The sequence below is a fragment of the Haliotis asinina genome, chromosome 6 (assembly GCF_037392515.1).
Source record: "Haliotis asinina isolate JCU_RB_2024 chromosome 6, JCU_Hal_asi_v2, whole genome shotgun sequence".
Lineage (NCBI taxonomy): Eukaryota > Metazoa > Mollusca > Gastropoda > Lepetellida > Haliotidae > Haliotis > Haliotis asinina.
The window spans coordinates 46,697,024-46,769,112 of NC_090285.1; the positions used below are offsets into that span (position 1 = coordinate 46,697,024).

General features: G+C 38.7%; 1 protein-coding gene across 4 annotated transcripts; it reads right to left on the reverse strand.

Moving 5' to 3' along the window:
* Positions 1-7,105: 7,105 nt before the first annotated feature.
* LOC137286815 (protein lin-28 homolog) lies at positions 7,106-54,030 on the reverse strand. 4 transcript variants are annotated; one of them, XM_067818819.1, is made up of 4 exons: positions 53,917-54,030; positions 27,879-27,982; positions 12,000-12,172; positions 7,106-8,187 (listed from the first exon to the last, which is right to left on the reverse strand). In XM_067818819.1, exons 1-4 carry the CDS (start codon positions 53,927-53,929, stop codon positions 7,929-7,931), a joined length of 549 nt encoding a protein of 182 aa, XP_067674920.1. In that variant the 5' UTR covers positions 53,930-54,030; the 3' UTR covers positions 7,106-7,928. The 4 variants fall into 4 exon arrangements, with proteins under 4 accessions (XP_067674920.1, XP_067674922.1, XP_067674921.1 ...); XM_067818821.1 differs by lacking the exon at positions 53,917-54,030 and adding an exon at positions 53,138-53,186; XM_067818820.1 differs by lacking the exon at positions 53,917-54,030 and adding an exon at positions 31,736-31,805.
* Positions 54,031-72,089: the final 18,059 nt, after the last annotated feature.

Sequence of the window (72,089 nt, forward strand, 5' to 3'; positions counted from 1 at the left end):
AATCCTATTCACTCAATTACTCACGTATATCGATTGTGGTTTAACCCCGCTTTTGGCAATATCCCAGCAATATCACGGCGGGGACACCAGAATTGGGTTTCACATATTGTTTTCATGTGGGGAATCGAACCGGGTTCCTCAACGTGATGAGCGGACGTGTTGACCAGTAGACTACCCCCACATGTTGACTCTTGACTGTTCTGTGGGTTAAATCGTTCCCAACATATGGAAGAATTACTTTTCTACTATTATTTTATGTCCGTTATCCTAACATAAACTAACATATGTTTCAAACATGTAAACAGTGCACCTGATGAAAACATGTTTCGTATCTTCAAATAGTCCATCAGGGCCTGATGAAAGCAGGCTTCGTGCCTGTCAATCTACTGTGATCAGTTCCAAGGTCGGCATCTGGTGAAATATGCAGTTTAAATTCTTCCAGTGATATATGACACGCGACCGATAAAGCAAATGTCATAAATCAAAAATAACCTGAGACTGGCAACTAATGAAATGCATTCCTGGTGCACCTGTTCTCGGTGTGCACTGAAACCAGTTTCATATTTTCTAACTGTGACCGGATCCAGCTGAAACATGTTTCATGTTTCCCCATTTTGTGCCTGGCCAAAGAAGGTCCCCGACTTTCCAAAACGTCTGTGACCTAATGAAAGCATGTTTTTATCTTATGAAAGCAGATTTCATATTTTTTTCTAAATGACCTGTGACTAATCGATGGTGAAATATGTTTCATAGTCAACCTGTAAACTTATCTTGGTTAAATATGCATCACGCTCAACCTATAAACTTATTGTGGTGAAAGTATCCGATGAACGACCCATGAGCAACGACCCACTTCCGAAGAATGTTTCATATATTTCAATGTCCATGATCATTGACTCGTGTTACATCTGGTACACGTCATAATATTTGGTACATGTGTTAATCTTTGGTACATGTGTTGATGTTTGGTACATGTGTTGATATTTGGTACATGTGTTAATGTTTGGTGCATGTGTTAAAGCTTGGTACCTGTGTTAATGTTTGGTATGTGTTAATGTTTGGTTCATGTGTTAATGTTTTGCACATGTGTCAATGTTTGGTAAGTTATTTTGTTTCGTACATTAATATGAGGTACACGCGTGAATGTTTGATACATGTGTTAATGTTTGGTATATGCGTTCATATTTGATATGTGTATTAATGTTTGTTACACGCATTTATATCTGGTTTGGCACATGCGTTAATAATTGGTACATGTGGTCATGTTTGGTACATGTATTAATGCTTGGAACGTGTTAATGTTTGGTACGTGCGTTAATTGCTTCACACGAAAACAATAGCTATGTCCGGTCGATAACACTATTGTGAAAATGACATGCAAAATATTTTTTCGACGTCCTGAACAATCGATGACGTAAATCTGAATATCACGATATCACATGTAGGTAGTAGTAGTAGTAGTAGTAGTAGTAGTAGTAGTAGTAGTAGTAGTAGTAGTAGTAGTAGTAGTAGTAGTAGTAGTAGTAGTAGTAGTTTCCCGTCAAAATAATTTCCTTGGGGGCATCACGGAAAAATACACCCTGGGCACACTGCTGAAAGCGAAATTCAACTGACGAAAAAAACAAAGGCAAGCAGCATTTGATGAATGTATCGTCTTTATCTCGTCTTTGAGACTTAACAATGGAAATTACATCGTGGAATAAATTGTACAATGGCTAAAAGTTGTATATGCGACACAAACGGCTACTCTGTACATTGAGGATTGACCAGGGCTGGAAAACAGGAAGTGACATCGAAACCAAAATATCCCCACTGTCAATTATAAATTCATTTCACAATTAACGCCCGAATTTCCCCCATAGCTTTTAAAGCTTTAATCATTTCGTTAACACTTAATAATATACACTGTTTTTCAGCTGTGGTCATTTTACAGTCATATTGCATTAAATATACATCGAGACGTTGCGTCATGTCCAGATGGGAGCGCGCGAGGTACTTTGGTTTAATATAATTCAAACAATGGCATGGGCAAAAGGAAAAAATCACCACATAGCTTTGGAATTCGTACACAATGAATTAACATGGGGTGAGAAAATATGGTATTCGCGCGACACAAAAGGAGCGCCCCCATCCGGCAAAGAGCAAATGTATCATGCATGAGTGATCCCTGAGTTGTAATTCGTCCTGACCAGGACCCAGGCAGGGACCGTGGAGATGACTCGGACTTCTTCTTTCGAGATATATTGTGACAATCGGAAACTCTCGGGTATTTCCGTAACCTGTCGATGAGTTCCGAAAATGATCAAACGTTTCCGACTATTTCAACGAGAGAAGAAGGGGTCATTTGATGTGTATGTATTATGATAATTGAGTTATCTCCCCTCATTTACTAAAATCTGCACCTTTTCCAATTTCTTAGTAATGCTTTCTATGAAAATGGGAAAAGTAGCCCAGTGGATCCCATTACATGTTAAGCCGTTTTGATAATTTAGAAACTATTTTTAAACACGTATTTCCGTCATCAGATTCAGATTTAGAAAAGGGGAGATAACTCCTATATTATGACTCAACTTGTCCACCCTTTAATGTCAGCAAATGAACGGCAACTCCTTTTAGCCTTAGTTTTCTAAATAACAACCTTAGTATCAAAACTCCCGAAATGTATCATTAAATGTTTAAATGACATTAAAATGATAACAGTTCTGACTCCATAACCATGCAGTGTTTCACATGATCCGATGTACACATATAAACAACTTTGTTGCCATGACGACCCGGTAACTTTTAGTTGAGGCTGACTGATTTTAAACCTTTTTTAAGGTTTTCAGGAAAGTTGAACTTCCTGGTGAGTGAATGAAAGGTTGAACAGTTGATGGGTTTCATAATGACGATGAAAACGATGATGATTATAATGACGATGAATGGTGATGGTGATGATGATGGGCGGTTGGAACTCTGTTGTAAACAGTGATATGCGGTACCAATACCTGACTCTGTACACGACAATATAGTTTTTAATCCATCCAAAACATTTCAGTCACGTAAAACCTAACCGTACCTTTACATATTGCAGGCTATATCATAATAGTAGAAAAGATAATATTCATTATATTTCAAAGTTTTGGCAAGAATAACATTGACGTAATGTACTTTAATTGGTTAATATACATCATTAACATATATTAACATATACAGAGTCACGTGTCTGGATTCCCGGTGATCGACACACATTACAAATTCATAACAATAAACATACTAGCTTATATCAATATCAGATTGGTTCACCTGAGAGCCCCGGATGTGGCTGAAAGCGGAAATACTTACACTAGGAACGTGCTACACATTTATGACGGAAGACACTGCGCGCGGTAATGTAGTGCGTCTTTGGCAAAGTGATCAAGTAAAGAATTGTAAAACAATGGGGACAAAGATTTGATTATTTCAATGTCGATTTCAAATGTAAGCAATAAATACATTTACTCTAGTCTAAAGTGTGGTTTATGAAAACTGGGGAAAAGAACGTTCTAAATATCATGGAGTAAAACTAGTTTAGAAATATATAAAAACTCATGAGAACACTCGTAGTTTATCACCACTAATTATTGATTGGAGATTGTAGAAAAAATACATTTAAATAAACATATGGAAAAATATCTGCACAGATACCTGGGGAAATTGGTGTGTCGATTTCTACAACTAGGTAATTAAATATATGTGGCGATCAAACTACCCACCTGAATTCAGTGCCATTGACAAGTCCAAACGGCAGTGCACAAGTTGACTATTTACATGACTTGCGTTCTCTATAATACACGTCCTTCTCAGAACCACACATATGAACACCCCTCCCCACCAATAAATATCCCTGCAATATGTGTTATACCAAAAGTACATACACCACGAAAGGAAATCATGGTGGCAGTGGCGGTTTCCTTTGACTGGAAATAATCGATGTTGACCTTACCGTTATTATACATAACCGTTTTATTCTTTATCTTCACCCAAGCTACACTTAGATAGACATCACTCTTTATGTTACAAAACTGCGTTACCCTTAAGTAGATTAGAAAACGTGACTTTCTTGACAAACAGTCGGTTAATAATTTGATAGTTATTTGCATTACTTGAAGACCTACATTTGGTTTCACACATAAAGCCTTTCATGGGCACCTGTATTGTTTCCTCCATGCCGATACTGACCTTAACTTGACTAAAGACACATTACAACTAATGTGTATGTACCGATACATTAGCTTTACACATTTAACTTCGGAAGATAAAATCATGCCCTTCAAGACTGGAAAATATGTTACAGGTTACCATACTCACAATGTCAGAACGGTAAATGATTGAAAGTGGTAATATTGAACGCCGAAGCTGGTATAGTGTTTGGTATAATAACATAATGTGATGCTGTCGCTGAGTTAATGCCTTCGACGAATATACTTCTCAGCTATACTGATACGGTCAATAACTTTGAATTTCAACTATCGTTGTTTTCGCCCAAAATAGAAAAATAAACTTTGATCTAAGGCAATAAAAAGAAATACTTGTGTTTCAGGTAACTTGCCCTTAACAAAAGTGTGTTGGTCACTAAGTTCGTTTCCACGTATATACATTTTCTTGCGATTTATTCTACAACTGGTTGCAGATGTGAAATATTTTTCAGGGTTCCAAGTTCGATAACGGGTTACGGGAAACGCAAGTATTTAGATTTTAGCCTAAACAACAATTGCTAATAGTAGTGTAGAACACCGTGCGGGCTATAACAGTGGAAATTGTACATCTTTAAATAGTTACCCAAATCAGAGATCTTTGGATCATTAGCATCCACGAGCTGAACCGTGTGTCTCAGCGCATGCGCACACCGCCAAGTAACATGTTTCCGCCAATATGACGGCTAACAACACCGGTTCTGTGTCCGGTTTTCCCTCACAACACGAATGTGATTAATGATACCGAGGAATGGACTAGCTAACACATATGCACTCTTCAAAGAAAGGCAAGCTAATCAAAATAAAGTCAACACCGCACATGTCAAATATTTGATTCTGACCTTTGACCTTGCTTACGAATAAGCTACACGACAAAAAGCATAATGGCAAGGGAACGTTATCGCAATGCGGACAACATATGCAATGACAATATCTGTCTCCCACACAAGAATATACAAGATAATTGTACTGTAAAAGAACAAAGATTTATGGGAGTTCCTAATGTTAGACAACCGTACGGCTGAAGGTCAATTCTCTCACTGTCCTCTACGTTCGCCAATACCAACTGATAGTCAATATGCTCGCTCACGAGCTTTGCTTATATTATATCGTTTTACAGAATACCTTTGCCAAACCGTGCATAGAAGTGTGTTCGCTAATGAATATGTTGTTTGATACATGTAAATTACGTAATTTATCAGATCAAAGACAGGGACGATATGCTATTTCTTCATACATTCTTTTCTGTAATGCACGTGAACTGAAATCCTGGCTCCGATGACATGTAGATTGTCTGAATAACGTAAGATGTACCAACATACCACGCTCATGTGCGAGAATATAGCTGACATCGTTTTTAGTAAGGCTAAAGTATTTTTCACAAGACTGCGATATTGTCTCCATGTGATGTTTTGAATTTATGTCATATGAACACTTGGGGCATTTCATGAGTTCCCAAACAGACGGTTAAAATGGTGTCTCATTAGACTTGCCTCACTTGCCTCAGCAAAGATTTGGTACCCGAAATATCGGTGTTATCCTTCAACCAATATGCTTTGGAAACTTTTGACATACTCCCATTAATGCACGTCGTATTACTCCATTTCATATTTTGATCCCAACCATTTGTATAGTGGTCAATATGATGCTTGGATGACACATTTTGTAGTTTAGAATGTTTATAACATTGTACTCCTGTTCCTGTTTTCATTAAAACAACCATTTTGCAACAAATTTCTCTCAGTTGTTGTTCAAAGACTTAAGGACAGATTAAGATATAAGTTAAATGTATAAAAATAGGATTACAATTCACCGGCCTCGGCTGTAAAGTTTGATATGATTGCGCATGCGCGTGTTAACTGGGCATGCCTCCTAAACCATAAAATTGTGGATTCACATCCCAAGTCTGTGCTGCCAGTAACTCTTCGATTGTGTTCAGAAAATATCGATGTCGTTCGTTTCTCATAAATATGACAGTGTGAAATTCTACTCTGGTTATCGACTCCCTTTCTTCACCATTGGCATACGTAGCTGTGGATCCGGCCAGCGCGCCATCATCCAGTCTTTCACACACGCCGCCATTTTGAAAATTTGACACAACTTCAGGTCTCACTTTCAAATAGCTGTCCAGGTTCTAAGACAAACGTAATTCTATGTCCGAGTATTCGGGTTACATTAGTCTCAGCTCAAGGATCCTCTTATCGGACCAGGATCTCTATCGATTTGCGTTATTTTGATTATCAGTGGTATATGAACCTACACGTACAGTTCCTGACGGCGCATGAGAAACAAAGGGCGACGACTCACAAGTACCAGAATGACTAGGAGACAAATCTTTGAAAAATCAACGACTCCACCAAAGATGACGTCACGCAATACAAAATCATCAACAAAATAAAATTTAACATGTCCCAACATAAATGTTGTACAATTTACATCTAGAAAAAAACGTACCTCCGCAAAAATAATATATAGTAAAGACGCTGTCTCACGCTTGATATTGAGTACCATTTTGATAATCAGGTTCCTGCATATCTTGGTACTCATTCATAGAATGAGGATGAAGAGTTCTGGAAAAAAATTAACATGATTTTGAAATATTGCACAATCATTCCACAAAGTGTACCGAATAAACGTAGAAAAACGAAATGTTTAAAACAGAAATGAAGCATGAATCTAGATATCAAAGTCAAATCTATATCGCACGACGCCTAGAGACAGTCATGGTGTCGCGACTACCATGTATTCATACTAGAATACTGATTCAGTGAGGGTTCAAGTGAGACAGCATCTTTAGATACCTGATTCTGGACAGTGAGGTAGATAGATGATGGAGTAAATCTGTGCACACCCACCCGCTCACCGACCTCCTTTCTCTTCTCCTCCCCCAATTTTTAACCCCTCTTCCCTCCATCCCCCGCTTGGTGCAGCGAGCCATACTCTCATGTGCTCAGGTTTTGACAACCCCCCTAGCGAGTGGCTGTTTGAGGTAGCTGATACGTCACTGAATGCCTAGGGCATGACGTCACAGGTGACATCACTGTTCACTGGTCGGATACCCGAGTCCTACGCCGATGTGTCCACAGTAAGTCTGGAGCTGAACTCTGCACAACTCTCTGTCCACTTAAGACGACTTCGTGCAGGCGACGTGACGTCATCACGTCGCACGACGTCGTCGAGTTCACTACTGTTTGCGTGACAGCATATACAGCTTCATACGTTGCTAGGGGTATCTTTTCTTTCCACAATAAACTTGTATATTTCTTTGGCTTGATAATATCCGTGTGTTAGGGATCAAGGTGGCCTTGTCCCAAGACATATCTAAAGTACTACTGACTGCAACACATCTCACATCTAACGAAGAACATCAGGAGAATGTAAGTGACACGAGACTCACACTCGAGCTCGCTCGGGTATCCACATCTGAAATATGGACGCCAATCTATTAGAGGTGACAAGGGCTTGTCAGTCTGGCCATATCCTGCAACATAGCACCACTACAATCACGTGGACTCACGTCAGCACGTGGCCTCTACTGAGATCAGCATGACGTGGTTTGGAGCAAATATGGCGGCAAATATGTCATACACTGACAGTCAAATCGTTCGTACATCACTACAGCGTAACATGTTTGTTCCTAGTAAACAGGGGCGATAATTCAAAACCCGCCCTTGTCCTCTTCTGATCAACGTTGCCTAGCGACGCAGTATGACGTCATACTGGACCGATCTGGGGCATTCCCATGGACGGGTCGCCGCTGTCATAGCCGTTCCCGTTGCTGTTTCCGTTGCGTCCCTTCCTGCCTAATGTACTAGGTGAGGTAAAGACGTGGGACTGTTGTTGCTGCTGCTGTTGGTGTGGACAGTCGGCCACGAGGTGGTCTTCAGAACGGCAGTTGTAGCAACGTTTCGTCAGGGGGCCACACGGGCATTTTGCAGCAATATGGTTGCTTATTTCCCCACAGTTGTAGCATCTAGAACAGAAATGATAACCAATTATAATAGTACCAGCAAAGCATTTATGAAATAGAATGGTCTTCGTCTTGCCAGATATCAGCCAATCAATATCCGCACAGTATCTCCTATACTGACTCATTCAGATGATTCTGTAGAAGTATTTTATTGAAACCTGAAACTTTGACATTAACATTTACAATCTGTAGACAGAATAAATGTTAAAATGTTTTTAATGTGTTCTCCCCGCAGCACTGATTCAAGTAAAGCCAAATACAAATCGTTTGCATATTGTCAATGTGATATGACAAGACGAACACAACACTGAACTCAACACCGCAAAGTCTCAATTTTCCCGCCGTGGAAGTAATACCTTAAGAAACCTTAAACATCCAAATGAAAAGAACCTAAGTTTCACATTAAACTATTAATCAGTCGTCGGCAATAACAATACACAGTTTCTTGAAAGGACAACTCGCTTGGTGTGATATAACCCGCCAGAGCTCTCTTCCACAATCATACAAGTTAATGTTCAAAGACATAAGGTGCATAATCACTGGCCGTTATTGATGTCATCTTTCCGAAAGAGCCAAGAATACGATTCCGACAACATTCAAATCGATACATCCTGATGGTCGATAACGTAACAGTAATGCTACTAATGAGTACTATATTAACTATGTAATATCATTTCAGCATTGATGACTTGTACCTCGATGGCACTGTGACTATTGAAATCAATCAGATTCGGATCCCTGCTGATTCTGCTAATGTGGTATTAAAAATATGATATACAGTCAGATGGAATCTTTTGTCAAACGTACGTACATACATCATCGTTTCCATACATATGTTTTTTTTTTCTATAACAACTGTCTGTGCTTACAGATATGGACCTTGCACAATACAAACACAATCAGCTTCAGTACAAATCACTGTTATGCTTTGATTTTTGTGTAATATGTGTTCTATTATGTCATACATACATGTGTACGTGCGTGTGTGCGTTGGCGCATGTGTGGATATCAATAATTATCAAAGCGTATTCCTCAGATTCGACGGGGCTTCAAGATTCAGAATTCAAACGCGGGTCCAAAAATGCACTTAATACAAACATCTTAAACAGTGGCTTAACCTCGTTATAACTAAACTGATATTTTCTGTATTACGCAATCACACGAAATTGCATAAAATCGTTTTTACATCTTCCGTAGCTATAAATAGACACTTGCTTGTATTAGCATAAATCGATAGTAGCAGTGGCGAAGCTAGAGCAGAACCAGCCAAACAGAGACTGTGGTTCAACGCTCAAACCGCAGACAATTTGCGTCTTATCTCAAGTGCTTCATATATTCGTAGTATGTCAACGCATGGCGCTGACAGTATTTCAAACAGCATGCTTCCAACAGACCGAAAAACTCGTAGCTCAAGATCTATGATGCATACAACAGGTAGAACACGATCAGTATTCAACACAAGATGGAAATAGCGATTGCCATTTAGCGTATCATCGTCTTTCAATTGCTACTCTGATGAGAAGAGTATCGCGAAAAACGATTTCAATTTGGCCGCCTTGAGATGTTCGCTCTTTAAGCATTTACTTTTACGACTTTTAGTAGAGACCATAGCATAACCGATGGCAAACTGATTCAATTAATTGAACCGATTCAATTATCAGTATCGATCAGAGACTTTTATGAATATGGTTATCTTTAATCTAACCTTATTTCTTTATATATTAAGGTACAGATTGTGTGTGGGTGTTGAGATTCACATTTTGGGTTACTTCCTTTGTAGTAACATGAATTTTGTATTTTGGTACAATTTACTTTGTACCCACTTGCTACTTTGGTGTATACCTCATTGCGCGATTAGACAAGCAAATGATTTAGCGTTTCAGTGAAAATTTGAAGTGCAATATTTTGAATGATGAACAAAAGTAGGCTAATTTGAATTGGAATTACAATCTTAAAACCGACGATGGACGTTTCAGCAGTATTACTTCGGCGACACTTATTTCAAGGTTCTTCCATGCTATTATTGTCAAACCAATCTGCGTGGACAGTCAAACCTATCTTCACGAACAAGTCATTACTGTGTACATCGCTCAGCATTGACCGCTGGGCTGGGCTTGACCGATACCATAACAACACAAGCTAGTCAATATCGTCTCCCTATGACCTACATTCACTGGCCAGTGGGTGGAGCTTAGCCATCGGTCAGCAGCTCTTTGTGTGGGATGAGATACACCGACATTTTGCAGCAGCTAGAGGTCATGTTTTCAAGGTGAAGGTGAAAGGTCGCGGGTGCTGCTGCTGTAGATGTTAGACTATATCGATCTGCCTGCTAGTTTCTTGTAAAAAGCATGTGAACGATGTTCGGAGATGATACTCTGTTTGTAGGGAGTGTGTACACGATGACCAAAATAAACTTGGCGAACTTTTCCGACCACGTTTTCGTAAGCACATATGCTGAAAATATTCTGACACCCTAGTGGTCTTGAGATACCAAGAAGTCGGGTGCATCGATCTCCTTTTCAGAATATTTTGATTATTGTATCTGAAACGTATGCAAAACCTACCTGTACGTGCAACGTGCACATTATCACGTGCATCAATATGCATCAATATGTATCGTTGCTATCATCAGCTGTACCTGATTCAAGTTAGGTTCAAGTTCTGTTCATCTGCTTTGTAAATCAGAGAAATCTCCGTTATAAGACGATGGTAAATGTAATCATTTTCATATGTATAAGATTAAAGATCTGTTGACACAAATGGAGTGCACATACAGCATATACAGGCCATCTATACAGGTGTATTGCGTGTTGTATTCACAGTGTATATATTTGTTGCGTACGAAACAACGCCATTGTTTCTCCATGGAATAGTACACGAGAAATGTTTTATCTTATCTAGGGTGGGGGATATTATCTTGAATAAACTTAGGAATAATGTAATATATTTCCCTGAAAAATACATTGGCGTCTCTATTCAGTAAAGCATCCTTCTTCCCTGTCACTGTTTGATAGAAAGAATAATTGAGTCTTAATTACCTATATGAAAAGTTACAGATGTGCGTCACATGTCGTGTGAAGATCCAGTTATTCATATTCCAAATATATAAAACGACCTACCGAATAAACCTTGATAAAGCCTTGTGTTTATTTTATGGAATGACTTTGTGTGTAATTGCGTTTATTCCTGATGTTATGCTCATTTTAATTTACTCATCAAAAAGAAGAATGTGAAATTCCGCTTCAAGCCCATAATATCTTACACGCGCAGGGGTGTGCCATTACATTTTTGTAAGTTGTGTTATTACAAGTATATTTATTTCTTTTCGTTTCCTAATTCCTATGATATTCATATTTCTGTCCCTAATAACAACAGAACACGAACGAATCGTGAATTACACGACAGTGCAATATATGCGGAAATAAATATCTTAAAGAGATCTGCGTTGCACGTAGATGTATTAATGTCAATCAATGTGTATTTTTTGGGTTGTAAAAACAAAACTGGCATAAAAAAATTATGCACGTTCTTTAAAGGTTAGCGTTTTCCGATGGTGAACTCCTAAAATATTTATGATAGCAGGGAATTTACAATTTGAAATAATACAAAGAGACACGGAGTATTCCCGTATTACCGCCAAACATATATTTGGCTGTCAAGTTAGACGGATGTAAAAACAATTACTAGAGGTAGTTTGTAAAATATATGGAAGGGGGAAATATTTCCATTTCGTTCCACGTGTCGTTGCACCTTTTATTCAATATGTTCGATTGTTTTAACAGTTAAAGCTTCCAATGATTTTTCAGCATATTTACCTGATTTTCCTGAATTTCCTCCTTGACTGGGGTCTTCTGTCACTCCCCCGACACTCCGTACCCCCGGGGCCGCACACAAGGGTAGCTTCCATCCCCTTGTCTGAGGGTTTGCTGTCGAATTCGACGATCTCACCTTCCCCCAGGCTCCGAAATCCAGACTTCTTAATCACCGACTGTAAACAAGTACTTACTAAGATTAGTATCAGATTCTTTCAATGCTAGCAAGAATAGATTGCAAATGGTACGTCTCAGGTAGAATTAATTCAGTATCTTGGAGATATTTATTTACAAAGTTGCGTTGCATCTCGTTTGGCTCTGAAGACGTGCGTATATGCAGAAATAATGTAAAATATTATACATTTCAATAATGGAACGATAGATATTCATATAATTTTATATTCATTTAATTTTCTGAGCTATTATGCCCTTTTATGGAAATGGAAATCTGATGATGTTCATGTCTGGATACTCTTCTACACTAATGTTTCATTTATATCAGAAGAAAACAATCTTTATGCGAAGAATGTAACTGACTTATTATATGTCATCGCTGTTGAATAGATGCAAGATATACTGCAAATATACATTCCAGGAGTTAGTTCTAGGGATTAAGGATTTTCGGAAATGTTTTTGCCCTGTACTCAGGGCAATAAATTGTTGATGAACACTGACTCTCAGTTTTAAAGATTTTGTGCCGCCCTGTTTTCAATACATTAGATAAATTACGTTATGGATATTTGGAAAATATTAACATAATATCATCTAAAGTTTAAAAATATACATATATGTACAGCGATATTTTATAGAAGAATATGAAGTATTGATTTATAACGACAAATAATAATAAAAACATGAAACTTTTCCATATTTATATGAAATCTGACGGAAGAAAGTTGACAGTACGATTTGGACACTACAGCAAATGTGTATTTATAAATCTCTGTGTGATCTCTGTGAGAGATAGAAATACACCAATTGTTCGTGAAAAAGATGACCGATCTGGAAATAAGATTTAAAGATAACTATGTAGTCATGTTTCATTGAAGAAACAGTATCAATATTCTACAAAATATGGATATGACACTTGGATATGTATCCATTCTACGGATATTTTCCAGACACAATTGAGGTAGGTTTTTAAGATATAAATTTATAACAAATGCAATACAGGAAAATGAAATTGAAAATGCGCAAATTTATGGTATAGTTGTACACATAGGAACTGTACTGAACTAAATGGATAAGATCACCTATTCTGAGGATTGTTTTGACGAAACTGTGATTAGGAACAATTAAGAACTGTTTCTTATTATAAAGAATTATTTGTTATGTTTGTTATATGTTAATGATTATTTAGTAAACGAAATTCTCTTTCTCAGTTATATTTGACTGACGACAGATGGTGATCATCTCAGACCTTACATGTGGTACAAATTCGTTGTTCACACGTGTTCTTTTGCACACCCGATAGTTTAATATCTGGTACGTTGGGTGAATATTTAGCAAATAGGATCTTGGAGCTTTCATTTCATGAGGAAAATAAAGCCTCGGTGTTCATTGATGGCTTGACTGCCCTAAACTTTTACTTGATTTATATACCAGATTATCGTAATGAAAGCTTAAACATGCCTTCACGTATGGACTGATTTTATTTTACCATGGAATTATAACAATTATCATCTTACCATGTTTTCTATTTCACCATGAAATGCAAACAACGAATGCAGTTTTGTCGAGACAAAAGTGTTTGTTTGCGTGTTACTCACTAAAACGTCCAGCTTTTCATTATTTATTATACCCACGTTTTAGAATTATTCCGACACTACAAGTTATTGTTCGTGAATTATATACAACGGAATTTACCACATGTCATAGGATTACAAAATTAGAAACGCAATAAATACGAAATTTGAAAGTGAAGTGTGGCTTCAAACATTTTCATGTATTGTGTGCATTTCACATTTCATAATACCATGCCCTTGTTCATATGATGTATATACATATTTACTGAAATAATTTATTTGGAAAATTAACGAAAAATGTATGTTCATGTTGGCAAGGCTTACATCAAATTTTCTAGTTTAAAAAATCACATTTAAAAGTTTTCTCTTTCTGTCTAAATACATGTATGTACAAACGTATCTACTAATATCCTGTGTTCTTTTAAGTTTTGTCTTTCCTTAAACGATGGCACACGATGGTACACGACTAACACCAATTCTTGCTGTAAAAGGATTTGATTATAATAACAGGAGGATTTAATTATTTCTTACGGGTATCCTTAATACTGGTAGTTCATATGTATGTTTCTGCTCTAAATAATCCGAGTTCGTGGTATTGTGTGGTCACACAGCCGTTACCAGAAATGCGTTAATCATATAAACTAGAAGAGTATCTGCTGCAAATAGGGTAATGTCTGTCAACATTACACACGAATGTAACATAATGTAATATGACATAATGTAAGTGTCATGTGTAAAAGCATGTTTGCATTCATATTCCATGGTTTCTTGAAAATAGAATTTAGCTTTAAAATCGTCCCCTTGGCAACCCTGGTCCGAGCTGCTAAGGCCGAGAAGCCGGACTATTTATAACTGTGTGTCTTCGCCTGTAACCTTAAGATAAGTCCTCATTTGTTCATCGTGTTCATCCACATAGATATTATCATAAGCTTGGTTAAAGGCATTTACGGGTAGCAAAATTGGATGGAGATTTGCAAAATGAATGTTCGAACAAAATCGATGACACAGAGAGTTTATGCATTTAACTGTCTGAGCAGCTCTGCAAGACAGTCCCAGACAGTCGCGTAGGGATATCATTTCTCCGGGCGTATTTGATCTCTCATATCTGGAGATGTTTTAGACTTGATCATCTATCAGTAAAAACAAATTGACATGATATATTCAGCGATTCGGAGGTTTAGAACATATTATGTTATCTGATAGTGTATATTTCGAATACGTCATATAACAGTTTTATCAAGCAAATTCATATTCATTAATATTGTTTTTAATTAAATCAGTGCACTGAGACAATATAGACGAATTTTCAATGATAACACAGTGACCTAAAACATACGTTTTGAAACACAACGTTCAATACAAAAACACAAAGTAACAGATGAAATTAGCCAATTAGCCAATAATTCAGAAAATCATTAAATCGATCGCGAATCTCGACCGTTGTTTAGATATTGATGGCATATGCTAAATGAAACTATTTTACAGACGTATCAACAGTCGTAGAAATAGGTTCCAATGACAATGATGAAAATATCTTGACTATTCCCAATCTAACGGCATGAAATCAAGGTTTTCGTTGATCATCGTAAGTTTGTATCTTTAAAGGAGTTATGTATACATTAACTTTAAATAGTAATGAAGAAACATCAACAATTCTCCGTTACATTATCATAATACATAAAATAATATATAAAATAATATATAAAATAATATATACAATCATGAGGTATGGTATTCTCAGATTGTTACACTGTGTGGATTGATATCTATCTGAAAATCGTGGTCAGGTTTGATCATAGATGAAAGGGGTAAAGGGACAAGATTAACGAGTGTGTGTAAATGTGAAATGAGTCTTCAGTAACCATTAATTATATCCTTGAACATGTTCAACCTTCATGTAAAAATACTACACAAAACATGAGCAGGATCCATCGAATGAACGAGCACTAACCTTTTCAAAAATCATCCAAAATGACCTTCTGGTAGTTTACACGTGTTTTAAAGTGATGTGTTCGCATTTTCAATAATGGTATTATTATCTCATTTAATGTCTATAAATATATCTGGAAATCACATGATGTACTTATGAGTGCATTCCTGATAAGATCGCCACTGGTTATTATCAAGTATGTCAGTGTCGTTGTGTTGCTGAAAACGTATGTATATATCACATGTTTAATATACCCTAATCTTAGCAATGCAATTTGTAGTGAAAATTGTGTCGTGTTTTCAGATTGTCTGCAAGAAATTTTACATTCGTTTACACGACGCCATCTTACGGGTTCATGTAAGGGGAGAGAAATCGTGCAAACTTGAATAATATATGCACGTTAACTGACCACCCTGTCCACGTTATAAACCTTGCCCTTATAGTCGTTTCATTAATGGACTGCACGTGATTTTGACCCATTTATCAATATAGAGTATATACTCGGACCGCTGGTCACGTATCGATTTATCGATGAACACATAAAATTGGTTCTTTTATATACTGCAATCATATTCATTATAGCATCAACGAATTACAATTGTGCGCATTGTTCAACTAGAGCTGCATATTTAATGCCCTGTTCTCATATGTAAATCACACAAGCCTGCATAGAATGTTCTACCAACTCACAAGGAAACATTGAAGCTCTAAGAGGCAATCTGACGCTGTTCATTTTAGAACAAAAATGTGTTGTAAGTAAAGAGTAGATGATACAATAGTCCACTAGACCCTCTTTCTTTTCGTCTTGAATAAAGGCCAATATTACCCACTGACCTAGTTGCCTGACCACGGTATAGTAGTTAGCTTGACCAATCTCCTGTAATATGATTGGCTGATGAGCATGTTCCTGTTGATTCCACAGCAGTGAACATATACAAAGAGGTAAAGAGTAATGTGTGATTGATGTATAGACTATGCATCTCATCCTTTCAAACACAGACTGGAGATAAAATCTCATGTGCTACTTAATCAGCAAGCATTTTGTTAATCCCACACAAAATTGAATTCGGGGGATTGTTATACACTACTTACCCTCTTAGTGCCAACCTTGCATGGTTTTACTTACTATAGGGTAATAATTGACAGAATTCGGCATGGACGTGAAAACATCAATCGTTATCCAAATGGGTAATGAAGTCTGTGATGCTGGATGAGGGATTTCTACAAAACTGTGTTAATAACAATACACCACAAATTCAGTAGGAACCTTACGAATACATTAACACCGATTTCAATCGATACAAATGTTTTGGAAATGTGTTATTTGAGATTAAATAAACAGTCTTGCGTTGCAATTGTTGTTCGACCGATTTCACCATAAATTAAAGTGCATGGTGCATTAATGTAATGTATGTTATAGTATCATTTTAATGCCCCTAACAGTAGGATCGTTAATGATAATATAGTAAGTTATTACGCACATTGAAATCTCTTGACTGATCAAAATATAGAAAATACACCAACATCATCTTTATCAGAGATAGTTAATTCCTTCTGGTCATTCTCTTCCGATAACACAGGACTACACGACAGCAAGACTGCATGTTCTAGAGCCCGTCGTGATATTGCCGGAGTACTGCTAACATCGGCGTAAAACTGAATTCACTCACTGGTACTAGCTAGAGAGCTCCGAGTTTCAGATACCAGTATAAAAGGGGCAACTAAAAGCGCTGGTTTGAACACACCAAGCCGATGTCATATTTTACTTGCTATCTTTGACGTCACAGGCGAATCTGATCAATACTCTCAGTTCTGCCACACTATGGAGTGACATTTGGCCCTGTTGTACTCCTGGAGCTTCAATATGTCACCTGGTCTTAATAAACATACACTGATCTTCCATGTTACCAGAAATATAAACATGACAATGCCTAACATGGAGATAGCGGTGTAGTGCATCATATATAACATATCGTATCAGTTCCGTTTTGGATCATCCAAACGTGGACATTCTGTGTCTCGGTCCATAAAAGGAAAGGGTGGTGACAGGTGATATTGCGATACCTTCAGAAACATATTGTGACCATTTTTAAGAAGAACGAATCATCAAAAAAGAACACCACACATAGAACCACTATATCACCATCCAGCATGATGCCAGACCTGGTGATGAACAACACCTTATGCCCCTTATGTGGGATCAGTAAGTTCCAAAATATACCATGCACCATGACATCCGTTTTGTGTGATTTGAGTTGCAGGCTATATACCGATGATCCACAAAGCATGTTTTTTTTTCGAAAAGGCACACCGGTATCAGGTTCCACAGACATCCATGCACTATACATGAGAAACATATTAATACATATTTCATGGCACGTGTAAGAAGAGTGATTTTTCATTTTGTTTTGTGACACTTACTTGTGTAAACGCAGGAAGATTAATTATAGCTTTACGTTTAAGAAGTGGATGTAACGAGTGCTCAGTGATCATATAAATGTTGATATTTACTAAGTGTTGAAATAGCAAATGGTACCACGCCAATTAAAATATATATATATATTTTTTTAATTTTAGTAAATACGCATGTAAGATATACAGTTTTCATAACACTAACACGGGCAGTTGGTAACCTAACGACAGATCTTTTGTAATAACTATGTGCATGAATAATCAATATGAGCATATATACAAATCGGTATTATATTTTAGGAAAAGTAAATAGTAAATAAAAATAATTTGACTGACTTACACATTTCGTGGTCCTTATATCCCACACCATTGCGCCGCGTTTATTTGACTTTTACAACATTTTTAAACGACCTGAATAGTACAATGACTTGACCGACGGAACACCGGTCTCGACCCCTGCTGTCACATGACCCGGGGTCATACAGAGGTCACAGCAACAAACCATGACCGGGTCGTGAAATCGGGTTTTGGAAATAATTTATAAAACGTTTTGCATTCGAGTCAAGAAAACAACTCCTCAAAAAATATACCGGAGTTTGTTTCCGGTATGTTAGACGTAAATACCAAAGCCCGAGAATGTACTGTCCCTTTTTGTCAAAGAGATGTCATTGTGCTCAAAATGAAAAATAATGTTGAAAAGTATACAAAATAGATAACCGACATCAGTGATGACACCAGGTGTTCGCAATACACATGAGCCAACTCCTCATTGACATAGTTTTAGTGGACGCAAAATTCAACAATTTATTTTAAAGATGTGTGAGCATGTTTGATCAGTTTATCGTAAACTTAGAACTGAATGTTGCACATCTATCTGATATTGAGGATTCCTCATAATCACTAGTGATGCAGCCTCTAAAACAAATGTACCCAATGCAGTCCATGCAAGGCTAGAATGTGTGGCAAGTCTAGATTACCGCCCGCAGTTATTGAAAATGAAGAAAGTCTCTGGGCTACTTTTCATCTATGTGTATTTCTATTGTGTTTTATATTTGTAGTTTATTTATAGTTTAGAGAATTGCTACTGTTTCTTAATGGAATGCCATGCAATAAAATATCTTATCTTATCTTATCTATTGTATTTATAATTTTAATTAACAAATTCTTCTTTTCAGTAAACATGTTTATTTCAAAGACTAGCTGTAAATCTACCCAATCACAAACGTACTTCAAATTACTCTTCAATTTGGCTATATGACTCTTAAATGTCATACCTAAAATAGACTGAGTTGTTGAGCGAGTATAGTCATGATATATACAAACGGATCATGCTTAGCACTGATATATTCCTGTATTAATTATGTAGTAGTACAAGTACTTTTGTACTCCTAAATCATAGATGCTTTGAGCCTTGGAAGGCATGAGATATACTCACACTATTGTAGGACATATATATGTAAACGACATAATAAAATTGATCACATAGACTCATTCTGGCCTTGTATAAACAATCGAACTTATAGGAATATTAAGTCATTGTTATTACGAATCTAACTACACATAAATTATGGAGCAAATATATATGTGTGTGCACAAGTAAGTGGCATTATAACCATGGTACTACAAGGGCATGACGTCCGTTCTGGCAAAAACGTGGCATTATATCCAGGGTGGCATAATAGTCAGGGTGCACTGTGCATGAGTGTGATTGTGTGATTATCTCTGTGTGTGTTTAACGTAATAAAGCATTTGCCTATGTGCCCCAAACGTACTGAGTGCAGATATCTTTCTTTTTGTGTCAATGGTGTAAAGAATCAGCTTAATTTATTCATATTTGTTATTCGGAATAATTCTATCCTAGTTCAATCTTAAAATTGATAAAGACGAATAACTTATAAATTAGTTTTTGGAGGTCACTATCCTTCTTGTTCAAGCGTGTGTTTTAGCAGAGTTATAAATTTCACAAAAGGACAAAATTAACTGCTTCTTTGTGGATACCATTTTACTTTTTAATTTGAGAAAATATTACCTTAGTGCTTTGAGGTATGCTAACTGTGAAACGATATCCTGATAAGTGGGTCTATCTTGTCTACCTTGAAGACAGAATTTATGTACACCTGTCGCTTATATGTCCATGTCATATAGGATATATTTATTTCAGACACGATTCCGCTAATTCAGCACACAAAATCTCTCTCACTTCATCAGCTATCCTGATTTTGGGAGGTACTTGTACTTGGTTTGGTTTGATAACTTTTGTTTTAACTTTGAGATTGAACAATCCATGGGTCTCTTGGGTGACACTGTTTATAGTGGGATAACCGGCTGCTTATTTATGTAGCGCATACAATCCTTGTTATTGGGAGATAACTAGGCATCCTTGATATTATAACAGGCAACTATCCACCTTATTTATGAAATGTATATCCCTGTTATTCCCGAGAGATAACAATCCCTATTTTGATACAAATGCACTCTTCATATATTGGGAGATACTTGTTCTTGTATCGGTCAGATCACTACCCTTTTACATGTGAGATTAAACAATCCATAGATTTGGGAAGGTAACAATCCGTTCATGGGTTATAACCTTCCTCTCATAGCATATCTGACAGCTTATGCACACTTCCTATTCATGAGAGATGACTATCCTTATTTTGGCACACATTCATCCTTCTTTCAGTAAGAGGCAACTATCCTCCTTATTTATGAAATGCCTTTTCCTGTTATTCTTTAGACATAACTAACTCTAGCTTGATAGAACTTCCTTGTTATTACTACACGCAGCTCTTCTTTCTTTCTTTCTATCTATCTATCTATCTATCTATCCATCAATTTATTATCAGTTTTATTATAGGCCAATCAAAATATTCATTTTTACTGTTAACGTGTTTCTTTCGTTTAACCCACATCACATATGCTGCTAGTCTACTGTTTTACCCTTACCATAAAGGATAGACAACACTCCTTATCGTGAAATAACCTTTATTCTTACCTTGTTTCATGGCCCAGCTGTCCTTGTGTTTATAACCATATTTTCAATTCCGAATAATAATTACCTTGAGCTATGAGAGCCTTTGACTCTGTGCTAAACTGCCCTTTGCCTTTGAGACCGTCTAACTTTTCCATCTCATTTTTTCGAGGACAACGAAAGAAATAACTCTCCTATTTTCCTAGGTTTGCTTCATGAAATACTTCTGTGATAATGTGATAACTGCCTTAACGTTTTGTGAAATATATAATCCTGTATTCATACTTTACGTCAAAGGTGTCATGGTCGTTCTCATCATGTCTAGGTGGTTAGATTAGCGTTTCTTTATTAACATAATTGTCATTCGTGTTTATGAGACATGCCTTCGAGTCCTGTCCGGATTTATGACCCATCTCCCCGTCATATTTTGTGAAATAGCTGCCTTCCTTTTCTGGTGAACTGACCTTCAACCTCATACTTAGTACTTCTCCATCATCTGATATATCCTTATATGGACACATGGAAGAAAACTGTAGCGTTTAGAAACAGTCTAATAACGGAAACGAAACGAAAAACGTATTGAAAACAAAGACAGTGATACCGAAAATAGAAGAGTAAACAAAACGGCTTTATGTGTTCAGGTAACGTGTGCTTTGCCTGAGGTTATTCTATCATTCTGACTGCTCTTCCAATTGAATCGTTATTTCACTGACACCCACATAGCGATATGGAGGGGACTTGTTGTGGAGAATATGCATTCTTCATGATTTCTTCATGGCATATGTCTTCATCATATTTTGTCACTTTGACACGTGTCTTGTGTAAATGTGTGTTACTCGATCATATATTATATGATAATGTTGAACCGATTCTCAAGCAGCAACAAAAACTACTGGTGAAATTGCAATGTTTTTAACATGTTTTATTAAGAAAAATCATACACTGTACATACACCGTGTACAATGATCTTCAAAAACATTTGACATTTTTCATACATTTGCCTATTTTTCTTTTAACCATGTCATCGGAAGATTTCGCATAGGAAGAGGAAGGGTTATATTTTTTAAAGTGTAAATGTCACTTGATATTTTTGGAAGAAACTAGACGCAGGATATTCCCAAAAACTTTCATTAATGTGCCATTTCCGCCTATTATATATCATAATTGGAACTAGAGCCGCTATGCCACAAAAGCAAAGATTTCTCATCGAGTTTATTTGAACCATTTTAGGCATTTATGCATTCCAAGGAGTGGAAGAGTGATTGACGTGACCTCTGACCCGGGAAACAGCGCCACCTCTCCACCCCTTCTCCCTTTATCTCCTAGAGCGAGGGATAACATGACGCCGACTAACAAGAGCAGGGATCCCTCGGCCTTTGAAAGTCTGGGAGACCCTCTCCGCCCAACAAAACACCCTGTGCCTACCAAGCGACCAAGGTCATGCAACAACTGTTAGTAAAGGACCTAGCCTGGTGCAGACTGTTTGATAGGCTCCATATCATTATTTTTATCCTTCGCCTTCCTTTACGCCAATGTAATAATAAGGCATCCAGGGGCCGTTTATCAAGTCTAGATTTCATGGTTACAGACTCCATTCAATCAGTGACGTTATTGCTGGGTGGTTTAATAAGAATTTTACATTAACTAATGACATGTAGGAATGCGTCCGTCTTCAACAGTAGACATAAGCACATACAAGCAATAAAAATGTTTTGATGTACACATGCCAAATAAGTGCAATTAATATGGTTCCCTTATTATCAGTGTGCAGACCTGTAAGGAACATACTAGTTAGTTACTCCATGAACATTTACCATGTCTTACTCCAAATAAAATGTTAATGATAATAATAATAATATCTTATGCACAAGAACACAACTACACCGATAACAAAATTACAAGACTCTCTTGGAGTCTTATTCAAATGCATTGCTTGACGGTTGTTGTAAAACCGGCATCCTTATACAAAGATTACATGACACAAGCGCATATATTGTTCCAACACACATTCATTCATAAGTAATGGAAGAATTCAAAGGGTTAATTTAGTTTATCCTCTCTGTTGAAAGAAACTAGTTTAACTCCAAGGCATTTTGACTGTTTTCAAACATGGTGCGTCATGTAGACATGGCTGTGAAAGCAAACAGAGCGAGATTACATGTCAGTCACATCATTTCATTAAGGCTTCAAAACAGCTGGTTATATGTGTATTTAGAATGTGTAAAAACAAATCACAGTCCGTTTCTGACACATATATCAAGCGTACATCAACATAGTAAGCAATCATCATATGACTGAACTTAACTAATAGTTAGTGATATGCAAACCTTTGAAGAATCAAACTTGCAAACTCATCTCATTGGAAAATAACTCACAAAGATTAAAAGCATGTGGTACCTGTGCAGAACGTTCTGACATACAATCTTAAATCAATCAATTATTGCACTGACAACAAATGAAGAGGTAATATCCAAGCATCGTATGCTGTTAACACCTTAAAGGCCAGTTGACAATCACCACACGAGAGTAACATATATCAAAGAACACAGTGTAAGGATGGGACGGGAGGTTGTGAAGATATGACCATTTTGATCAATCACTGTTGAAACACCGGGAACTGCGACCCGCTGCTGGCCGACCTTCACCTTGGTCAATATCGGTCTCTCTTCAGGAACTAGTAACTAGAGATCCAGACCCCTCCACTCCTTTGCTGGTTCGTTGTATCAAGAACCAAAGAAGAAATACTGGCTATATGTAGCTGTGATAAATAATTATTACCGTTACTGCATTTTATATCTCACCTTTACCTATCGTGTCTCGTAGGTCTAATTAGAAGCATGCCAATGGGATATATCTTGGTCTAACCAGCTGCCATGCAAAAGTAATGTGTAGCTTCTATGTGTTGCATGAATGGTATATACTCTATGACCCTGCGTAGTTTGGGGGTATTCAGAAAACATGATGGCATAACTCATTTTTTCATTACGCAACAGCTTATGACATATCGGTATGGATTCTTTTTAACCTGAAGGAAATATATCTCCAAATTCAAACAGCAGTACGAGTCATTAAGGACATAATCTTCGATCACCGGCAGCCACTAAACGTCAAACAGAATACGGAATTTGCAGCAACACCATTGACCTACTTTTCAGCATCCACAATGTTGCAGAAACAGCGGCAGTCATTGTACTAGTAAATCATTGTGGCAGCGCATTTATTATGTATTATACTTTCTCACAGATTTTCTCCGTGTGCCATCAAACATGAAACTCATAAAGCTGTCATTAGTGTTCGCCGGATTCGATCTTAAACAGGATTAAGCACAACCTAGATGTTCAACTGTGTTTCTATGACGTTAGGCTCAGCGGTGACAAAACACATGCAGGCAAAGTGCAAAGTATTGGAACGGTTTATATTGGACCTGTTACTTACATTTCTTATAGTTTTGCATTTTTAATGATATTGATTATATTTCAGTGTAACTAAACAAAGTAACGTGCAGATAAGGAGAGGTTGATTTGGTATTTTAAGAAATTCATGAGACAAGACTTCAAGCGGCCACAGAAGATAAGTAATTAACGTTACATGACTTACCATAATGCAATTAGTTACTATAAACCCCTTGTGCATTTACTGGTGCTTAATTGTTTCACCTATTATCTGTTTAAAGACAAAAACAGTGGTTAATATTCTCCTTTCTTATTAACGTGACAAGCACTAATACACAGTGAGTACACCTTAATCAACATGGACATGCATGGCAATATGACAGATCAATGTCATTACTTATTTGACATCAACTATTCTTACATAGTTATATACAGAGACAAAAAAATGGTGTTCAACAATAGTAAACTTTGGATGAGAACATAAATGACTTATACAAAGTAGAATATACCTCGGGATTACACGAGATTTACGCTTCCATGTTCGAGAGTCAGTGACAGGAAATAGGGCCTTGCTTTGTGTGCTCTTTGGCAATAATATATGTTCTTGCTTGTCACACTCAAGTAGATATTCGATAGGCCTTTCTTTTATCCATCCCCTAACTCCCATATTTTCTCGGGTCCCCCAAGTCTCTGCTTCCTTGTCTTTGTTAGCAGCAACTACATCGCAAAGTCAGGACTATATCTTACATACATATGATGCACTTACTGAAGAGTCATCAAGCTGGAATTGATTTCTCCCCAACAGAATTCATTATAAGGTCATTGACTGGTTACTACAGCTTATTGAATATCGTTTTCATGGGAAACATGGCCATAGTGATTTTGATGTACAATTTCCTATCCTTGAAAGACACATGCATATATAATATTTGCAACAGTGATAGTCCCACAAGACTACTATACAATTCGTGACTATGTGATGTAGGTTTTACTGTTAGGTCTATATGTGACCAGTATAAAGGACATATGTTATCATCCAAGCAACAAATTCATTAATCAAACAAGTACATATCGAAACGTATGATCATGAAGGGAAACAAATTAATCCTGATATTGGTATGTTGCATAATTACCTACTATTTAATATTTTTTACAATGACTAATAATTCCATGATAAGCATTGTAAAAACTTTTTTCAAATTTTTAAACCTACAGTTTATATGTTGTGCATATATCTTAATATCTATTACTTATGTGTTATGTATTTATCTTAATATATACAAAGGTAACGCATTACTATTTCTTGCAATTCTAATCATTTATTGTTTTTGTTCATTGTGTGACAGCGGATACTATCATGGGGAATTTTGGCGGGCACCTGATGTCATTATTGATTTTTAATAATCCATCAAAATAACTGTCACAAAACTTTGATTTTCACCCCTTTTGCAACTGAATTGGCTAAAAACCAAACAGTTTACCATCTGACCTGAACGATATATCTTTTTGTTGTATAATTAATTTGTGTTTCGTGGCATCTGTGCACTATGTATTGGAATACATGGCATTGAATTGTTTATTTTTGCAAAATGAATAAATAGCATTTGAATATATATTTGAATGAAATCCACATATATACATGAGTGTGTGTAGATATTAGATAATAAACACATGTTCATGTGTGTCAGTATATGTGTCTCTGTGTGGGTGTATGTATTTGTTCAGTAAAAGAGGAAAAAGGAAAAGACAGCGGGGGTATTTGAAATGTTTTTCACACACAGGCAAATATATATTGACATATATGCTAATGAATCACGATGATCAAGCATTGAGTTAACAACAGAAAGGACCATAAATCAGATATGGTTTCGTTAGTAATGTTACACGACCCACAGGGATATCTGTATCAAGCTTACTTCAAAGTATCACGATAAGCTGTACATACAGATGCATATAGGCACATACACAATGCACATCGAGGAGGTAATAGCAACATAAACAGGGGGGTTCTTCACTGTTGCATACATAAATAGCAAGCATGTATGCTATGCTAAGCTCTGCTTCTGGGAATGGATATAGTTTTACAAAACGATCCCTTTCACATAGAATTATGTATCATATAATATATGTATCATATGTGATGATTCTTCTTATAATCTTATATGGGGTCTTTCTCCCTTGCTGTATATTGAACGTACCTTTTGTAGGACGTTTGGTTATTCCTTATGGTGATGTTTATGTTGAAGGATACCGTAGTCTATTTGCTTTAATACTTACATGGGATATATGTAATATTTATATAAAATACATGGGATTTAACTTTCAATATCGAGTGTCTAGTGACATGAGGATCTTACAATTCGTGTTTTTGCTTATACCTGCATATATAATGTTGGGAGAATGAATATTGAATATTATAGACATTCACGTTCCACATACTAAAATGTGTGCTAAAATGTTAATGTATAATTTAATTATGTATATCCACGAACAGGATGTGCTAAAACACATGTTTATGTTTGTATCTACACATATAACGTAGGGGGTGGGGGAGAGGGTGAATATGGTCTTAAATCTTATATTGTGAAAAATGTGTTCAACATATTTGTGCTGGGATACGAATGTATAATTTGATTATGTAAATCCTAGAACATGAGGTTCCCTCCAATGCCTGTACATGTGCATACATATATGAAATGTTAGGAAAATGGATATTTTCTTAATCATATATTATGGCTTTGATGTCCCACATAATTATGCTTTGATTATGTATAGCCAAGAACAGGAAGTTGTCATAGTGCATGTACATGTTTATATCTCAATTATATAATGCAGAAGGAAACAAATATTTTCTTAATCATATATCATGACATTAATGTTCCACATACTTGTGCTAAGATGTGCATTTACAATTTAATTATGTACATTTCTGGACAAGGGGTTCTCACAATGCATGTACATGTACATACATGGATAAAATGTAAGAAAACTGAATACCAAATCTTAAAATCCTATTTATTGCATTGATGTTCCATACTTATGCTAAGATGTCAATAGTGAAGTTTTTATGTTTAATCAAGAACAGGAGGTTTCTATTATATATAAACTGTAAGTAAAATGGATACTGATATAAATTGTATATTGTGGCATCGATGTTCAAAATGCTAAAATGTCAATATTTAAATTAATTATGTATAGCAAAGTACACGACGTGTGAATACTTCATAACTTAGATACGATTCATTATTTGCTTGTGATAAAATATACATGGCATGTCATTTTCTGCTAAAACTTACTACTGTTTGATTGCAGGTATTGGGCACAGATTGGTGACTTCGTTAAACGGTTTGGGGTTACATTATTCAGAATTTGGCTTTTGTTTGCACTTGACGTGGTTGACAAATATGTATAAGTAATAATATGTATTCCTACCTGGTGTACGAATACATCCTGCCCTCCATCATCTGGGGTCACGAAGCCCCATCCTTTGGCCACATTGAACCATTTACACATGCCTCTTCTCCGGCCTCCTCCGCCTGAAAAAGTAGTGCATGTCTTTAAACACAAATATATTAATAGAAGCAATTACATTTCGTTGTTTGCTTTGACAACTCTTCAAACGCTTGTCTTCTGGGTGGGAATAAATGTTTTACTTGCTCTTTACCAAATACTCGATAACATGAGGTAAAGTCTGTCAAATAATGGTGCTGGTTTTATCCCAAATATCAACATATGTATTGAAATGAAAGCAGATGCTACATAATTGATTAGGACATCATATACTTGGTATAGGTAAAACATATGAATATTATGTACACGAAAATCAATGAAAAACATATCAATATGACTTGCTGCAAATACAAGCCAATAAAACCACACGGGGTACAATATGTGTCATATTAAATGCTCTGTAAAAACACATATGAATGTTCATATTCTAATGAATAAATAGGTGTAAAATACATGTGATAACCTTCGATGTGGCATGAAATCAATGTACAATTTGCATACGACTGTGATTCATGAACTTTCTCAATACTAATCGTTGGCCATTTTAAACCAGATTGGATACAGCATGGTTCATATGTGTAATGTTGATGGTGTTAACAAAACAGCTATAATGCACAGTTCCAATGCTGGATTATACAGTGACACATTGATATGTCTCTTGCAAGAAAGTATCAAGATACCATCACTACATTTAATAACATTTCCAGAAATTATCTAGGCAGATATGTTACAAAACAAAACTTACATTTGAAAATATGGTATAGTTTTAATACAAATCCAACAAGCATAAAAACAGTTAGTACACATAACTGTAACATTGCATGGATGTGTCTGATTGTACAGCAGTTAAGCAGATAGATGCTGGTAAGTCAAAAAAATGGTTCCATCATTGGGTTTTATCATAGAACATAGTCACACAAATCGGGTAATTATATTATCCTCTATAAAACTCACATCCAGGTGAAATATACATTATAGTTATGTGTTCTTATTTATATATATTTTCTGCAAAGTTTTACAATTGTTCTTCCAAGATGTCAACAGTTTTATTAGGGTATGTTTCAGTCAAATGCACACTCCTTTAAAACACACAACTGACAGCAAATTTGCAATCAAAACAAGTTCATCTGTAAAGGTAATCAATTATACTTACACTTAAAAGGCCTACTTTCATTTCTGACTGACATTTAACTTGTTCAAGGTAAATGATAAAATGACAAAATTCGGCGTTATGAAATTAGTGTTGTATTATTTGATCTCATCATTATTTATTTTTGCAAAGTCAGCAATAATGCTGAGAGTGTCCTCAATGTGAAGCCATGTTTAGAGCAAGGTTGAGGGAAGTACCACGAGGAAGGGGAGCCATAAAAAACGATGAACAAGAGGTACATGATAAAACCAGCTAGTAGACGCAGGGAAATTATACCATGGAGTAAGCGACCTATTTTCCCTGCCTAACGAAACCGTGCCGGAGGTTCTACCATAGCCTTGTATGATGGATACAAGCACCAAGTTGTAAGGCTAGATTTGGAATATTGGGCAAAGTTTGACGACAGACACTGGGAGATGGCCTTGACAACACGATGTAAACACGACATTGCCTACATCTACCACAACGAACAGGAAGGTCTTGGGACACGGGAAGGAATTCGGATGCTGGGAAATACTGACACACACTTTTGTTTTCACAAAAAATCCACAATGGTAGTGCATTCCACGAGAGTATAAAATGGGAAAAAATCAATATTTGGTAAGATTCGCATTATACATGAGCGTTTGGCTGGAAATGCACACTCATTTACAATGTAATATGGTAATAACGAGGTACAGAGTCAGACACCCGGTGTCTCGATGTTATGCAACAGATCCTACCAGGGGGGTTCCCACCGACCATTGCCATACACACGCACTTGTCCGAGGAGTCATTGACCCCACCAAGCCAGCGCGCAGTATCCATGCGCGGCTACCGGCCTGTGTAAGCCTGGTTGTACCTCACTGGTCGACTGAGCTCACCTTGCTGGTGTCCAGGATCTCCACTGGTCAGCCAGCTGGCCATGTCCGGGCCACAGAGATGAAATGGACGGGCACTCCTTCCCTCACCTCTGGCCGCCGACTACTCGCATCTCTCGCTCACTGCAATATGGACATCACGGCCAGTGCGCACTTACATTGAGCGGAAGCGTGCTTGCTTAAACTACACAGCGCCCTCCCAAACTCCCAGTCCCCAAAGTCTGACCATCGGTCACTCAGGCATGACTACAACTCTGCGAGTGTCCCAACAACCCTCCCGTGACACGCTTATCCCTTGCTCTTATCCCTTCCCCCAGTGTGGCCGGGGTTAGCCGGCGAACGCCATTAGAAACATGGAGGACTGACTACCTTGGTGAGGTGAGCACGACGCCATCAGCTGATTTCCCCCCGACTCTCAGATCTCTCCCTTGAGTCGGTTGCTGCCTCATAGAAGCTGGCTGTGTCCACGTTGAGATGACCACTGTCCACCTCCTCGACTCCGACTGAGCGCAGGATCACCGTCACTCGCTGCTTGACCGAGGCCATAGGATAAGGAATGCTAGCTTTTTCGAACGAAGCGCCATGAGATCCGCGTAAGTCGATGACAGACGGAGGTAGGAGGGAGGGAGCGGGGACGCGGACCTATCAATGCTAACCTTAACTCATCATTTCACCTACGATCACCTGGCACAACTAACAATGTTCATGTGACCGCCTCGCAAACCCTCTCACAGCCTAGCCTTATTATGAAAATCGCATGCATTGCGAGTCGAGGGCAAAAACATTCTGATTGGTGAAATAATCTAACAGTTTTATTTATAGCAAACAAAAATCAATCAATCACCGATAATCCGTTTCAATCAATAGATCAATGTTGACCCGAATACCGAATTTGTTGTAGCACTGGTGGTCCCCCGTGACCTCATTTCCCGATCACATGGGTGGTTTCACTCCAGTAGGTAGACCGGAGCAAGCTCAATCAGCTGATCGCCGAGATAGCTGAGCCGGCTTATGGTGGGGTGTAAGGGGTCTGTATGTCCTCTTCCTACCCTATATCTGGGTCTCAACCAAGCTTTAAGGATCAGTTGGTGCTCCTTCCCCATCCCTTACCCCCAATGCCCGTATCCGGCCTCGAAAAGAAAAGAGGTCAGACTAATGTTATCAGATGTGAACAGAAAACCCTTGCCAATGGTACACGCGAGTGACAAAATAACAAACATAATTAATACTATGCAGTGCCAATGCTATGACACTGCAAATACTGCAAGCACCAAGAGAAAAAAGACATGTCACCACAGTGCTACTATTTGCTTTTTTGTGTCGTAATCGCATTCTTCAAATTTTCTACAAAACACTTGTAAATAGAGCGGGTTAAAGGAGGGTGAACGCAAGGCTCGCACGCCGACTTGTCATGCCGCGAGACTATCAGCTTCAACCGAAAGTGTGTCAACTTCTCTCGCCTTCATTCAGTCCCTTGTCTTAGGCCACGAGTGACCACGGACAGTAGTGCACATTCGTGATTGAATCAAGGGCCTCTGACCATTATAGAATAGGGGCCACACACTCAACAAAGAACATATTAGCAAAAAATGCGCCCATTCTGAAAGCGCGAGGGGTAGGTCTGACCCCATTTTGAGTGGGTGGGAAGTGAGGGTGCATAGAAAGGGTAGAAGGGGCATGACACCCTCCCAGTGACTTACAAGGGGCAGATCTTGCCCACGAGGGTCACGTGGAAGCTGAATGAGATATGTAAAGTACTGTTCCCCTACCTGAGGCCATGGTATTCCGTCTCAGCTGTCAGTCGGATTCCAACTCGTAGCTAGCCTGACCGGTCAGCGGGACCACCCGCCTGCTACTCTCCTAAGCGAATCCTATCTCTTAGAATAATCCTCATTTCGTCAGAGAGGCCATCGGTTACTCAGTTAGCCTTTCAACACGTGACCCCCAATTACTCGCTCATTGTACTAATTACAAATAGTTCACAATTTATCCGCCAGCAAACCACCAATCAGAATGCAGCTTTCCCTGTCACAGTTTGGAATCCATTTCACCGGGCTGACCACGTGTTGTGAATATTTCAAGGAAATAGAGGCTAAATTTTCAAGTCTTTCACTCCTAAAACACACCCCAACAACCTTTCTGTGAGATGTGCCCCAGAAACGAGTGTGTGTAGAGTATTTATAGCCCGCTTACGATCAAGGGGAGGGGGCGAGCATCTGGGGCTGGACGTTGTGGGAGGGACTAGGAAGGAGGGTCCGGCATCCTGTATGCTAGTATAAATAGCGCGTCCACAGGTTACACATATAAAACACAATGGCGTGCTTAGTGGAGAAAAGAGTTGCCAGTGGCATAGTTCATCAGTCTCCGCGGTTCTTTTAAGTACAGGAGTAAAAGCGAGGCTAATGCCATCGTGTTTAGAACCGAACGGCCAGTTCAAGGTTGATTCACAGGGTGGATGTTCACATACAGCCCGTGATCCTTCACCGACAGAATTAAAAACATCACCCGTCATCTGTATCAGTAATCCATGGAAGAAGGCTCCGGGTCAGGTCGCACATGTTTGTTGTGTATCGATCGGACCACATATACAATCAAGTATCAATACTATGTACCGTGTACCGATCTCAGTCCTGGGAGGTTCCCGTCACAGCCAGCCCATCAAGTATTGTCCACTCCCTGGCTCCACCCACCTGACCATCAGCTGTCACGTGACCCGTCAGTCAAATATCTTTTGCTTGGTCAGAAATGGACAGTATGAATTCATGCCCCCACATACGTATATCCACTCTCCATAGAGCGCTCTGCACGACTACATGTGCATATGCTAAAAATAGCACCACTTTCTAATTCCTCGGTCTGTACAACTCATAAAGTGTATGATTCCCTGTGTTATACGAACACGAGATAATCGAGGTAGCGCACCAGTGATTATATGGGGCGGCAAAGGTGCTTGGGGACAGGGTGGCCCCCACAGAGCCCAGGAAATGAGGTCATATAGACGTATACGTATACAGACACAATCAATAATGTATAGATTCCAAGGCAGCTAGACCTGATGTATCAGAAGGTAATCAGCGAAAGCAAGGCATGTCAAGTAGACATCATTGCCACACACCTTCTTCAAACTAAACAAGGTGAATATACCACACAAATAGCATAATATTGTGTTCCGCGTTAAAGTGTTGGGATCAAAACAGTTGTAAGAAGCTAATCATAGGAACAGGTAAGGCTGGTTTCATTTCATCAATCTCATATTTGAGTTGTTATTGATTAAACACACGCTCACTAATTAACCCCGTCACACTGAATATCGCTGATAGCAATGTAAATGTAGTTTTAATAATATGACAACCTTCTGGTGTGATTCACAGAAAAGATATCCAGAGATATCTAGGTATTTCTGACAGGTGACTAATCTATTCATGAGACCCCCATTGTAAAATGTCCTATTTCATTGTGTTTATTTCATTGCACTGAAGATACTGTTTGCATTTATAGTATGATTCAGTCACAGTTGGATAGTTGATTAATACTTTCATTTTATATTTAGATTATTCCCATGCAAACTATAACATAACTTGATGACAACGTAATGAGAAATAGAGGCAACTGTGAATGAGATTGTGGTCAGCTGATGTAAAAACAACTTGAAGTTTGCATCACCTCTAACTTTGAATTATGTTGTCTCTAAATATTATGTTATGGTAACATTGTAACGTTATAACAATCGCGTTGAAACTTTGACATAACCATATGAGAACACATGATTACCTATTTTAAGCCACTGGTCATTCAGTGATCACATCATGGCAATACTTTAAAACCTTGTTATGATCATGTGATCACCATGTGACGGTCACCATTCAGTGAAAACTGTGTGACCTGATCATGACAATACTTTGAAACATTACAGTGTAAATGTCATCACCATTTGTCATTGTCACCATTCAGTGAAAACTGTGTGATCACATAATGACAACACTGTGGACCTTTGTAATGATAATGTGATCAGATCATGACAATACTTGGAAATAATACAGTGTAGATGTCATCACCATTTGTCATTGTCACCATTCCATGAAAACTGTGTGATCACATTATAACAACACTATGGACCTTTGTAATGATAATGTGATCAGATCATGACAATACTTTGAAACATTACAGTGTAACTGTCATCACCATTTGTCACTGTCACCATTCCATGAAAACTTTGTGATCACATTATGATAACACTATGGACCTTTGTAATGATAATGTGATCAGATCATGACAATACTTGGAAATATTACAGTGTAGATGTCATCACCATTTGTCATTGTCACCATTCCATGAAAACTGTGTTATCACATTATAACAACACTATGGACCTTTGTAATGATAATGTGATCGGATCATGACAATACTTTGAAACATTACAGTGTAAATGTCATCACCATTTGTCACTGTCACCATTCAGTGAAAACTGTGTGATCACATTATGATAACACTATGGACCTTTGTAATGATAATGTGATCGGATCATGACAATACTTGGAAATATTACAGTGTAAATGTCATCACCATTTGTCATTGTCACCATTCAGTGAAAACTGTGTCATCACATTATGACAATAACTATAAGAGCTACTGTCACCATTCTTTGATAGTTTCATGAAGGATATGTTAAACATTAAAGTATGTTGTTACAATTCTGGGATGTTTCATGAAGGATATGTTAGTCATAACATTATGCTGTCACCATTCTGTGAAGGTGTCATGAAGGATATATTAATCATAAGAGTATATTGTCACCATTCTGTGACGTTCCAGGAAGGATATGATAACCATAAGTGTATGTTGTCAGCATTGTGTGAAGGTGTCATGAATAGACGATGAGCATAAGAGCATGTTGTCTCCATTCGGTGAAGGTTTCATGAAGGATATGTTAGTCATGAGAGTGTATGTTGTCACTGTTGTGTGAAGGTGTCATGAAGGATGCATTAATCATAAGAGCATGTTGTCACCATTCTGTGCAGGTTTCATAAAGGATATATTAGTCATGAGAGTATGTTATCACCTTTCTGTGATGTTTCAGGAAGGATATGTTAGTCATAACATTATCTTGTCACCATTATGTGGGGGTGTCATGAAGGATATGTTACTCATAAGAGCATGTTGTCACAATTCTATGATGTTTCATGAAGGGTATGATAACCATAAGTGTATGTTGTCACTATTGGGTGAAGGTGTCACGAAGGATAGATTTATCATAAGAGCATGTTATCACCATTCTGTGAAGGTTTCATGAAAGATATGTTAGTAATAAGACCATTCTGTGAGGGTTTCATGAAGGATATGTTGATCTTAAGAGTATGTTGTCACCATTCTGTGATGTTTCATGAAAGATATGTCAGTCATAACGTTATGTTGTCAGCATTGTGTGAAGGTGTCATGAAGAATATAATAATCATAAGAGTATGTTGTCACCATTCTGTGACGTTTCAGGAAGGATATGATAACCATAAGTGTATGTTGTCAGCATTGTGTGAAGGTGTCATGAATATATGATGAGCATAAGAGCATGTTGTCACCTTTCGGTGAAGGTTTCATGAAGGATATATTAGTCATGAGAGTATGTTGTCACAACTGTGCCACTACAAACAAAAATGTCACTACCTTACAACTTTGCCACTACCTTACACCTCTACCACTACCATACAACTCTACCACTACCTTACAATTCTACAACTACCTGCCAACTCCATCACTACCTGGAACTTCTACCAATACCTGCCACCTCTGCCACTACCTAACTGCTCTATCACTACCTTGCAACTATGCCACTACCTTACAACTCTCTCAATACCTTACAGCTCTACCACTACCTTACAAATCCATCACTACCTGCCACCTCTACCACTTCCTTACAATTCTATCACCACCTGCCAAACTCTACCACTACCTGAAAAACTCTACCACTTCCTGACAATTCTGCTACTACCTTACAATTCTAGCTGACAGCTCTACCGCTATCTGACTCTACCGCTACCTGACAACAAGCAGTGCATTTGTTATGTGGCGAGTAGCTATCTATATATTCTGACAAAGCAGATAGTCTGTTGTAACCATTGTATGACCGCTGCGTGGATTTGTTGTATCAGCTGGTAGATGTCATGTGGCAGTTTATAACTTGATGACACCTCTAAGGTAGCATTGTAGTCGTGATCAAAATATTAAACCTATGTTTTATTCATGAGAATGCAAGCCATACAACCCCTTCCATATTCATGAGAAATTGCTAAAGCTACAGTCCATTATTCGACTGGTACTATATAATAAATACTGTGTTTCACTATCTAACAGAGATGTGTCCTGGCCTTAGCGAAAAGGTGTCACACGTCATCCTGGCCTTCGCGAAAAGGTGTCACGCGCCAAAAACACATGCAAAGGCCATTGAAATGTCCATCTGAACAAACACAAAATCATATGGCGCTTGCCAAATAGGCCATTTCACTGAACATCAGTTTAGTCATTCGTATGTGATTTGTTTTAAATTGAGTATATCCACATTCCTATATTTCACAGCTTTATTGATGCCTCTGTTGCCATCAACAGATATCTTGCAATTGTATGATCACTCGGTGGTCGTCGCACAATCACCTAATACTCCTTAACCTGCTTCTGACAAACCTGTAATTATTTCTTCAAGATCTGCCGTGCTTCATGGACCCACCCCATGAAGCACTTATGACATCTTTGGTCAACTTGTGAAACAAGAATCAGATCACCTGCTCACATTACACTTTTTAACAATAATGTACGTGCAGAACAACATTTGACCTCCTGCATACCACAAAATATGTTTCCAAGAAATACACTTCATTGTGTTATATGTCATGCAGTTTTCATGATGGAAATCAGAGATGCTTGAGGGTGGTATGAGACATCGGCAGCATGCATATTGATAGTGGTGATTGTGTTTCAATGCATGCTACGTTTTATCCCATAGGGTGAATGCTTTAGTGGGTCGGTTTAACGTTGCTTGGAGGAGACTTAAGCGTCAGTTTTGTTCGTTTGTTGTTTATGAACACCCACTGTCACGGTTGTCTGTAAGTAATCGATTAGTCGCAAGATAATCTAGTGACCGATGTTATGAACAAACCAAAGTGCCGAATTATGACGACACACTGTGAGCAAGTCATCGAGCGTTGTCCATATAAATGAGTGAGTTTAGTTTTACGCCGCTTTTAGCATTATTCCAGCAATATCACGGCGAGGGGACAAGAAAAAGGCTTCACACATTACATGTAAGTAATCAAACCCGGCTCTTCGGCGTGACGAGCGAACGATTTAACCACTAAGCTACCCCACCGCCCCCGATGTAAATGAAAACTTACAGTTATTAATATTAGCTTATGACTTGACGCATAGCATGTGTTCGGGTGTGTGTCTGTGTGTAAGTGTGTGTGTGCGCAAAGTAATGTATTGCTCCGCGGTCAGTATTTTCCACTTTGCAGGGATCCTATCCTCAACCGAGGTGTCGATTCAGTGTGAGAGAGCCCCTAAAGGGCGTCATGTGTGTTTGAATGAATGAATGTGGTTTTACGACATTTTCAGTATTACTATAACATTCTCGCAGAGGGTACAAAAATGTGACCCGTGTACTCATACAGGGGAATGAATAAGTGTATGACAAGCGGGGATACAGAGAGAGAGAGAGAAAGAAAGAAAGAAAGAAAGAAAGAAAGAAAGAAAGAAAGAAAGGATGCACACTGTTGCCAAATAGGGGAGTGCATGCTTCATTTTCACACGAGTTACAATGGTCATATAAACAAATTTTCCGGACAAAAGGGAGGCGACTAACCGCCTATTTATGAGCGTGAAGACAAGCACTATCATCGCATGATCACCTGCTCGATTCCTTATGAATAATTTAGAAAACAAGGACACATACTTGTCCGTTAATTCATTCAAATTCAAATAGATGTTACCTCACGCCTCTTGGAATATCGTATTAACCAAACAAATTTTCCATTGCCCGCTCTAAAACTATTTTACAAAATTCACATGGTATATTAATCTTAATCATGCACAATACACATATTTCTGTTCCTGAATATATAGTTAGACAGTCATTTTGCCGCCTCATATCGTCGCTGAATGTAGAAATGTACCTATAACGTGCCTTCTAATGTAAGTACTGCCACGCATGACAGCTTCGAACTATTGAACCTGAAACAATGAAGGATCCTAACAGGAGGGTCTGCGACTGTTACGAACGTTAGCAGTTCATGATGTGTTGATGCATGAAATATCAGCCTGTGGGATCACGTGATTACAACAGATCGTGAACAGTTATGGTTTACGAAAGAGATAATAAAGTTGATACGATTGGCCACGTAATAACTACCACATTCCTCAAAGCATTATGCAAAACTAAACACCAAACAATAATCGGTCTGGAACATCTCCTCAAATAGATCCCGCGGAGTATAAGAGTTAAAAAGTCCTGAAGAATAAATAAGTCTGTACACATCTCGCGTGCAATAATTCGATTCGTTCTCCATGGTTGATAATATCGCTGCACATGTTTTCATAATGTATGAGTATGTATAAGGTCATACAGCTTCAAAACAAAGTGCATGCACGTGTGACGTTGGAATAGGAAGTAGTGACATAAAAGAAAAGCCATCTCTAAACATAACGACAAAGACCAAAACGGAGCGCATTAAACATTGTCATGAGTCTACACGTTAAACAAAGTGTCGTTCAAAAACAACCATTAAACGATACAGAACATATATAATTGAGGAAAGTAAAGACATTAAAACACCTTTTCATGTGAACATATTACGTTGAGGTTTATCATTTCAGCGGACGAAAGAGGCCGCCCATGCTCCTTTAAACACCACAGTGGTTTCAGAAAATCTTATCTAAAATCTAAACGGGGACGCGAGTTGTGCGCGCACTCGCGTTCTCTTTGTATTCTCATACGATACGTGATGCAACCACACAGCTCCGAAGAGAACAAAGTTATCTAAAAACAAACACTTTATATATCGTGACGATATTGAGGTGGCTGAATAGGCAGATTAAAACGTTCTTTCACTTTCACATAGATTCAGACAGGGGAGGCAAGCCTGTGTGTACGAATATAGGAGATGCCGACAACAGTTGTAAACTAGGAGTAAGCTCGTTACTCACCGAAATGCCCATCCCAATCTCGCATGACTCAGTTTTAAAACCCAGCTTCCTCAACTGCGCAGTTTTTATGAATCATAGTTCCACAATTCACCAAAAAAATCCCATTTCATTTTACTAATTGATTACGTTTCTTCCAAACCGACAAATAAATTACGCTCGAAGCTGCTCCCCGCGAAGACGGAAGCTAATTGGCCAGCGTGCCGCTCACCTGAGGAGGGACGGAGGGGTTCCAGCGCGCGACTACCTGCATGTCTTTGGGGGCACGTCAGGTGTGTGAGCAGGCTCGGCTATGCGGGCAGGGAAGTTTTGTTAGACGAACATGTGCTGGGGTTATCAATAATGCGACGGAGTCAGTCATGTGGACTAAAATATAGTTTGTTACCGCTAATGCTAGCGATATAGTTACATCGCTTCACTTATGTTGCAGTTCGTATGACAGTCTATGGAGCCTAATATGAAACATAACTGAGATGATTGTATCAGCAGGACCTTTAGTTTCGTTTGATTATGAAACAAAGTTTTGTGAACTGTCTTGTAAATTAGCCTTCTGGTTTAATTTTGGGAGATGAGCGGAGATGAATGAGTATTTGTGTTCATAAGACATGCAGAAAGGCGGTTTAGGTGGACACGACCATGTTTGGGCTAGAGTTATATGATGCGTTCTTCATAGTATAGCATCAAGCATATGTTAGTAGGGTGGAAAAAACAATAAAACTGAGAATAATAGCAATATACGATGTTGTAGCATATAGTAGTAGTAGCAGCAGCAGCAGCAGCAGTAGTAGTAGTAGCAGCAACAGCAGCAGCAACGGCAGCGGCAGCGGTAGTGGTAGTGGTAGCGGTAGTGGTATTGGTAGTGGTAGTGGTAGTGGTAGTGGTAGTGGTAGTGGTAGTGGTAGTAGTAGTATCAGCGGCAGTAGTAGTAGTTTGTTTTACGCCGCGCTTAGCAATATTCCAGTCATGTGAGGATCACAGTTGTTGTAGTAGTTGCAGTTAGCGTAGTAGTAGCAGAAGCAGCAGTAGTAGTAGTTGTAGTAGTAGTAGTGGCGGTGGTGGATGTACACTTCCATTACCCATATTGCAACGGTAGGGGACATTAGTGCTGAATTTCACAGGGCCATGCCAAAGACTTCGGTTTTACGATCGAGCCCTTCAACCATCACGGTTTGTGTTACCACACTTACTGTTTGTGTCGATGTTACCGTAGTTACCGTGTGCGTTACTGTTACCGATGCTGTTGTTTGTGTTAATGTTACCCGCCCCATCCCTATGTGAAAGAAATTTAAAATAACGATCTTAAGGCACATCAAAAACAAAGACTGTTATTTCAATTAATTTTGCACAGCCCTTTTTTAAACGTCACTTTTATTTAGAACATTGCTTTAGAATTACGCCCAGGGTAATGGCACATACTAGGTTAAACACCATCTAATTTCATCGAATTGAGCCCGTGACTGATTACATTATCCCCTGTAATGGCGTTCTGCATGTACAACACGTGCATGCACACACGTGGCACGCTATAGGTAATGGGGAGACACCTCGCTATAAGTTAATTAATCGAAAGAATAGCAACTTGACTTTTGATAGCTGTAAGTTTGATAATAATGAGAGGATCCTTTGATGAAGTACCAAAATATTTTGTAGTCCATCACGAGCGAAACTGTGAACCACTGTGTTTTGTTGTTTAACTCTTCATCGCAATATGAAGATGGCCTGTAAATATGCGAGTATGGACCAGACAATCTTATGATTGGCATCGTGAGTACCGATCTGTGCTAATGATAACAAGCATCAATCAAATCACCGAGTCTGACCACCCGATCCCGTCAGTCGCTTCTTTCCACAAGTACAGGTTGGTGAAGATCATTTCTAACACTGATCTTCACGGATTTCAAGTAGGTGATGGTTAGACAAAGTTGTTTTTGTCCATTTACGAATACTTAATATGGTAAAATTACTGATTATCAGTTAATTCATACTAAAGTGATATTTCACATAACGTATTTAAATGAAATATTTCATTAAAACTTACCGGTCGTCCTTATCAAAAAGTATTTCAATATCAATGTCGGATCTGGTATCAATGAAACTTGTGTACATCCTAGCGATATTAAAAATGCCCACACCATGATTCATCCACAGTAACACACACTGTGCGGAATCTTGATTAAAGATGCAGCTTCACAACGATATCCAAGATACAATCTGACCATGACTGATTTCATATGATAAGACTGATACTGAAATAATAAAGGTTCATATATAATTCAAACACTCCAACGGCACAGCGATAGTGTACATCGTAACAAAGATCTTAGCGTAGAGATGAAGAAGGAAAAGTAAAATGTAAACAAGGGCAAATATGAACACACAGAGCATTTTCCAAAACGGAAACTGAACCAGATGCTGGGTGTTGCGAATGAGTGAGTGAGTGAGTGAGTGAGTGAGTGAGGTTCTACGCAGACCTTTAAGCAATATTCCTGCGACACTGCAACATCAGAGAAGGGCTTTACACGTGGATGTACCATGTTGGGAATCGAACCATTTTCTTCGGCGTGATGAGCGAACACTTTCGTCACTAACCTACCCCAACAATCCTCGGCTTCTTAGCGAGGGCTAAAACCGGTGATATCAACTTAATATTAGGTTTGTTAAGAGCCTAAAACCAGTGATATCAACTTAATATTATGTTTGTTAAGAGCCTAAAACCAGTGATATCAACTTATTATTATGTTTGTTAAGAGCCTAAAACCAGTGATATCAACTTATTATTATGTTTGTTGAGAACCTAAAACCAGTGATATCAACTTATTATTATGTTTGTTAAGAACCTAAAACCAGTAATAACAACTTAATATTATGTTTGTTAAGAACCTAAAACCAGTGATATCAACTTAATATTATGTTTGTTAAGAGCCTAGAGCGATTTGATGAATCTGTTATTGATGCCAAACACACACTGACAGTTACCTTTAATTTGTTCTTGTGCTGAACGGTCATTGTTGAACTAATGAGATCATTTAAGACGTCGATTATGAAATATTACAGTGACTCAGCATAATAAAGCACACCTTGAATGATTAACCATTTAGCCTAATCGTTAATGCTATCTCTTTGTGACACAAAGTAAACTGATTGTATCCTAAAAGGTGTTTGATGAGAACAGAACCTCCGCAAACGTTATTGCAAATATCTGACCGTTATTACACCGATCGCGATTCATTTATAAATACCTGTTCTATGTAATTTAACTACTATGTAGGATATATAGCCAGTCGAACAAAAGGGTCAAGATTGTACTTGGTCGTTCAAATTGATTTAACATATTGCCAATGTGCTGATATTAAACATGTGACAGAACAAACGCTAACAGCGTCATCATGATCGTATGTTTCATAAGAACGTAAGATACCACTGAACGTTACTTGCTGAATCTCAGTAAATAACAGCGACAATACTTCCGTAGTCATAAGACACCTATGTTGTGAGCTGTGCTCATTGTACGATTCTGACATATATGACAAGTATGTGTCAGTGAAAAGCTATCAAATAGCAATAATAAAAGGCGATTGAAAAATTGGAACCTGCCCTGAGCCACCGACTTCAAGACAATAAAAATAGCACACAGGCTCACCTGAGTGAATTAGCTTTCACCACCAGGTAAGTGTTAGCTCCGATATATCAAAGACCAACTGGACAATGGCTGCAAAAACTGCAATACTGTTTTCGCGAACACCCATGTGACAGTGGTTCATAAACACACATTCATTGTTCATATTCGGAATTGTACAATCGATACAGTTTATGAAACTGTGTTGTGTCACCAATATGTATATATAGACTTGGAAAGAATTTGTCACTGAAATTTATGGATGTCAAAGAATTTGTCTCGTATTTTCATGGATGTGGAGAAGGGGTTTATCACTTATGTTTATGGATGTGGATGTTGTTTTGTCACTTATATTTGTGGATATGGAAATGGTTTTCTCACTTATATTTGTGGATGTAGAATGGATTCGTCACATATTTTGGAAGATGTGGATTGGGGCTCGTCACTCATTTTATGGGAAAGGGTTTTTTTATGCATGTTCAAAGGTGTTTGTCACCTATTTTTCTTGAATGTGGAATCAATTTGTCACTTATTTCTAAGGATGTGGAAATGATTTTGTCACTTATTTTGGTGAATGTGCAATGGAGTGTGTCACATGTTTTTATTGAAGTGGAAATGGTTTTACCACTTATATTAATGGATGAACAACCATTAGAATATTATCTAGAAAACATTTTTTCACATCTGTCATCGAGATCACCTCTCTGTTATTAGAACGTTACTAAAATCTAAGAGTGAACTCTAAATACGGAGACCTAACCCTTGAGCCACACTTGGTTAAGTTTGTCATGGGTTGCCATGGACCTGAGGGAACAAAAACGCTCGACCAAGATCTCACTGGAGACAATGTAGAACAAATATTGCATCAATGCTCAGCTGGGTCAAAGCCGTGTCATCTACTGACCTTGAAGCGGTCAGGATGGGCATTCGGTGCGCATTTTCTTGAGATGAAATCCGTTTAATTAGGAACCGCTGGCTGTTCAATATTTCAGAATTTGCGTGGGAGGAAAGTCTTTGTTCAGAGCCAAATGTCGGTTAATTTATCGGTTTCAATTTGATGCCAATGCATTTCAAGAATAAAATGTTTGAAGTTTGAATTAGGACGGCATGAATAATTCGTCTGGAGAATGATGAGTGGGTGGCTGACCGAACATGTAACAATGTGCATGTCAAATACTTTTAGTTGGACTCCCACGCATTTTCAAACAAAAGACATGGCATCTAGCCTTTTCCGAACGTCCCAGCATTGGAGAGAACCATGGAATGAATTCTTACAGAGAACGACATAAAGATATGTTGTCAAATGTGTTCCAAATACCCAACCTAATTACTCCGAGCTGCTAATCGATGTAATAATGATTCTTTACATGCAATAAAACATATTTCATTCCTATTCAACAGTGAATGCCTATGGATAAGTGGCACACAAACAACCCAACTACAATTCCATGATTAAACCCGTTCGACTGCATTACGCTTTTAATTTCTGTCTACTTTGCTATTACTCTCTGTACACACGAAACTCGCAAAGATTCCCATCAAATCAAACTGCAATGCCAACATCGTATTACATCAGATATAGTGGACACGGTGGTCTAGAATATAGAGGCAGTGTTCCAGTTTCATGGATGTCTGAAACAGCCTTTTCTCTAAATTCTATTTTGGATTATATAATTAACTAGTCTGGAATATGTGTAACGCAGTTACATTAATAATAGTTGACATTAATCTCCTACTGTCTGATATTAGCTCTAAGGGCATGTACTCAATGTGGGAGTACCTGCTAGAACTGATTTACACATTAAAAACTAGTGCTGTTCATGCTCTGCTTATTCAAGATGTCTCGGTGTAAATGATTTAAGATGTAAAATTTTACTGAATTTTAATGCTGCGTAAACACACACGGAATTGGTTCATTGTAAAATGCGTTACTTCATCTACAGAATATCGATTACTTGAAGCGTGCTGTGTTGCTTGATTTACAAATTATTTGGTGTTAACATTTGACTTACTGTTGTGGCAGGGTCTTTGATTATTGATACTAAGTAGTCTGTTACATGGTTTACGTTATCCAGATTAGTGGATGTTGAATGCTGTCCCGTGTGATTTACTAGGCAGGAATTATTTGTTGTTAACTTATGTTTCCTTGTTTTACAAGATATGGATTTCAAATTTGGCGTTGTGGTATCTACAGCTTCCGGACTACTTTATGTTGAGTGATGTGTTACTTGATTTACAAAATAAGGACTAACTTATGTTAATTGATATGTTAACTGATTTAAAGGGTATCGGATACTTTATAAAGGTTTTACGATCACTGTCCTACAGCGTTTGATTAAAAGAATGGGTATCGATTACCTACCGAAATATATTCCACTGGAAAATCTTTCACGTAAACCACCCCTTGAGCTTATGTACTCGTAACTGTGTATTATTACCTTTTAGATCGAGTATTCCCCCTGCGCCTATAGAAGTTCTGGTCAGACTTAGTGGGAATCAGTGATGACACCAGGTGTTCACCGAGAGACTTTTGTCACATTGTAACACTGAGGATTTATCTGCATTCAGGTGTTGGCTACCCTGAATGGTTACAAGTTACAAAATATCGTATCCATTTCAGGACATTGCTTGAATAATCATGTCAGTTGGAACCATACTCGCTTAAATAAATTTTACTGACACTTTCACTTTCACTGAAACTTATTATTGACAATGAGTATCCAATATATTGATAATGTCATGGTTTAAAGTGCGACACAAGGAAACATTCAACATGTGAAACACAACCATGTTCCTAAAAGTGTAACGATTATATAATTTTGTAAATGTAATATCATTTTAGCAATCTCAGGTCTCAAGACCATACATCATATTTTACTTCAATAATATTTATGATGCACCATTTCCGACATGTTCACAAAATAACATTTACTATAATAGCTATGTGTTAATTTTCAGTATTTTCAACATGGAATATGATACACAATAAATCGCATATGTGATCATTACACGTTTGATCCCTCTTTTGACAACAACACTCGTAGCCAACCCGTGTGAACTGAAGTCATCACTCTGAATTTTAAGAACAGATTGCACGTATCAATGACAGTATGGGTTATAAATATGATATAGCTACATTCAACTCATTGTCCGATATATTGTTGTAAGACGAGACAGGTCTCATGATGCAGATGTGTGCTTTGAAACATGCAATTACCCAGTGTCATAAACACTTCTAGAATTCGAAAATTGCTAGTGTATGCTTTATTGCTTCTTCTAAAGAATCCATGGAAACATGTTTGAGAAAGTATACAACCGTATGGAGTATTAGCATGGCGTGTGTGAAAACCATCATCTGTCCGGATAGACCTTTGTATGCACAACAACAAACAATAATTGACCCATGGATCACCTTTGGTCTGCACCCTCTCTTGTGTCGGACCATGGGGAGGGGTAAGTGGGAAGGGGATTAGGCCAGGGGCGGCTGGGGGGTGGTCAAAGTATCATCGTTCTCTCATCGTACTGAGAACATGAAGCCTGTGTTTACTATCACTAGGGAACAGGGAGGGACTGGGAAAATAAAAGGTAGTGGATGGATGACAAATGGTCCTGGCTAATTTCCAGGGCTGAGAATCAGGATAAAGAACAACACACGAGTAATATACGCAGTTGTAAAGACGAGAGTAGGTCAAAATGATGGTTTAAGGTCACGTGATCTGGACAAGGCTCAGATCTTGAAATTTTGGCAGAAATCCAGGCTGTTCTGTTTATGTGGAACAGCGAACTATTTTGTTTGTGAACATCATTCATATTCGGAGTTATTTTATCTATAGTACTTACACCCAAAATAACACCCAAAAAGTGAAATTTGGAATAAAAACCGTACTGGCAGAAAGTAGTAGTAGTAGTAGTAGTAGTAGTAGTAGTAGTAGTAGTAGTAGTAGTAGTAGTAGTAGTAGTAGTAGTTGTTGTTGTTGTTGTTGTTGTTGTTGTTGATGTTGTTGTTGTTGTTGTTGTTGTTGTTGTGGTGGTGGTGGTGGTAGTTGTAGTGGTAGCAGTAGTAGTAGCAGTGATATTACAACTAGTAGTAGTAGTTCGAAGCAGTTGTTATTTTTATGTTGAATTTTAGTTGTATGGGTATTCGTAGCAGCAGTTGTAGTAGGATCCGTTGTATTGGATGTCGTTGTTGTTGTTGTTGTTGTTGTTGTTGTTGTTGTAGATGACGAAGATGTTTGAGTCGCAGACCTAGGTACAGAGGTAAATACGGATCAATGAAAATTTAGCTAAATGTGTGATGGCATTGATAATTATCGTCATAATGCTGCATTATTGTATAAAATATAAATATGACACACATTGACGCAGTTGTGGCTGTAACAATGAGCACAGAACTACAAAGTGGTTTTAGAACAGAAATAAACAGGAACAGATGTTGCCTAATACGGTTTCTTAGTTTATTACGTGGGGGCTCATACAAAAAAGTATCTTGAAGGGGGTAATTGCCGGTTAAAGTTTATTCGAGCTTCCCAAAGTGAACGATGAATCACTTTCAATAATACGCAAGGTGTTGCTGATATGTGTATGGCGTCGTGATTTAGCATTGGAAGCAAGATGCCAAGGGCTTGCAACATTAGACCAAGGTTTCAACGTCAACCAGGAGCTGTGATTATGCAAGCCATGGTATAGTGAATGTTGTCTGATTGGTGGATGTGCGTGTTTAGCTATGACGTCACGCCGCGAGCTCGCCCCTACCGCTGGGCACTGTGCCAGTCAATGCAATCATTGCGCCCGTAGCCAATCACTGCACCGATTGCGCAGTACGGAAACCGGAGAGCCAATCGCGCTAGTCTGCTGCAAAGTCGGGGAGCTGTCACGTGACGTTGTTCTGCTGACCTAGTTTGAGCTGCCAAATGAGCTAGGAGCACTATTGTAATGCATTACAACCTTCATGTTTTAGTGTGGGGACTTGGCCTGGGAAGTTTTTGGGGTGTAATCCAATGTTCTTGCAATGTTTTATGTGGCACTGTTTTCGCATCGAGACGCTACAACAAACTTAGCATAATCTCGACAAGCACAAAGCATTCGTTTCAGTTTAGCGCATAAACCGAATTACAAGAAGCATTATTCGATATTTTATTTTCTAACAGATAGTTTTATAGGCAAATACATTTCACGCCTTTTTTCAAGTTATATTTAATTGTAAAATTAAACAGACCTCAATGAAGGCTGCGTAACCATTTTCAAGACCCATTCTCCATTCGGTACCTATTTGCGGGCTTATTGCAATTAATCTAAGTTCAGTACAGGGGCTGTTACGGGTTTTTGAGAAAAAGGGGGATGCACATTTTTGAGAAAGGAGAGATGGTGCAAACGTCATTTTCACCTGTTTTCTCGAGACTTTCATTGGCCATGTAATGAACTGTCATGTTAAACGTGCGCACCCCTGAAAGTCCCCACCCTGGATCCGTCTATGCTCTACTATAGCTATCCACATCATGCGCCATATATAGGACTGGCTTATCTAATTCTGTACATCAATGTGCATCTGTGCATCAATACAAATCGTTATCTAATACGCATCGTTAGCTGGACAACGAATCCGATATATAAGTAGTTGTCACTCCAGCTTAACAAAAAGGTAAGTGTTTTTTCTGTGTTGCGTTTCAAACAACATGGATACAAGGCTCAAGAATCCCGATTTACAATACGGAATACCACGAGCATGCACTTTACGTTTTGGCGGAAAATGCTGTATAAATTTAGCTCATAAATATGAATGCGGCGTGTGTGTGTGTTGAATCACTAATCTGTCCGCATCTGCATTCTTTTCATGTTCCAATACCAAATGCATAAAGTAAATCACCTTCTTACATGAACAGAACTCTGATCGGTGTGGTAATCCACCATATGTAATTGTAGCACGGATATCCATGGTAACACGTCTAACATGACATGTCTAACATGACACGTGAACGCTTGGAGCCATTACGTATCACACGAGTATGTGATAAGCTGAATAAGCGATAGGCTGAGTTTGTGAAATGTTTTACACAAAGCGCTACACAGTTACAAGTACTTTACAAATGTACGAAAGATGAAACTGTGGCACTAATATGTCATTAATTTCTTGATAATCGTGTTCAAGACACTATTGCCAGATCGGTACAATTGTGAAAAGGTCGACAGTCTATTTCCATTAATAATTGGTTACAAATCTAACATTATATCCCAGTTGTCTAGTCTGCTCCTGCGACTTTTTCTGAAATCGTTGACATATTTCTTTGTTTTTGGTATTTAGTCTCAGTAAAATATATGGCTGGAAACCAGATGCAGTGAGCAGGTTTTTTCACCTCGCTAAGCACGTGTTCTGTGGACTGCGGAGTACAGTACCATGATCTAAGAACTGTGGCACACAGTACCATGATCTACGAACTGAAATGTGCAGTATCATAATCTGTGAACATGAACTTGTTGGTGATTGATATTGGACGCCATTGCAACAGAGAATGTCCAGTTGCTGAATACAAGTTCCATGGAGAATTCCACGATCTTCAACGTTGAACATCAGCATCACAGAGACGTACCTGCTTTTAAAACGCGAAGGGAGGGTCGTGTTGTGGAACAGCGGGACTGCAGTGAAAGGGTGAGAATCAGTCAGTACAAGGGTCATTACAACGGTACTGTGGAATAAAGGTCATATTGTCAAACACCAGTACCACACAGAGAGGATCATGTTGTCGAACACCAGTACCACACAGAGAGAAACATGTTGTCGAACACCAGTACCACACAGAGAGAAACATGTTGTCGAACACCAGCACGACACAGAGCGAGTCACCAGTACCTCACAGAGTGGGAAATGCCATCCAACACCAGTACCACACAAAGAGCAACATGTTGTCGAACACCAGTACCACACAGAAAGAAACATCTTGTCGAAAACTAGTACGGCACAGAGCGAGTCATATTGTCGACACCAGTACCACACAGAGAGAAACATGTTGTCGAACACCAGTACCACACAGAACCACACAGAGAGCAACGTGTTGTCGAACACCAGTATGATACAGAAACAACATGTTGTCGAACTCCAGTACCAGACAGTGACACACATGTTGTCGAACACCAGTACCTCACAGAGAGCAACATGTTGTCGAACACCAGTACCAGACAGTAAGACACATGTTGTCGAACACCAGTACCACAAAGAGAGCAACATTTTGTCAAACACCAGTACGATACAGAGAGCAACATGTTGTCGAACACCAGTACAAGACAGTAAGACACATGGTGGCGAACACTAGTACCACACAGAGGGCAACATGTTGTGGAACACCAGTTAACACGAAACCTTGTTTGCAAAGTTGGTTGAACATTGGCTCCTTGTACTACAACGTGGTTCCCGTTAAGAAGTTCACACATGACAATTGAGCAGGTGATGAACTTTGAACACCAGTGCCACTAAGAGACGTAGCTGGTGATGAACCGTGAAGAGCAAGATGTGGTGTTTTCCTGTTGAACAGTAACTGCACAGTAACCTTGTAATGAACAGGAGTGCCAGTGGAACAGAGAGAGAGCGTTCTGGCGATGAACATTGAACATCTATATCCTAAAAACAGTTTGCTGTTCTTGAACACGTCGGTGAGAGTTCCTAGTGACGAACTGTGGACAGTAATGCGTCCATACGAATACAGCCTAAACAGCCAACATTGGTGAACAGTGAACATCCGGGATCATGTGTCTTGATGTTGAATGTAGTCACCAATGTAAAGAAGAGCGTGCCCTGGTGATGATTGTTTAACATCAGTGCTGCGGACAGAGCGTGTTGTGCTGGAACACCTGACACCAGGAGGTGAACACATGAACACCCGGAAGTGAAGACATGACACCAGAAAGTGAACCCTTGAACAGAGAGTGTAAAGGGCGGAGAAGAGTTTCCCAACAATTGTGTGAGGCTTCATTGACATCGTTTATCTACGGTGTATTTCACTGCACGCAAACCGACACACAGGTATGTGTGTGCGCGTGTGTTCGTGTGCGTGTGTACATGTTTGACCTGTGTAAACCACGCACGTTGCAATCTTGAATTTTTTACATGTCTTTATCAATAAGGTTTGAAACACATCCTGTACAATACCATGATGATAACACCAAGTGTCCGACTGGTGTCATGTTTAAACAAAACTTCATTCTCCATCGAAATACACATATAGCATAAACACTGTAGTTTATAGTCTTTCCTTAAATCTCAAAGTTGGGATATTTACTAATTTAGCTACTTAACTAACATAACTTACTGCTAAATTAAACAGACAACACAGATGACATATCATAAACCGGTTCATGCAGTAGACAGTCAACAAATTGTGTCTATTGAGTGGAGATTTAAGAAATCATACCCATTTTTCGAACATTGTGCAGAAATTATCGTTTTACCTCACCAAATATTTGTGTAACATATGCAAGTAATGACATATATATCAGACGATGCTTCATAAATTTCACAGATATAGATTTTGATTTTCAATCCTGTGTATTTCGTAGTTTCACCGATATATTAATGGTTGTCGCTTTAAAACTAAATGCCCTCTTAGATTGCGTGCTTCACATATAGTCTGGTTTAATGTTTTTTTATAAGATCTATTCAATCTCTGATGAAACGGATTCAGTACGAGATGTGCTGACCTTTTAATATGACTATTTAATGGTGATTCATAAACAACTTGTATTGCCTCCGTTTAAAATCGTACCGTGAACTCTACTTTTGCTCTTCTTACGATTATGGAAAATTTCGCCCGTCAATATTCAGTGACAGATCAGATTGCATTAAATACTTTCTACAACCTATTTCCAATAGTCTGAAGAGTAATACGAAATGTATTTAATAACATAGTTAAAAATAGTTAACAATTATTTTCAAATGAATGTAAAATTTTCATATGTGGATTGATATATCTGCATCTTCGCAGGAAAATTTCTTTTTAAAACTTCCCTAAAAATACAGTACCTTATTTCAAAAGTTCTAATTAAAATGATTGAAGCTTTAGTGATTTGCTGTTTTTGCTTTCATAGTTCTTTTATTTTGCATAACGTCAGTAATGTTGCAAAGGTGATCAGACATGCCGTTGCGTCTCTTTATATTATCCTAAACATTATCGATTATATTTTTCTAGTATCGCTTATAAAATTAAAAATTCTACGCACAAATGTAAGAAGATGAATGCTAAGAAGTGTTATATAGGGCCGGTGTTTTATGAGAATGCCTTTCTGGCACCCATGAATATCTTACATGGGTAAACACTCATGGCGATGCTATGTGAGCATATGTCAAAGGGTTGACACCGATGTGATCACAGGCACATTCGTAAATGTACGGTGCACGGACTACAGACTGAATAGAAACATACACTAGCACCTAAAAGAGTATAGGAGCTTCATTCAAGTTTTGGCCTAGGTAGACAATGATCACACATGTTCTGTCTTCAGAAAATGCATTCCGTCATGTGTGACGTGGTGATGAAGACATGACAGGTATATAGGCTGGGAGAGAAAAAAACTGCGTCGTTCGTTCTGCACAGGTTAATCTGGGCATGTAGGTCAGGGAATCAGGTCAATATATATGTTAGACCTAGCAAGTTGAGTGTTTGTGTATGCTAACATGTAAGAGGTCACAGTAGCTCCAAAACAAACGTAATTATTGATATACAGTAAATCAACAAAGCATTCGAAGGCAACCCCGAACGGAATTTCACCCATTTTCGATCCAATTTGAAAACGTTAATTTATAAAAGCTTTTCTAATAATTTTCAGAATGAAAAATTGTATTGTGCAAACGAAAATGCACGAAAAACCTAGTTAATAGTTTTAGTAGTTAATTAAAACAAGATAGTGGTGGTATAAAAAAACTGAAAGTACAGCTGAAACAAGTGAACACACACGAAATACAATAAAAATACTAATTAGAATACTTGTGCAATGGACGAAAAGGGAAACACGGGTTATGAAATGCTATTTGTCACACGATGCAATTACATAATGCATTCGTACCCCCGCGGCAATAAAGAACGGAATACTACCTTCACGCACGGGTGGATTGTGGGTACAAAAGGGGTCGCAATGATCCGCCAACAGAATGCAACACATTGGTGCTAAATAGGTGACACATAGCTATTGCGACTCTATCCCGTACATCTTCAAAATGGCTGAGAACGTAAAATTGATCCTGTCTCCGTCATGGTGTACCCCTTGTCGTCAGACAGGCTCACGTCAATCATAAAATTAAAGTCAAAATAAAATTCTCACGTTAACCTCCTCGAATTCGTGTTAAATTGTTCAAATATCACGAACAGACGAGAAAAGAAACAATATTTACCAAACTCCATAATGGTGTGGTTCTGGTGTGTTTCACAACCGCGAGGTGCCAACCTTGGAATAGTAGAGATGGAGCACTCTGGATAGCAAGATGGTTGGTCAGGGGCTCCTTCGTGGGTCGACCGCCGGACAAGCCTAGCCTCGTTCTCCCAGACGCAGACTGGCCTGTCCGTTAAACGACCACAGCGGTCAAGCGGTCAGTTAGCCTTCGCTGTACCAGCAACTGCGGACCACATGGGCACATTGTGGATTTAATTTGCAACTCAAATTCTCACACTCTGTTGAAATTATCTGGAAAGACCTCGTTATTTTTGTATGATATAATATTATGATGTAAAGTTCCGACATCGGCTGTCAAATATTGTTGTCCATGAAACCCGATCTTAAGAGAAATATTTACCAATTCAGATCAAACTTCAGTGCTTTCGGCTCTGGTATCCTTTGTTCACGAATGAAATTGCATCATTTGGCACTATGATTTGTCCAAACATTGTGAAAAATACAAATTCCCAAGCACAGTAAAATCCAGGCGACTGGCTGCTAAATCCACAAAGTTCAAGCGAGCCATAACCATCTTCTCTTCGACCATCTCCTTCAACTTTTGAACTTTTCTCATGGTTGATAGAAGGGCCATGTCCATTGCCGACCAGGAACATATTAAAACCGAGGTCAGTCCATTCAAACAAGAAATCCATCCAGACAGTTTGCATTTTCTCTTAACTGAAATAATAAAATCTTTGAAAAAAATAACTAGGAGTCGAAATGAAAACGAAAACTTACCGTATCCCGCCATTTTACAGTCCTACTAAAGCGCACCGAACTCTTCTCAGTCACTGCTAACGCAACAAAGAGATGCGAGCATGGTCAGTTCAACCGACGCGGTAACGGCTTGATTGCGCCACCAACTCCTTGACCATCGGTCAGATCAGAACAAAGGACCTGGTCAGATAGTAGGTCAACGCTGACCACGGACGCGTTGCTAACCTCGGCGTTACGTAATCGTTTACAGCGTTCCCATGTCACACAACAACACTAGCTGGAGTTCGTTATCGCCACTGTGAAACATTACGTAACACGTGGTGGATCTCATAGGTGTGTGGACTGTGTTTATGTGAAGGCTAGAAACTGACAAGGCTGTCAATGAATGTAATTAATAAGTCATTATCTATGTTTAGACACGACCCGCGCCTTCAGACGGATGTTTCATCTGGTCCGGTAAACATACTCAGGGTTCATTTTCTCTCATCTGCTAGGTCCTTGGGGTTTCTTCCACTACCGCTTCTTCTTCTTTCAGAGGATGCAGTCTTCCATAGCATCTCTACAAATCGCTGCCGAAATTCTCATGGCAAAAGGACATCACCTTTGCGAAAACGACTTCAAAGTCCTGCAGGAGCCCATTCTTTTAAAGACGGAGGGAAACAGCGCGTCTTATTTATTGTAACGACAGTAACAATGTATGTCGTAATATATATTCTTTATTTATTGCCCATTCTAGTATTCATCTATTCATTTTTTGATTATACTTATCTCTATTACCAACAAATACCAATGTCAAATTTGTCACCTGATAAAGTGACGGATTGTCAGATTTCACGATATTTTACCCATGTTTATAATTTGTTTCCTTTGTCTCCCAATCATAGTTTGCGAGAAATTCGACCTAATGCTAATATCTGAAAACAAGGATTATGGCAACTGGCATATCATAATGATTTGTTTGGACTATATTTCCACGTGACTGGTTGGGGGTAATGGGATAAAAACAAGGAGCTGCCACCTTGCACTAAAAGCCGTTTCGCTATGGGTAAGGTTCCGTATCTGCTCAACATTATATTTTATACAAGTTGCTGTGTGTATGCATAGTGTGTTCAATTGACCGTATGCCGCGTGGTCACATACTATTTGTGTGTGCACGTTGTATTATACCCAACAGGCGTATGATACAGGTATGGCTTGGTCCTATGAAGTACTTTGTGGGTACCTATACAGTGGAAGCTTGGAAGCTGTCTAAACCGGCACTCACCGGGACTGGATAAATAATCCAGTTTAGACAAGGTGCCGGATTGTAGAGCTGATGATAAATATTCAAGCCACAGACGGGACTGAGATTTTATGCTGGTGTTGACACCTTGCCGGATTGGACAGATGCCGGTTTTTGACAGATTTCACTGTATGCAATAGAACACGTGAACAGTTTGCTCTTCTTGAAGAAAAGTATTCCGTTAACTATTTCTTTGGTATGTTTTGTACAATATACATTTTAATCATATTTCAGTATATTTCAAATTGAGTTGGCTAGTGTTTGATTGGTATACTACACTATGTAACATATACTTGGCTATGTCATGATCGTCACAGAATCACATAGAAACATGGGTAAAACGCGTTTTTTTTACATGGTCCACTATGCTTATATGTCATGGGGACTGTGGGGTATCCGGGTGGTTAACGCGTTTGGGCATTCCGTCGAAGACCCGGGTTCGATTCCCCATATAGGTACAATGTGTGAAGTTTATTGTTGTTGTCCACCGCTATAATACTGGTATGTTATTGCCAAGAGCGGTGTAACACAAAACTCATTCACTCAATTGAGAACATACTTTGAAATGTCAAAACTAACATATTTTTAAAAGGAGACCCATCTAGTTTGTACGTCCACTGGTCCTGGCTTTGTTAGATCTGTCATCATTGTAGGTGAAATGGCATACTATATTTCAAACCACGTAAATTTTATGAACTAGCTTCATGTAAATCTGTGCATATATGGGTAAAGTCAATTTCCCAAGAATCCCAAAGAGTATTCACATATATTGTAAAACATGGTGAAAATGGAACATCTCAGTAGTACTCAACATGTCAACATATTACTCGTTTCATTCCACATACATAACGATTCACGGGAATAGATACCGATTGTATTATTATATTATCCAGTGAGAGTGAATTGTATCCAAATTATAATTTCTCGCATTCATACACTATACTGTAGGTGCTGCCGTAAATTAATATAGCTTCATACTTGTTAAGTATCAAATCGACCAGTGCGTCCAATATAGACACATTTTATGAATAATAACTTTTTTCACGAGTGTGACTTTTGATACAGACTGTTGTACCGTTGTCAATGAAAATTCTACGTTGTACTTCCCAGTTTCTAAAATGCCACTGAAATAAGTGACCTGTACATCTATATATAACTGATTCCATGTGAGAGACATAAACTACTTGTGTACAAGTTACATTCATATCAGACACATACCCGCGTACATGTTACATTCATTTTATATGTCTGTATATGTCTTACATTCGTATCAGCTACATACTTGTGTTACATTCACATTACGTGACTGTATATATCTTACATTCATATTATATGCCTGTATATATCTTACATTCATATCAGATATACACCCTTGTACATGTTACATTCATACTGTATGCCTGTATATAAGTTCGATTCATGTCAAACACATTCCTGTGTACATTCATATTACATGTCTGTATATATGTTACATTCATATTATATGCCTGTATATGTGTTGCATTCATATCAGACACATACCTGTGTACATGTTACATTCATATTATATGCCTGTATATAAGTTCGATTCATGTCAAACACATACCCGTGTCACATTTATATTATCTGCCTGTATATATGTTACAGACATATTACATGCCTGTATATACTAGTATGTTACATTCATATTATATGCCTGTATATATCTTACATGCATATCAGACACATACCTGAGTACATGTTACATTCATATTATATGCCTGTATATAAGTTCGATTTAAATCAGACACATACCTGTGTTACATTTATATTATGTGCCTGTATATATGTTACATTCATATTACATAACTTTATATATGTTACATTCATATTATATGCCTGTATATGTGTTGCATACATATCGGACACATACCTGTGTATATGATGCATTCATATCAGACATACACCTGTGTAGATATTACATTCATGTCAAACATGCACCGGTGTAGATCTTACATTCATATCGGAAAAATACCTGTGTAGATCTTACATTCATGTCAGACATATACCTGTTTAGGTACTACATTCATATCTATTACATAAGTACGTGTATATGTTGCGTAGCTATGTGTATATGTTATATATGCATGCATATATATTTCAGATGTGTGTATATATGTTGTATATGTATGTGCATATGGTGCACAAGTATGTGTATACGCTACATATGTATGTATATGTTACATATGTATGTATATACGGTACACACACACATTTACCCGGTTATTCACACACACACACACACACGCACACACGCACACACGCACACACGTGTGTGTTACGCATGTACGTATATCGGTCATATTAGGCTATATTCAATGTTCCACACATGTCTGTGTATGATAATTGCTTTTCATAAACAGGTCTGTTGGTATGTATTCAGAGTCAGACACCCATAAATGAGTACATGGCTTCTGCTATACTGTATGACATACACGTGCCAAGGTATCTCTTATATTTGTGTCCGATATTTACCTGATTATACGTCTTTTTGGTGTTTATTCCGTGTCAGCACGTGTATCGGCACACAATATATTCAATGTCTGAGAAGTATTCTGAGATAGGCTAATCACACCCTTGTGTGTTTATTCAGTGCCAGACACTATTCCGTACAATTTGTCTTATCCCGTGTCAGTCAGCCTCCGGTTTTTGTAAGTTTATTTCACGCACGCACGCATACACAGAAATGTCTCTACATTTCAACCACCAAGTAGTCCTTTAAATACCATATTCCTTCATACATTGTCTTCCCCTTGAAGATATATGAGAGAACATTGGTCATAATAGGCTGCTAAAGGGATCAGGTGGTCAGACATGCAGTCTTGATGCGTGTGTGTGTGTGTGTGTGAGAGAGAGAGAGAGAGAGAGAGAGTGAGAGAGAGAGAGAATGTCGATGCTTATGATATCAATCATTGGATCATGTGGTCAAGACTTACTGCCTTGATATGCATGGGATGTTGCTGACTGTAACAAACAAAATATAGCACTACTTCTTTGAGAGGCATTTAGAAGTTGGAGCAGTAAGGAAGGATAACAATATATGGATGAACAACTTCTGTATTGCTGTGAGACGAATGTTTCGGTGTACAGACTACAGATGTAACATACTGAGTGCTGCACAGAATAAGGATGCACGTCCCAGCAAATGAAGTGGTCTACAGATATAGCTGAAGTCCATTTCAAAAGATTGGATAAATGGATGTCATTAGATGTCTCAGCACCTTTTTTTATCCAGAATGATCGAAAATATGTTTATAGACTAACCAAATATTTGATTATTCCTTGACGAGAGCATATACCTATATGACCTGTGATCATCACAATGCTTGGATCCGGTGGTCGAATTGTTTTATACAGAAGTGTTTGCTGTATTTGGTTTGATGGCGCTATACTGAATGTGAATATACAGTTTGCTGTTGTAAGGTGTCTTTATATCGGATGTAAATATAAAAAAATAATTCAGAAAATGCTTTCGTATGAGAAACCTTATTCCCTTTTGAGTACGATAATATGACAAAGATAGCTTAATCAGCTGTTCGTTCTTTCTTTGTGTTCCAAAATGCATTAATAACAATAGACACATTATTGAAATCTGCTCGTACTTCTGTTTGGGCGACATGGTTTAAAGTGTCCACTGCGCTTCTGCGATATTGATGATAAATGTGCCGCATCTGTCAATAAATTATTCTGCAGCTGTTCTTTGATCCAGGCCGGCTCCGCATCCATCACATGTCGGCGGTCTCTACATTAGTAGGGCCGTGTACAGTTAATCTCTCCTCATTGAGCCGGACATAGACTAGAAAGTTGGAAAATATTTTTGACCAGCGGCCTAATGCACTGGACATATCATATAACATTGGTCAGTTTCTACACCTTTCCGCGCAGTGACACGATGAGTGGTCTGGTGTTTTAGCTTCAAATTAAGGCCTGGTTAATATTTCTCAAATTTCGCTGTATCAATATTGTCAAGAATCGAATATGCAGCTTTTCCTTTGTCCTCAAGGAAAGCCAAAACTAGTTGTTCGTGCTGAAATCAGCTGGTTATTTTCAGATTTGAAATAATACAGTTTGACCGTATTTTTCAAGAATATTTGCAGATGGTCTCTCAGCTTCTGAAGTAATGAAATAACAAAGTATTTCTCCTGCTGAACCCCCAGAACCTGTTCATTATTCGTATAATTCTCTGAACTATGGTTATAACGACATCGTATCCCTATTGCGTAACCGATGCTCATGCTGTTGACCACTGGATTATCTTGTATAGATTCGATTATTTACAGAAAGAAGATGAATATAGCTGGACAAGCAAACATACTGATTATCAACTTACATGTTAGTTTTGTTTTAATAGAATAGAATATGTGTAAGCATCGATATGACATTCTGACATTGGACACAAAATCATCATTCCATGTCTGTGTTGAAGACGTTACCGTTGGACGTGACTGTTTCCTTCACCCTGTATACTCATGTGGTCGGTGTGAGGTACAAGGTAGGACTTCACACCATGGAGCTGATGATTTGTAATGCAAACACATTTGCAGGTACATGTATACAAGTCAACACATGACAGTAGCTGTTCTTGGTGGCCCTGAGTACTCAGTACTCAGTCTAATGTCTCAGCTAGGTTCAGGATAGGAAACCTCTTCAGGAAGCATTAAGATTCATTTTCATTTTTGTTTTACTCCACACTCAGCAATCTCCCAGCTTCATGGCGGTGGTGTGTAAATAATCGAGTCTGGACCAGATTATCCAGTGATCCGCATCAAATGCAACCAACTATGCATCTGGGATACGATGACTCGTCAGTCAGGTCAGCAACCCTGACCACCTAACCTGATAGTCGCCTCCTACGACAAGAATGGATTGCTGTAGACCAACTCGAACCCGGGTGTTCACGGGTGGAAGCATTTATGAAGTCGAAGAACAAAGGAAGGTTAAAGATATATAGATGATTATCTGTGGATAGGATACTCTTGCTTTGTATAGCTCTGCACTATGGTGTTATGTCTGTTTGGCCATTGACCTGTGCATGGCTGTTAGTCCACGGCCATGAGACACGAAATGAGTCATAAGTTGGAACACCGATAAGTGACATAGGTGCACAGCTCGGTAAGGAATGCTATTCAATGTGCAATTAACAGGGGGTAGTAATTTGTATTAGCATCTTATATGTAATGGCAATTACGCGATTTAACCCCTCACATCATGGCTACAGGGTAATAAACATATGTAACTAAGTGTTCATTCAGTCAGTAATTGTTCCAAACCGGTCCTTCGGACAGAGCTACCCGGCTTTCCTAGCACTCTTCAAGACAGAAATGAACGTTATGGAATTGTAACGATTTAGAGACATTTTTTACCCGATTGCATGAGATAGGACTTCTGGAATTTAGCATCCAAGTATTATCATGTTTAATGGTGTTCACTCTGGAACGAACTACCCAAAGGCCGAACGATGTTTCTTTTATTCAAAATGCTTCAAGGATGAAAACATAATTTACTATATAATACCACTTTGTCACAGGTAACGTTATTAAGTATTAACCATAAGAATCTATATCTTAATGTGCACACATGTATACATCTTGTGGGGATGTTTTTTTGTCATATTGGTATATTGATTTATGTGATATACTTTATATAAATGTTTTATCGTCACAATCGCATTTTAAGTGTGACACTTTCATGAATGGATTCTAGTTCTCCCTCTTTCAAACTATAGAAAATCTCCAAGTCCCTCCGATAGCACGTACAGTGCCCAATATACATCTGTCTGCTCTGAACCTCGACTGACCACCTCCCCACGCTCTCAGCAGGTGTTCTTTTTGACTGGACACTGGCCAACCAGACGGCTTGGCAGGTCTGCATGTTTGTCTGTCTCACAGTCCCTGAACCACAAAGTTCTGTCTCTGTACATTGTTCTCTCTGATGCTAAGTAACTAAACGCAGCAAGTCTAGATTTCAAATTCGGATCTGAATTACCCACCTCATCCCGACGGCTTCTAGATTTATGTGGACTTTGCTCAAATTAATGCAATACATGTATTATGAATATTTGGGGGATGCTTTTTTTAAATTCTTTGCTCCGGCTTCTGACCCCACCTCCCCCAGTGACCGTAATTCCTAACTAAACTAATGTCCGTCGTTATGATTGATCATTACATACAATTTTTTTCAGAGACTAAGAGTTATTCTAGTCTGTGATTGATTTAAATAATACCTGTTTAGTCCATTGTCTTGTGGATGTCTATTAGTCCATTGTTTTGTCGATGCCCATTAGTCCATTGTCTTGTGAATGTCTGTTAGGCCATTGTGTCTGCTTGACCATTGTCATCTGAATGTCTCATAGTCTGATGCATGTCTCATCTGACATGTACTGATGGTAACTTGTTTTGATTAGAGCGATTGGGTGAATGAAATGGCGAGTGAGTGAGTGAGTAAATTAGTGCAGGAATGAATTTACGACTGATTGGGCCAGCATAGGTGGCTTGTATAAAATGTGGATCCGGTAACAAGCCACGGTGAACGCACAGCCCCGATATGAATATAAAATCTGTGTGTATACAAGTATACTTTCTGATGGAAAGAAATTGACCATGCGTTATCGAACAAGAACGTTTTGACTCCTGTCCTAACTGAGGCGTTGGACATAAGCAAGAAAACTCTGTAATACTTCAGTGGTTCAGCCTAGTGGTTTGAAGCGTTCGCTCGTCACGCCGAAGACCCGAGTTCGATTCCCGGGTACAATGTGCGAAGCCCATTTCTAGTGTCCCGCCACGATTCCCGCCGTGATATTGCCGGAATATTGATAAAAGCGATTAAAACTAAACTCACCCGCTCAGTGATATGACTTGAGTTTTACTAAAAACCCACGTCAAACAATATTCATTCACGCAAAACCTCTATTGGATATTACTCGTCATTATATGGCTGAAACATTGCCGATGTGACGATAAATAATAACTCTCTCACCCACTCTACTGAATGTACCAACAGCCGCTTTTCTGTATTCCTCTTATATTAATATATTTTGGAACATCATTTCATAGTTAATTGTTCGAAAAGATTATTTATGATGTTGAAAAAATTTCGCTAAGATGAGAAGGACACAATAAATTCGGTGGACCTAAAGGCAGCAATAGTTTATACTCCTAAGGGAGTTGAGATTGGTAATACGATGTACCGTAGAGATTGACATCCAATGATCGAGGCGAAAAATACCAGCGTCTTGAGCAAGCAGTAGTTGCGTGGATATGTACGCTATATACATATCCTATAAGGTACAACACTCTTTCTGGACTAAACAACAGAAAGACGATCATGTTGTCAATCACTTGGCAGTTTAACCCAAGGCAGTGGCTCTCTGTATAATGCATTGAGCTAATACAATGTATGAAAAGCATCAGTCTGACTCGGGGTTCATAACTACATCACGGGCTGTTTAATCCAATTACAGGATATGTACACGTGTTTACCGTGCTGATATATTGTACAGGAAGCTTGTAAAGTCAATACGAACAATGGACTGACCACTCGAAGCGAACTTAATCTTGTATAAGTCCGACTGATCGGTCATTGTCCGTGACATGTGAAGCAGGGCTCGGACACGCGGCTGGAAGGGGATCACAGTCATTTGTCGAGGGATATTTCAATAGACTGGGTTCCGTCCGACCCTAGGAGAAAGGGCATAACTGGTTGCTATGTAGCCTTGCTCCAAGGATAAACTAAATGCTCAGTGTTCAGCAACTCTTTAATTTCAAGGGGCTCGTCTAAATAAGTGGACAGTAAATGACGCTAGTCTTTTAGAGGGACCATGGGGTATTTATATTTATGAATTTTTGAAAATAACATTTAAATTATTTTTTATCAACTTAAAGACTTGTGCAAGTCTAATTGCAATGCTACCTGGGGAATATCTGCCTGAGATGCAAGTGGCACGCAAGGTTCAGATAGGACTGGACATAAAAGTCCGTCATTGAGAATTATTTCATTATACAGACCCATACCGACTATTGATTATCTGTGCAGCATATTCCGATTAAGAAAAACACACATTATCTTTGGAGTCATGCGACTGTACCAAGCTTTGTCACCATAGTACATCCAACAAAATCTAATGCACGAGTGATTAATAGAGTGAGCATCATCAAACCACGACTAAAACATTTCTCCTAGCTTTCCTGAATTTAAGAACACCGGTAAAACCAGTTTGAGTGTCCCCCATACAGGGTATATTGCACAATCTATAATGGCCCCGTACATTTTAGCATATATGTCATTATGTTGGCTCTAATGTATAACTGTTAAACGTGTAAAATATTCATCCTGTAAACTAAAACTTCAGTGCATCAGAGCACGCCACCTAGCAAACCCACTTGGCGCTATCTATGTGTATCTATATCTCACGTAATTAATTATTCATTGTATTATTTCCAGTCAAACTGTTTTTGTTGTTTTGGGTTTTTTTTGTTTTTGTTTTGTTTTGTTTGTTTTGTTTTGTTTTGGTGTGTGTTTTTTTGTTTGTTTGTTTGTTGGTGGTTTTGGGGGGTTTTTTTGTGGTCCAACTAACTTTTACAATGAAACATTGCTCAAGTACCGCGAGCCACAACCCCCGACCATAAGGGGGCAGAGTAAACTGTCAACGTACGTAACAAACTATAACATTTTTTAAATGTATGCTATTACTTATTAAATTCGATGAAAGTCATTTACTCCAAGCGTGAAAATGCTATGAAATCCTAACAATAAGTCCTGTTAATAAATATTCATAAGTTGCTGAGCATGCTCAGTGTCACAAAGGCGGGTTCTAAGCACGGGGTGGTACTAAATGCTTATTAGGCTCCGCCTTAAACCGTAGCTCCACCCATGTAGGTAAGTCGCTCAACTTGCTCGCTATTGTAATTTACGTGGGTATTGCCAGCCAGCTTTCACAGAAAGGAATGTGTACTTGCGCACAAGAAAGAGGTCAGTTTGTAACGAAAGCCGTGAAGTTTCACAAAGAGTACTTTTATTGAAGCTTTAACCCCATTACAATCTCACTGCGAATGTAGTACTTGTTATTTCACTTCTGTACAAGAAAAGTCACAAACCTTCCACTGAATGTTTTGACTTTAAGCTTCAAACGCAAACTTAACTTAGTGCTGTGAAAATTATTACATAGTCCAGTATATCGTTCTTTGCTTCTAATGGATACCAGTGTTCAACAAGTCCGCTCAATTCTGAACGATTTCCTTTTCAACGGAAGTATTGCACTCTATTATCGTTCAACTCCCCCAACCAGCCTTGCCTCGCTAGCAGCTAAAAATAGTCACTCTCGTTCTGCCTCTGACCCAGTTTTCAATGGTATTTGACCCAGTAAGTGAGTATCGGCCTGTCCCATTTAGCAAGCCAAGTAAACTACATCCATGTGTGTGAAAACTGGGTCACGTGATTCATTCATAAAGATTTCATTTCATTTCATTCACAAGGCGGTGGTGACGTCACATCGTTGCCCAACAGAGATGGGAAATTGAGTAGTTTGTAGCTCGTGCAGCCTCAAGGTCAACAACCGCAAAATTCGTAAACAAAGACCCGAGCACAAACACGCATATATATATACGCGTGCCCCTCACGCTGATGCTTATGTGGGTCAGCGGGGATGAAAGCCTCTAACGGAGCGCTAATAGCCAGTGTCACCATCACACCCAAGAACGAGCAGATGAAGAGCCGGCAGAAGCACAAGTCCACTTGCTGACCGATCCATCCCAGGCCTCCATCTCACCGACTGCCTGCCTGTCGGTCAAATCAAGCTAATCCACACACAGCGCCCCCTAACAGCCGAGAAGGAAACTGGAATATGAAATGGTTATTTTCCTGTGTTGGAAACCCAAGACAACTTCTTTGCTGTTGTAGCACTTGTTTGGGGACAGTCATCTCGTGATGTCGTGTATTGGCACAAATGTTACGCTACAAACTGACCCGAGAGTGTAGTGTGCATTCGTGCACTCTTAGCGATGATGGCAGTACGGTAGATGGCACTCCATGTAGAGACACTATAACACCACTGTTGCTGAAAATGTTTACAACTAAACAACATTCATTATTCTGTTAACCAGGTAGTGAAAAGGGTTTCACGCTAGTCTAGCAATACTGCAGTTAAACTCAGCGGCCGGGGCTGGGTAATGAGGCATAGAGCAGTCAAAGCAGCGATTAACACTATAACTATCTAACCTAGCTGTCGAGGGCTGGGCTAAAGCTGAAAAAAGGGTCATGCCTGGGGGTTGTTCAGAGCCACCCAATCCCCTTTTTTAATTGCCTTGAAGTGATCATTCACGTGGACATTGATGTAACGACGTAGGTGTTATTCATGTATATAAAATGTCGAATTGGGGTTCGTATGTTATGAAGATTCATGCATGAGTTACACCCGGGAAAGGGATATCGTGAATGATACCCTATGTATTTAATCATGCATGAGGGATGTCCTCAGTGACGATACGCGATCGTCTTGCTACAGTCATGAGCGTTATTCAGTGTACACACACTCCGAGGTGATACAGCATTGAATCATGAGTGTAACTATAACTATACATTCACTGAGGTGCCATAGGACTGAATCAAGAGCGTTATACAATGTACACACACTCCGAGGTGATACCGGATTGAATCATGAGTGTAACTGTATCTATACATTCACTGAGGTGTTATAGGACTGAATCAAGAGCGTTATACAATGTACACACACTCCGAGGTGATACCGGATTGAATCATGAGTGTAACTGTATCTATACATTCACTGAGGTGCTATAGGACTGAATCAAGAGCGTTATACAATGTACACACACTCCGAGGTGATACCGGATTGAATCATGAGTGTAACTGTATCTATACATTCACTGAGGTGTTAAAGGACTGAATCAAGAGCGTTATACAATGTACACACACTCCGAGGTGATACCGGATTGAATCATGAGTGTAACTGTATCTATACATTCACTGAGGTGCTATAGGACTGAATCAAGAGCGTTATACAATGTACACACACTCCGAGGTGATACCGGATTGAATCATGAGTGTAACTGTATCTATACATTCACTGAGGTGCTATAGGGCTGAATCAAGAACGTTATACAATGTACACACACTCCGAGGTGATACAGCATTGAATCATGAGTGTAACTGTATCTATACATTCACTGAGGTGCTATAGGACTGAATCAAGAGCGTTATACAATGTACACACACTCCGAGGTGATACCGGATTGAATCATGATCGTTGTTCTATGTACACATACACCTTGATGATATGGGGTTGAATCACGAGTGTTATTCTATGTACACATACACCGAGGTGATATATTTTTGAATCAAGAGCGTAAATCTATGTACACATTCACCCACGTGATATGGGGCTTCTACGTATGTAAGTATAAGTGTACTTATATAAGTATGAGTGTTCTATCTACATGTAGAGGTGATACAGGGCCGATTAATAATGTACATATACATTTTCATGATGTAAGGCTCAGCGACCAGTGTCATTCTATATACATATTCAACAAGGAGATGTAGCTCTGAATCAAGAGCGCAATTCGTTGTATGCATTCATCGAGGTGATGTATTGCGGAGTCATGAGTTTTATTCCATATATATGTGCACCTTGGGGATATAGGACTTCGTTGTGAATGTAATTGTATGTACACATTCAACGAAGGGATATAGGACTGAATTATTAGTGAAATTGCACGTACATATTCACCAACGTTATGTAAGACTGAATCACACAAGGTTGTCCAATGTTATACAGTGTGCAATGGACGTTATATTGTGTAAATCAACACTGCTGTCATACGTTCAACAGTGCTTGTGTACACCACAGCCTTACAAGGTTGTCCATTGGGCGTTTTACAGTGCATATGAACACAGCTTTCACACAAAGTTGTCTGAAGGACGTTATACAGTGCATGTGTACACCCCACCACACAAGGTTGTCCACTGGACGTTTTACAGTGCATATGAACACAGGAGTCACACAACGTTGTCTGAAGGACGTTATACAGTGCATGTGTACACCACACAACCACACAAGGTTGTCCATTGGACGTTTTACAGTGCATATGAACACAGCAGTCACACAACGTTGTCTGAAGGGGGTTATACTGTGCATATGGAACACCAGGAACACTGAAGGTTGTCTAAGGGACGTATATATATACACCACAGTTACACAAGGTTGTCTAAATGACGTTATACAACGCATATTTACACCACTGTCACACAAGGTTGTCCAATGGACGTATTACAGTGCATATATACACAACTGCCAGAAAGGTTGTCCAGCTGATGTTATACTGTCACATCAGCATCACAGTCACACAAGGTTGTCCAATGGACGTTACACAGAACATACATACACCAATGCCACACAAGGTTGTCCAATTCATGATATACTGTCACATCAGCATCACAGTCACACAAGATTGTTCAAGGGACGTTATATAATGCATGTGTACATCACAGTCACACAAGGTTTTCCAGTTGACGTAATACAGTACATGTATACACCAGAGCCAGTTGGTATACCACTCTCACACATGGTTGTCTTAGGGACGTCATACAGTGCATGTGCACACCACTGTCACACAAGGTTGTCTGACGCACGTTATACAGGGCATGTGCACACCACTGTCACACAAGGATGTCTGAGGGACGTTATACAGGGCACGTGCACATCACTGTCCCACAAGGTTGTCCGAGGGACGCCATACAGTTCATATGCACGTCACTGTAACACAAGGTTGTCTTAGGGACGTCATACAGTGCGTGTGCACATCACTGTCACAGAATGATGTCTAAGGGACGTTATACTTGACATTGCACACCACTGTCACATAAGGTTGTTTCAGGAACGTTATACTATACATGTGCACACCACTGTCACACAATGTCTTCCAGATGATGTTATTTCCTGATACCCAATTTCTACCCACTAAAACGCTGACAGCAAGCAGTCGTCTCATCGCTGCGTTTTTTCTGATGATGCGTTTTTTGTTGATGATGACGACGTTGCCGCGAGAAGTCGGTTATGCAGATTTAGCCATGTTGCTGGTGGTCACTCTCGGTCAGTATAGTCTGGTCGATGCGTTTCATTTTTGTAGTACAGCCGAACGTTCGGGCCGTATGGCTGTTCGGTGCTCCCCATCTGCGACATTCCCAAAGCTCGTTCTCGCTCCGCTTTTCACCATCTTGGCATTTTGGTGTGTGCCCGTAATCTCAATCGATTGTGGTTTGTACATATCATGCACGAGCGGTTCAACAAAAGCATATTCCCTTAAACCAGATTTTTCGTTCTTTTGTACGTAAGTTAAGGTGCCGAGTTCACATCTTTCCAATGTTCATAATTCTTCCTTGTTATTTGTCAGGTGTGGTACTTTCCTTAAAACGACTTGATAAGCTTTCAGAATTTTTTCCTGGGATCCAGTTCCATTCATGTAACTTGGCTGGAAATTGAAAAGCAAAGAAACGGATATTCGCGTCATTCAGATTCTGCAGATTGTTAAGGTGTCTGCTCAGTGTTACTTATCAAAATGGATGACTTCTGTTTTCTAGGAGTCAAACATTGTACGACATGCCCACACTTGGTCCCTCTTCGCTATTATTGGGTAAGCTGAGAGAGAGTTAGACTTTAACATATATAGCATCGTGCTAGTTAAAGGCATAGAAACATGGAAGTCCTAATAAGGTTTGAAGGTTCTCAGACATTTTTGACGTCGGAAGCCATTATCGTAATTCAACATCTTGAGAGAATGTTGCGACATTTTACTTTCTGGATGTTGACGAAAAACATTGGATATGCAATGTTCATGTTTCCCGTTGTTTTTTCTGTATTTTCACTGGATTGAATATTTCATTTGCAGGCAGAGCAAAAAGTAATAATAATAAAGAAAATGGTCCATTTTCTTATGTGCCTGGTGTTATTGTACCATGTAATCGATACTTGGATATTTGCTTGAAATCATTCACAACACAATACAATTTGACACAGAATATCAGGCGCACATACAATTTTAATTATTTATTGATAATCGTTTTTGTAGAAGACATCGATTTTTTTCCATATCGTTTCATTTCCTTTCAGCTGCTGATCCTCCTTCTTTCCCAAAGGAACTCATGTAATGGTCGTCAATCCCTTCTCGCCCCTAGTTAGTGATTACTTACATCAAACAAAAGTACATCAAACACGCGCGTATAATTACATAAAAATTCTGATTACTTAGACCCACCATTCGCACTTGAGTGTATTTTCATCCAACGCTCTGATCACTTGCATTCAACATGCTAGTCTAGTCACTTGGAGCCAACATGCTTGCTTCTTCACAAGCCAGCTCAGTCCTCTACAGTTAATATGCTAGTTTTGTCACTTAAGTCAACATGCTAGCCTCGTCACTAACAGTCGACATGCTAACTTACTCATCTACAGTCAACATGCTAGTCTCGTCACTTGCAGACAACATGCCAGCTCAGTCTTCTACAGTTAATATGCTAGTTGTGTCACTTAAGTCAACATGCTAGCCTCGTCACTAACAGTCGACATGCTAACTTACTCATCTACAGTCAACATGCTAGTCTCTTAACTTGCAGACAACATGCCAGCTTGGTCTTCTACAGTTAACCAGTTAGCATGCTAGTTTTGTCACTTAAGTCAACATGCAAGCGTACTCAACCACAGTCAGCATGCCACCTTTGTCACTTAAATCAACATGCTAGCCTCGTCCTTACAGACTACATGCTGGCTTAGTCACCAGTCAACATCCCTGATGTGTCACTTACAGTCGACACGCTAACCCCGTCACTTGCAGCCAGCATGATCGCTTAGTAACCTACAGTCAACATGCCAGCTTCGTCACTTAGGTCAACATGCTAGCTTAGTCACCTACAGTTAACATGCTAGCTTTGTCACTTAAGTCAACATTCCAGCGTGGTCACTTACAGTCAGCATGCTAGCTTATTCACCTACAGGCAACGTGCTACCCTCGTCACTTACAGTCAGCATGCTAGCCTCATCACTTACCATTAATCATTCAACAACTCACATCCAAAATATTTACAATCAACATGCTAGATGCGCCACTTACAGTCAACATCAACAAGTTAGCCCCTTCGCTTACAGCCAATATGTAAGGCTCGTCACTTACAGCCAATATGTTAGCCTCGTCACTTAAGTCTAACATGCTAGCCTCTTCAGTTACTTCCAACATGTTAGCCTCGTCACTTACATCAACAATTCCACCACACACCTTACATCCAACACTATACCTCCAGACTTACATCAACCATTCTCTGCTCGTCACTTACATCACTTATCCAACATCTCATCTCATCACTTACCATCAACAATACACGTTGTCACTTACATTTGACATTCTCGCCTCATAGCTCACAGTCCACATCCAGACCTCATTATTTCCTTCCAGCATCCTGGTCTCGTTACTCCGAACCAACATCCACCTCTTCTTTTACCCAACGTCCACGACTAATCACATACATCCAATGTGCTAGTCTCGTCACTTACGCTCAACATGTTCGCCTCATCACTTGCATGCGATATCCGGGTCTTATCGCTGGCATCGGAAAACAGTTTGCGAAACTTTCCAAATCTGATTCCGGTTTCCGCATCCAATCAAAGCAATGACATGAACACCTGTTCACGCCATTTTATGAATAGGGAAGTACGTAAAGCGTCAATACAAGTCTACACTTCAGCTTAAACAGCAAACGTATTGGAGATACACATACCCTGTTGGAAAGTCAAAGGCATATAACTACGGAAGCGTTGTAGGGCCAAGGTGATTGTTTAAACTAAAAGTGCTTTATGGTTCAACTTCTTTATTATACAAGGTCACAACGTTTCGAGACAGATTCTAATCTCTTCTTCAGGTGAGGTGAGGATAAAACTAAAGGGTTGTAGTATATATACACATAACAGTAGACCGATAACAATGGGTAACAAGATATACAGGTTTGTATTAATTGATGTACAGGCTTCGATTGATTGAAACTAAAACTAAACTCATTCACTCACTCACTTAAAAATACATACTGAGTTGGAAAATTAGAGGTATATAACGTGAATGTATACCTCATAATGCCTTTAATTAATCAAACATAATCATGTATTTACTGAAGTCATGGTAGAATTGTTATTAAAATTTCATTTGAATAGTATTTACACAAATCGATATTTATCAATGACTCTATATTTGAAACTAGGTAGCTATACGTATAACGACAGAAGGGAACATCGAAAGTGAAACGCCTACCCAGCTATACTGTCGAAACCGTGATAGTCATTACAAAATATTTTAACATGTAACAGTTAATGATCAACTTTTAAATGTTATGTATATTTCGAAATTGAGTTATGAAAATAGCTATGACATTTTCAGTTTTTCGAGCCAACTGAATCTCGGACAGGTCACATCAGTTTCGAGAAGAATGCATGTGTTTGTTTCGAGGAACATGCATGTGTTTGTTTCGAGGAGCATGTATTTGTTTCGAGAAGAATGCATGTGTTTGTTTCGAGGAACATGCATGTGTTTGTTTCGAGGAGCATGTATTTGTTTCGAGAAGAATGCATGTGTTTGTTTCGAGGAACATGCATGTGTTTGTTTCGAGGAGCATGTATTTGTTTCGAGAAGAATATATGCGTTTGTTTCGAGAAGAATATATGCGTTTGTTTCGAGAAACTTTCATCTGTTTAAATGAACAAACTTCTCACTGACACGAAGGGATGCTATTACCTTCATAATTAATTCTGTTTTACACAGTTTTGAATTACTGAGATCATTTATGATATGTTAAATTCGTTGATTAATGGTAACATTTCAGCCAGGTAAATTACAATTCTATTGAT

Excerpts from the sequence above, each read along its gene's own strand:
- LOC137286815 (XM_067818818.1), bottom strand. The coding sequence starts at position 30,012 with ATGGCCAGCTGGCTGACCAGTGGAGATCCTGGACACCAGCAAG. Across the intron at positions 27,983-29,969 it reads AGATCCTGGACACCAGCAAG|GCGGAGGAGGCCGGAGAAGA; the intron begins GTGAGCTCAGTC and ends CTACTTTTTCAG. Across the intron at positions 8,188-11,999 it reads AGGAAATTCAGGAAAATCAG|ATGCTACAACTGTGGGGAAA; the intron begins GTAAATATGCTG and ends TTTCTGTTCTAG.